Raw genomic sequence first — 54,250 nt, 5'->3', positions numbered from 1 at the left:
CAAATGAAATTGTGTCTAATAAAGGAGATTAATCTCTCATAATATGATAAATTAAAGTTTTGAATTTTCATTAAAAAAAGTGCCTACATTTAATACCATGTATCATATTGAACATAATTGTTTTGAATAAGACAACACTTAATGTGTGGCCAAAAAAGTTACATTGGCAAAAACCATGACAATATCATTCGAAAATTTTCCAATATTTTAGTTCCTACATAAAGATTATGAAGTCTCTTAAATTATGGCACTAACCCCATACGGGCCACACCCAAACTGCTCCATTTCAGCTACTTGGGACACCAAAACTGAAATTGCCTAGTTTGGCTACAATGAACACAAACCAAGTTCAAGAAGTAATAATTAAACCAAACCCTTACCTACGAGTTTCAACCAAAGGACACCACAAAAAGTAAACTCAGCCCTACCTATGCACCAATATTACAAAAAAAGAAAAAATTGACTCCTTGTGTACCAGCTTCACATAAAGGAAAAGCATGATTAAGACAAAATAAAACCGTCATTTCCATTGTCAACATCCACAAACTATCCGTGCCTACATAATCCTCATCGAACATTGAAGGTAGTTCCATTCCCAGATCACAAACATTTGGTATAATTCATTAACATGATGCATGAGTTTCACAATGCTGATTGGTTTGAAGGCTATGAAGTTTGTTTTGTGGAGCTTCCAGGGACAAGGGGCACCTCTTGGAATCTACATGGTAGACTGAAATCTATTTTGATTTTGTGTATGATGTGTACATTTAGAAATAACTTCACCTTATGAATTATTCATAGTACGGAAATTTGAGTCAACCTATCTAGTTAAATCAATAAACTATTAAACTAGTATCCTAATTGTTCTAATAAAGAGCTTTGTTTATAATTAATTTGATCGCGATTTAACTCTAATTTTAAACATTAACTTTTGAATCAGTATCTTAATCGATTTAATAATTGATCTGATTTTCAATAACTTGAAATTATTGCTTGCTATGGTTGGTTAAGGTACATTACGATTGTTAATACTCTAAATGTTGATATTCATTTATAGAGGTCTCTTTTTCCTCTTGTCAGAGGAGGGCTTGGTGAAATTGCTCATGAAAATGTTGGATTGGTGCTAAAGGGGTTGGGCTCGATGAAGCAAGTCCTAGGACTACCACTCCCTATTGGCAATCCCAAAGCTTATGGTAGACCTAGAACTGATCATTGCATAATTAATCTGCAAGGTGTTTATTTGAGTCTTTTCTTAGCCCTTGTTATTTGCTGTGTCTATTGATACTTTGATGTCAATTGATGGCTATGGGTGGGTGTGCAATTTTGGTAAACTAGTGTCTCTGCTCTCTGGTTTTTTTTTTTTTTTTGGGAATGATATGATCTTTTAACAGTGGATAATGTCCCCCCAAACCTGGCGATTAGATTTTTCAAAACCTCGGGGACTGGATAACGAACAGTGGCGCTAAACTTGTCTAGCTCCAGCCTCTATCTTCTCTCGTTAATTCGTTTTTCACTGTGATGATGGCCTCTCGCGATTGCTCTTCTTGGCTTAGTGTTCGCTCGCCAACTGCTGCCTCGGTTTCTCTCAAGCGCCATTCCTTTCTCTTCTTCGTCTCCTGTAAGAAGGTCGCCGTTTTCCCAAGCTGCTCGAGTGGTTCCACTGATTCATCATCATCATCACCATCTACATCTACTCGTTCTTACACTAGACGATGGTATAATCCTCTGAGACAGAGAAATTTCGATCCAGATCCTGAAATTGAACGCCATTGGGTTGAAGCCGATCATCAACCGCTCGTATCTACCGGTTTTTCCTCCTTCCCTTCCCCTTTCGAACCATAGTTTTGGAAGTATAGGCTATGCTTATGTTTTTCTTGTTTCATTGGTTTTGTTGTCTCGGGGAATTTACGTGTTCCAGAATAGTTTTGGAAGTATAGGCTATGCTTATGTTTTTCTTGTTTCATTGGTTTTGTTGTCTCGGGGAATTTACGTTTTCCAGAAAGATTCACCGTGGCGTCGTATAACATACTGGCGGATAGAAATGCTTTTGAACACAGAGATTTATACGTAAATGTTCCTTCTCAGTACTTGAAGTGGAGTCATCGCAAGAGGGTTATTTGTAAAGAACTCTTTGGATTGGACCCAGATATTATATGTTTACAGGTAAGATATTGTCATCTTTTTCTTATTTTCATTTCCTTTTTGAAGAGGTTAAATATTTTATGATTGATTAGAGCTTAATCTCGAAGAGTAGCTTATGGTAATTTCGAAAAATTTCTCAGGAGGTGGACAGGTATGTGGAAATCTCAAACGCTTTGGTTAAAGCAGGATATACGGGATCTTACAAGGTATAACCATGGCAAGTTAATGGTAGTAATTTTTATAGGGCATCATCTATGTTGCTTGGTAAGTTCTGTTTCATCGATGATGATGTCTCAACTTTATACACATATATATGTAATAAACCTTCGAAATATCTTGAGTTCGACCAACTATGACCTACCTGAATATCTTTTGGGCTAGCTTCTTTGATTGACATGATGATTTAAGATCATCGAAACACGCTGATTCACAAGGCATGCTTGAGTACTTTTACAATTATTAATCTATTCACCTAAGTATCAAGAAGAACAACAAATGAGGAGCTAATGACAGGTGAAAATGGGCTGCAGAGACGCACTGGAGACACAATTGATGGTTGTGCAATGTTTTGGAAATCTGACAAGTAAGAAAATTATGGTTTAGTTTATTACTAATTGCTTAGTTTCTTTTTTGGGTTACATGTAACTGATTGATGAAAGTTTTCACACCAAACTTTTTTTCTGTCTGTTAGGCTCCGGTTACTAGGAGGAGAGAGTATTGAATTTAAGGGCATTGGTCTCCGCGATAATGTTGCTCAACTTTCAGTTTTTGAGGTACTAATTCCTTAGTATAATCAAATTTTAATGTTTTAGTGTACATAAAGCAGTCTTTCATCCTTTGTGCTTCTAACTTATACTTTACAGGCAGATGCGTAAATCTGACTCCAGAAGACTACTAGTTGGTAACATCCATGTGCTTTATAACCCAAGCAGGGGAGAAGTTAAACTAGGCCAAGTAAGTCTCTCGTGTTGCTTTGCACTATGTCAGATCATCATTACATCCAAGGGTGTTTGAAACCAACTCCAACCAATTACACCATACTGATTTGGTTTTTCTTTTAGCAAAATTGATGCGTTCAGTTTGATTCAAGTTTTTTCCTTTTGAAACTTGAAACAACCTGAACCAAACCTCTTTTCTTCTTGCTATAGAACCAAATCTTGTTATATTTATTTTATATGTTGTTATAAATTTGCCCAAGTTTTTTCCCTTTCTCCAGTTTAGTTATTTATAAATCACTAGCAATAAATCTATTACAATTAACTATATGTTGTTTAAAATTGTTTATGATAATTTTTTTACTTTATAATCAAGTTTTTTAAAGATAACATATTAGTTTTTTTTATTTAAATGTGCTAATTAATTGTTAAAAACATATTCTTTTGTCCTAAAGAGATTTTTTGTTGAAAACAGTAATTAATAGTTAAAAATTATCAATGAATATGTGCACGCAAGCACATATATGGATTTTGAAAAATATCTCACAAAAAAATTGTGAGCTCAATCCAAATTTAAACCAAGCTGGTTAGAGAAAACGCCGAGTAGATCCCAACTTTTGGTGAACCGATTAGTTTGGTCCAATTTGATTTTTTCTGAAATTGAACCAAACTGAACTTTTGAAGCCAAGGTCTGTGGAGGGTTCTTTATTGTATAATATATAATTTTCAGGGGGTCATTTTTATAGAATAGAATTTTCAACCTTCATTATCAAATTTTCTATTGTTCTCTGAATCGTGCTATACTCAAATAATTACTAAAACTGAAATATTTGGTGTTTTCAGATTCGTTCACTCTTGTCAAGAGCACAGACACTTTCAGAGAAATGGGGTAATGTCCCTGTTGTGCTTGTGGGTGATTTTAATAGTACTCCTCAGGTGCCATATTTCAAAATATACTTGTTTTTGTCTTCAGCAAGTCAAGGCCATGCAACAGGTGCCTAGACTTGCGTAGGGTGTTTGTCTGTGGTGACTTGTGTTGTATTGATTTTGTTTTTTCCTCCCTCAAATTTCTCATCAACAGAGTGGCATATACAAGTTCCTGGCGTCATCTGAGGTGAATACTTTCAAGTTGTTAGTTAGATAATTTTTGTTTTCTTTTTGGTTTGCAAGTTCATTTTACATTGTAATGAAACTTGGATTAATCATTTGAGGTGAATAATTTCAAGGTGCTTGTTTGAAATTAGTTGTGGTTTTCAATTGCAGTTAAATATCATGTTATATGACAGAAGGGAATTATCTGGACAGAAAAACTGTCACCCTGCTCAAGTTTTAGGCAATAAAAAAAAAGGGAGTCAATCCATTTATCTTAATTGATAGGTACCTCTCTTTTCTTCTTTTTAAACTCTAGCAATTAATGATATTTTATAAGCTTCTGTGCTGGTTTATATGACAGAGAATTAGTTTTTGATTATTCACGTGCTTAAGATGAAGAAGTGCACGTGTAATCTCACCTTCTGAGGGATCTGGTTAGTTTGCTACTTTACCATTTCTAGGTTCTGGTTCCTCACCAACTTTCTGACGTTTTGTGCTTAAGCTCCACCTTGTCATTAATTTGTCAAGAGTTTCTTTTTCTGTCATTTTTCTTTAGGCGATTGAAGCTACCTTGGAATTTTTTTCCTTACTATCATTTTGCAGATTTCTGTAGGAGCCAGTGCCCTCCTCTTATATGATTCGATTCAGCATGCATTTTCATGACTAGTTTCCTATTCTTTAGTATATTATATTGTCTGATCTATAATCTGTAAAGGGATTGCAATTTCATTATATCTTTTAATTGGAGAAGATAAGTTTCTTGAATGTGGCTTAGGCTACTGAGGCCTTTTTACTGTGCATTATGTTCACAAGCTATTCCTTCCAGATTGCTCAAGAACTGGACAGACGAAGAGATAATAACTGCAACAGGAAATTCTGAGCGTCACTTGGTTGTGCACCCATTTAAACTTAACAGTTCTTATGCCACAGTTAAGGTATACAGTTCTGAGCATCATTCTTCTGCAGACTTTTTTGGTACAACCATCTAATATCCAATACTAATAACTAGTTATAACCTATTATTTTCTAACATGATTTTCTTGCATCCTTCTCTCATGCTTTGTGAAAAATAAATTATCATGTCGATGGAAAGATATTAGGGAGAATTACATCTAGATCCTAAATAAGAAAACTAATTCCTTACAAGTCCTATCCACTTGTATATACTGAAGTTTAATATATAAATATAGAACTTTGACTTGTAAATGGATTGGAGAGATAATTAATTTTCTTATGTGGGACCTGATTGTAATGCTCCCAAGATATTATTATCTTCGTCTTTGGTTTAAAATGATTTGGTTTCCACTCCCTTCAAATGGACTGTTCTGCTTTTTCAGGGTTCAGCAAGTACTCGGGGATTCAACGGTGAACCCTTAGCAACTTCCTACCACTCAAAGTTTGTTGGTACTGTTGATTATTTATGGTAAGCAGCATCTTCCATAGGCTACATCAATGATTTTGTTGTAAGTAGCATGACAATGAATGAAAAAACAAGATTTTGCAATTGATGCAGGTACTCTGACGGTATCTTGCCAACAAAAGTTCTGGATACTGTTCCGATTGATATTCTCCAAAGGACACGTGGCCTTCCCAACAAGGTATTACTAGTTGGTTCTTGAGGCCAAGTGCCATTTTTAAATCATTACTCATGAAGCATTTAATCTGACTTAATGATCAGATATGCATGCTGAGGGGATTATGGGGGCTTACAACATATGATGCATTAATAGCCAAGTAGATTCAGATTTTAGAATTTCGGAGAGCTCACATATCTAACTGATAGTTCAGATGCTAGAAATCCTCTTTATATGTTAGCACTAATTTTAAGAACTATGATTGTCATGCTTGCCTCTGCTCTTCCTTGAATCCAATTTGATATGAAAAAACAGGAATTGGAGGCTGATTCTAAAATATGTTATCAGTTGACATCAGTTTCAGTCCACAGCAACACATTAGGTTCTCTGGGCCCATGTCGGGTTCCAAACTCCACAATCTTGCAACAAAAAAAAAAAAAAACTTGTGTAAAGATTATTTCTCCTAATATAACCGTTCTTTTTTCTGAACAATAGAGAGTGGGAAGCGACCACTTGGCTTTGGTTTCAGAATTTGCCTTCGCACTTACCAGCAATGCATCTACGGATCCAGTTGCAGCAGCAGCTTCTCATGCAGTAGAGCATTAAAGATCGCGACAATCTGCTGTCAGAAATCAACTCAGCATTTGTGTTTCGATATGGTATTTCATTTTAAATTTACTTGAATTAGCCGGGACGATTTAGTCAGTAGCATAATGAATTTGGTTGTCCAGAGGAATACATTATTATTGAGTTTTTCAGTAAAAATATAGCATCTGAGATGATATTTCTTTAAAGACTCAATCATACAGAGTTGCGAAGGACGTCCAAACATGTTTTCATTTGAAGAAATAGAACTTGACAGTAAGCAGTTACAAATTATACTGAAGTTTGTGTCTATAGCAATCAAGGTATTGATAGCCATAGATTTTTTGTCTCTCTTTGAAAAATAGTTAATTTGATTTTTTCAGCACTTTCTATTGCAATGCATATTGTATGATCCATTATTAGCCCCGACCATGACTGGCCTGCTGTCAAAATTCCTCGATGGAGAAGAGGTTTTATATTTTTCTTGAGAGATAAAGCAATGTGCTTTGGTGAACCAGAATACAAGATTGGCCATGTAGGTAGTCTTCTGTAGTTATTTAATCAGGTTTTTTTAAGATTGGCCATGTGGGTATTCTTTCTATTCATGTTGTATCCCAAAGAAACCCTTTGTGGCTAGGGATAACATTTTCAAAGGAAAGGAAGCAGGTAGGCTTGAAGGAAACCAAAACAAAAAAAAATTATGAAGGATCAAGGGAAAGCAAAACAAAGCCTTCATTAACAAGCTTTATTAGTATCTCATTATCAGCAAACAAGCTCTCTGTGGTGCCTTGGAGGAAAAAATATAGGTGTTGGAGATGCCCTTGGTTTGATCTTTTGATTGTTTGCTATGTTCATACATTATATATTTCGTTCATTCCTATTTATAAAATATTTCTAGCACTTTTATTGGAAGCAGTAAGGGGTTGAAAATGTATTAATTCTGTTTGAAAATTAATAAAATTTTTAAAATTTTCCATATTAGTTGTAAAAGTGAAGCAGATGATCTCATATTCCAAAAAATAAAAAATAAAACCAATATAATGAATCCCATCGCACTCGTGTTTTTTAGATGGGTCCCAGGCAACATTTAGGGCATTTTTGGATTTGAGTTGGAAAATTCAATTCCGTGTTAGTTTATTTATAAAATTGATTTTGAGTATAATTAAAAATTAGGTAAAATCATGGATTTGGGAAAATATATCCAAACAATTATTTTATAGAATAAATTAATTATTAATCTAAAGTCATAATTTTATTAAAAAATATACAAAGATCCATTTTTTTTATATGTCAAATTATGAATGTAAAACCATGATATTTTAGAAATATCCAAACATTTATATATATATGACCAATTAATATTGACGTGTGTGGTATTTTTTGCTGTCGATGAAGCCTAGTTATGCCTACAAAAAAAAAATTTCAATTATGAATACTATTATTTACTTTTTAATTTAGCTTTTCAGTTATTCATTCTTAAAAAATTATTCAAAAATTATATGACCTGTATTTTATAAATAATAATTTTGAGTTTATGATTAATTTTGGTGTATTTTAAAAAACATGATAGTAGATTTATAATTAATTTGGACAAGCAATAAAAGTGTTTAAATATATTCATATAAAATCATGATTTTTACTTTTAAAATTGATTATGAAAATATCCAAACAAGCATTTAATAGGCTAATATAAGTCTATTATTTCAAGTTCTAACCAATTAAAATTGATGTAAGTGGTAGAGACTTCTATTAGTTAAATAAGTAGTTGTAGCTTTTATAAAAAAAAAAAAACAAGTGGTTGTAGATTTAAACTTTAATTATTGTGTGTATAGTAATTTAGTTTAAAAAAATCTACTTATTACTCTTCTTACCTTAAAAGGTATTCTCTATTCTTGACAGAGCCTCCTCCTTATGTTAAAAAAAAAGTTAATTATTTCATTTAACTCATTAACTCTTTTAATTTAATAAGATTTTAACTTTATTCTTATTAAATATACATTTAATAATGCAGGAGGATGTTTTCAATTAATATTTAATATTTAATGTAAAAAAATTAATGACATTCTATTCTATATATAAATAAAGAAAGAAAAAATTAGTCATTTGGTCCTCGTAATCTTGATTTAGTTGTAACTTAATTCCTAATTTTAACTCATTATAATTCAATTCCTAAAGTTTTGATTCAATTATAAATCAGTTTTTGAACTTTACTTCTTGTAATTTTGTTCCTAAAATTTTAACATCTTAAATATTAATTCCTATATTTTAAAAAATAAAATAATAAGGATTAAAATATTCAAAATTTTTAATATTTATAAATATTATAAAGGGTTTAATGATTTAAAATATTAGAAATAAATTTTAAAATATTTTAAATCTTTATAATTTTATTTTTTAAATATAGGGATCGATATTTAAGAAGTTAAAATTTTATGAATTAATTTGTAAGAGATAAAGTTCAATGACTAATTTATAATTGAGTCAAAACTTTAAAAATTAAATTATAATAAATCAAAATTTAGATATTTAGTTACAACTAAATTAAAATTATAAGAATCAAATAATTAATTTTTTTTTGAATTTCTTATATCTCAGCTGTGTAAACAAGAGCCGATGGAGTAACTGGAGTAAACCCTCAAACCTCAATGGACGTGGCGATGAGTTGCTCACGAGTCGAGAAGATTCGCTTCCAGAAAAATGGAGATTGATTGTGGATACCGACTTTCATGCATTCCGTGGATCACAAGCTTCATCCCACAAAAAGAAGCATTTTCCTAAGTTGTCTTGAACTCCATTTCAACTCAACTTTGGATTCTCTTCTGTGGTCTCCAAAGATTTTATTTCACTTTATGGTCGGAAAATGATAATTAAAGATTCTATAAAAATATTAATAATAATTACAGATTTTTTTATAAATAATAATTACAGATTTTGCGACTTCCAATCTGAAACGTTCATCTTCTCTCATCTCCCACAGATTCTTCTACAGCTTCAGAAGAGAATAATAATCATCAATAATGAATATCATATCTGCCACAAGCCATGAATAGCAGCATTCATCTAATAGATATTTAATAATTCTCCGTGCTTCAAGTGACGCTTACGTGTAATCAAAATGCACGATAAAATGACTAGACAGCGACACGTAGCAGCTTGGCCAGTCAATGCCTTCCACGTGGAACTCCAAGGCTTGATTCATTTATGGTTTCCCACACTCGAAGACATGGATCATAACTTGCCCTCTGCTCCTTTCTCAAATTACGGGTTCCCGATCTCGAACTTCTCTCTCTTGGTTTCGTTGAGGCAGATTTGTATTTTGAACTTCTTATTGGATTTTCTGTTTCATCTTCGGGTGATTTGATTGGAATACGGGACGGCCTGGAATTTTATAGCGTATGATGCAACGGTTGGTTGACACCGTCCTCGCTGTCATTAAAGAGTAAGGCCGTGTTTTAATCAATATGGGTTTTGGAATCTATGTCATGAAACTTGATGATTTGTCGCTTAATTGACTGTCACTAAAGAGGAAGGCCTTGTTACTGTTTTTTGTAGCGATGTAGTTGCGAATTTATATCATTATACTTGATATATTTACCTTAATTGAAAGGGTGTTCCTTTTGCTTCTTCTTGTTATATAGTTACGCTATCGGCGTTGTTGCGAAAATCATTCGATCCCTAGATTGCATTTTTGCTTTTTCCAGTGTCTGTATAATTGGTTACTGCCCGTATTTTCTTGCTTCGTGTCTAGGCGGACGTGATCATTGTAGTTTTCTTTTTGAATCTGAATTAATGTAATTTTATGGGTTCTGGGGAAGGAGTTGTTTACTATATTACTTTCACCGTCTAATGGGTATCAGCTGTTAGATTCAGCTCAATTCTTCTTCTTCTTCTTCTTCTCTTTTCTTTCTTTCTTTTTTCAGGTAGGTTTCTTGATTTGATCTGGTCCCAGGAACAGTGGAGCTTGATGATGTTTAAAAAGGAAAAAAAAAAAAAGAGGAATAAATATACGTGCCTTTTTCCAATGTATAGCTATGTTGATTTGATCTTGTAGATTATCTGGCTGTATTTTTTTCTCGTTTATTGTAGTATTATTTCAAGCAGCCACCGACTTGCTGCAGTTCTCATTTATTGAGCCTTCGAGTTTACAATCATTCGAAAATAATTGGTCTGAAGAAATTCTGGAAAATTATATTTTTGACTTAATTTGATGTTGCACCATCTATTTATTCACGGATGCTCTAAAGCCATGGTCCTATTTATGGTTTTTGTTAAGAGCATCAAAAGCTTAAGTTGTAAAGTGAAGGCATAAGAATAGCTTAACTTGTAAAGAGAAACATGCTCTGTCAAATGAAAATCTGTTAGGTTTGAAGTAATGAATAAAGTACAAGCTCGCCACTTTTTGTGTTGAAAATTTACTTAAGAGAAATGGAGAGAGCTAATGATCAAATAACCGAACATTTGGTTATAGAGACTTTAAGATAATGTCAAGGACCAACTCAACTCAAAAGGTTTAACTGTTAAAACTCATAATAGTTTTTATTATATACTTTTAACAGCTTTCAATCATGTGGCTAGAGGATGAACTCATGAACGTTTGCATTTGATTTTTAGTTCAGGTCAGTGAAGACATTTACTTATGAGTCTTTGAACAATATTGTGAGGCTGATCAATGGAATTTCGGCACTCTTGCTGACATTTCTACCTGGGAAAGCAACTATACTTGAAGGTATTCATGGTTGGGAGCTGAGGCCAGCTTTCCGTGGACCACGTTTTCCACGTTGGATGGAAAAGTAAGTTTTGCATTTTGGCATTAGTAACTTCTGTGGTAAATTTATTTTTAAATATAAAAAGCTTGTGTGGGCTTATGCTAACCCCTAGTTGATTCACATGATTGAAATTTTTCCTATCAGTTTTTTGCTTCAGTGGGGGAGTAATAGGCTATAATGAAGGATACCATTATTTAAAAGTTAGTGTACTTTTTTGGGTTAAAGTTAGTGGTTTGGTTATTTCAAGCTTTTTCTCAATGAGTATTCCAATATCATATTTGTTTTTTTTTTTTTTTGTTACAGTCTAATATCATATTTGTTGTGATGGTTCCTATGCCCAGTGTCACATACCTCACGCAGGTTGTGTGTTCACGTATTAATTCATTTTGGTGCTTGTCTTGATGCGCCAAGGATTCATCCCTGGATCTTCCCTTGGTTTTGATGAGTTTCCTTTATAGATTCATAGCCTTCAGCTCCCCAGCATGCCTTATGGCTTTGGTCCGGGAACTGTCCATGACACTGGTTATTTTAAAAGAGAGAAAGCAGAATTGAATGTGGTAAATTTTGATAGAAAAAAAATCAAAATTCAAAATTAATAATAAAGAAAGAATTAAATGACACGAATTGTGATTTAGGATCAAAATTAAATGGCAAAGAATTAAAAGAAAGAATTCGGAGGCAGGGGAGATAAAGAATAGTGAAGTCTAGAGAGTAAAGCTACAGTTAACTAAAAAGAAGGCCAGGGAGGGATCAGTGATAAAGGAAATGAATTGCTTTGACTTAAACTTTCTAGTGCATTAGATTTGACTTAAACTTTCTAGAGAGTGAAGCTAGAGTGAACTAGAAAAAAGGCCAGGGATCAGTGATAAAGTAAATGAATTGCTTTGACTTCAACTTTCTAGTGTACTGGATTTCTTCCTGTTTTAAACAAAAGCTTAAAGTCTTACATCAATTTATTACTCTAGTCTAGATTCTTTAGAATTTTGTATCATTTATGTTTGTATTATTGTTCTCTTTGATATCTTTGAAAATCGCAATCTAGACTATGCATTTATATTGTTCTTACACCTTTAATCTTGAATGCTGCTTTTGACGTGTTTTTTCTTGCCTTTTTTCTTCCTAGTGGTGTGTCCTCTTTCAACCAGTTCATTCATGAACTTTCTGTGGATTCTGATACTGATAATTCAAGCCTGGATGCCTTATCTGGAGAAGAAGATAGTTCTGGATATGAATCTGCTGGATCTTCCGTATCACAAAGTTCTAGGGCCTCTAGATCTAGTTTTACCAAGCATGGTCAGCATCAGATGAATTGGATCCAATATATCATGATCTGGGTTTTTTATCCCTTCAAGCTTTTTCTGGGAATTCCAGTTTGTCTTTTTCAGCTAGCTTATTCTAGGCTCTTAAAAACCCCATCTATCCCTGGAAGCCCATGTTCTTTTCATTTGCGTTCAGCAAGGAGAGTGCGAAGCCTCAAGGACCACGTTATTCACCGTGCAACTGATCGGAGACGTGGAGTCATTGAGGTGGTGCAATAATTGCAATCTATACCCAGTGTGTTTTGTTGATAATTCTTCAATATCTTTAGATAGATTTACATGCTTGTTATTTGTGTGTTTCTCATTAAATTCTTTTATCAATTATTCAGGATCTTCATCTATTCATAGAGATATGTATAGAAGCTATATTTGATGTTGTTCACAAGGCTGCACACCTTCTTCTCTCTCCATCAGAAGCCTTTGGGACATTAAAACAGTTGTTTTCATCTCATGAAAGTAGCTTTAAGGAAGACCATGATGTTGTGGATGTTTCTGTTTCTGCAGCTGTACTGGGGAAGAATGACCCAAAACCTTCAGAGAGGAATACCAGTTTTAACCAATCTTTGAATACGGATGCCCGGACATGTCAAGATGTCATAACAGAGCTTGGGTAAAGGCTATTTCATATCTGCCATTATTGAATTCTTTTGTTTTCGAAATTTTGTTCATCTGTTTCATAATTTCCACTCCTTCCTGTGACAGGTATCCATATGAAGCTATTCATGTTATCACCAAAGATGGATATATTCTTCTTTTGGAAAGAATACCTAGGTAAATGGAAACTAGAAGGAAATTTTTAATCCTCTTTGATGATTGAATGTTGACCTTCCAAAGTTAAAATTTAAATGCATGCTGCCTGAGAATCTTCTGTGAATCATGACAAATATGGAGTAGAATGCATGATATATTTGACATATTTAATTTCTCAGATCTGTTATTAGTGTTGATTATGAATTACATCGGAAAAATCAAATGGAACAATTGGGATTAGGTCTTTTTTCTGTCAGCCACACCTCTTTCTAATCTGAAGGTATGATTTATATTTAATAGAAATAGTAGATAGATTCAAACTTTAAAAAATCATGAGTGGAAACAGAAAGCACTGAGAAGGCTGGAAGACAACATTGATGTTTGAATATACTGAATTGTTAGTGTGCATCACCATAATTTCAAAAAGGTGGCGTAGTGTCTAATACTTCTAATCTTGTGTTGCAGGCGAGATGCACGAAAAGTGGTTTATCTTCAACATGGAATTTTAGATTCATCTATGGGGTGAGTCATACTGATGTCTTTTTCTTGCTCAGTTCTCATTGATTCCATGATTAATTTTGCTTATGGAAGAAGTTTAAGAAGTTATATGGTTTGCTTATATTTGAAAAGCTCCTATTATTTAAAAAAGTAGTACCTTGTTCTCTGGAGAAGTTATTACTTCTGAACAGTGAAGATGATAATATAAATTGCGATGCCCATTCAATGACTATAAATGCTCATGTAGGTGCAGATGCATCTATACAAGCCTACGCACAATTTTGTGAAGCAGGCTGGCTATAAGTTTTTTTTTATCTATTTAAGCATTGTCATGACTCATGAATCCTATTATCGATTATTAATTGTTGTATGTAACATAATTATAGATGGATATCTCTAGTTGGTTTCATTTTATATCAAGAATCGGTATGCTAAACTTAGCTACTCATTAGGTGTACGATTTTGCTGAACAAATTAACCTATTATTTGTGAGGTGGTTGTGCTTCCTTGATCACCAAAGACAATAGCCAATGAATGGTTGGTTTCTAATGTGTCCCAAACCAGAATCACAGCAAAGAGTAATAAATAAGACAGCAACAGCAATTAATATGAGAGGAAAATACTTAGGTTTTGATATTAATGAGATGAATAACCGAATCAGATGTACATGGGAACTCTGATTCTGGTCCAAAACCCTATTTCCCCTAGAAGATGATAAAACACTCTAGCAACACAGATTACAAGCTTCCATACAAGAGTCTCACTCCCATTGGCATTCGAGAGGCCAATCTCTCCTTACTATTCCAGTCTCCTTCTTCTTCTTCTTCTTAGCCCTCCCTTCCTAAACAAAAGACTACTAATACCTTCAGTGACTGACACATCGCCCATACTACCCAAAAGATCCCAATCATTACAAAAGATCACAAAATACTGTTCCTTACGGCTATGGACTGAAGGGTAAACTTCTAGACTGGTTCAAGTATTTCCACTAGAGTTATTCTTCCCCTTTGACTTCCTCTGATATGTCTTAAGAAAATAACGGGCCCTATCAGTTTCTTATGGAGGGGAAAATTTATTAGTTAACTGAAAAACTCCATCCCAAAAGGTCAACAATTTAAGGTTCTAGTTGTGCGAAGATTTGTTGGCAATTTGGATATTTCTAAGGAAAATAATAGGTTTTTACATGCTTGTTATCAGAAATGAACTCGAAAGTGTATTCTGTTGCCTATAAATTGTATGCTTCAAGTTTTGAATTATAGTACAAGGAATGGGAATGAGTCCTTGAGGGCTATATTTGGTGGGATCATGCTCTATTATTAGTGTCTCTGTTTGTGTTGAGGAAATAAATATAAATATAACAGGTTAAGGAGAATTCAATACGAACAACTTCAAGTTATAAATTTTTGTTGATTCATTTTAGAAGATGTAGGGAAATTAAGTATTGGACTCGTTGTTTGTTATCCTACATGTGCTGTCATTTAACTCATTTGGTTACGGCCTAGGGCTTGTGTTTCTTAAGAGGATGTCTAACCCTTATTATGGTGAAGAAGTTGTTTATTTTTCTTTTTGTCATTAGTTTTATTGAAGGGGTTTCTTTATCAGACATGCATTTGGAATGGTTTATCTATTATTTCGTTCTGGAGGGAGGGATTGATTCTTGCTACTTTGTTTAGTGTTGCCTTTCATTTGTTTGTTGAGGAGGATATTCATCCTCTATCATTATGCTTTTCATTCTTCTTTCAGTGATAAAAGCTACTTTGTTGTAAACGTGGTAACAAAGAAAAAGTTATGGGTTTGTCAGTCATGTTCATTCCCAGTTGCCTAGATTTTGATGTTGTATTGTGGCGATGATACTAGGAACTTGATTTCATATTCTCTTCTTTAGCTGCTAAAGTATATAAATTATATAGTATTCTAAAAAGTCAAATGTTATTGTTCCAGATGGGTATCTAACGGAGTTGTTGGCTCTCCTGCTTTTGCAGCCTATGATCAAGGTTTGTTATATTTGTCAGGATACAATACTTTTACTACTGAGAACATGTATCTGTTTTCAGAATTGTTACATGTAGAATTTTGTTCTTTACAGGGTATGATGTATTTCTGGGGAACCTTCGTGGTTTGGTCTCAAGGGAACATGTCAACAAGAACATCTCATCACGACAGTAAGTTCACAAAGCAAACTATCTAATTCATTTGTGTTTCCATGTCTGTAAAGATGGTTTTCATCTAATTATATTTTATGCTTTATTGGGCTGTGATATAAATGATGATATTTTACCTTAATTTTTTATATGCAGATACTGGAAGTACTCCATCAATGAGCTTGGGATTGAGGATATCCCTGCCATGATAGAAAAAATCCATGAAGTAAAGACTGCTGAATTAAATCTTAGTAAACCTGATTTTGATGAAGAAACCAATGATGATCAGCCGTACAAGCTTCGTGCAATTTGCCATAGTTTGGGAGGAGCTGGCATGATTATGCATGTTATTACACGCAGAATCGAAGGAAAACCTCACAGACTGTCGAGATTGATTTGTTTGTCACCTGCTGGTTTTCATTATGACTCTAACCTAGTTTTTTCTGTTGCCGAGCGTGCATTACTTCTGCTGGCTCCTATTTTATCTCCTATTGTGCCTGCTTTCTATATACCAACCAGATTTTTTCGAATGCTAGTCAACAAGTTAGCCCGGGACCTACATAACCTACCAGCAGTTGGAGGATTGGTTCAAACTTTAATGAGTTATGTTGTTGGTGGAGACAGCTCAAACTGGGTTGGAGTGTTAGGGTTACCCCACTACAACATGAATGACATGCCAGGAGTATCTTTTCGAATTGCTCTCCATCTCGCACAGATTAAGCAAGCCAGAAAATTTAGACTGTTTGATTATGGAAGTGCATCTGCTAATATAGAAGCATATGGTTCACCTGAGCCTTTGGACTTGGGTGAATACTACGGGCTTATTGACATTCCTGTTGACCTGGTTGCTGGACAAAGGGACAGAGTGATAAGACCTTCCATGGTTAGAAGGCACTATAAGCTGATGAAGCGTGCTGGCGTGGATGTATCATATAGTGAGTTTGAATATGCTCACTTGGACTTCACCTTCTCCCACCATGAAGAACTCTTGTCCTATGTTATGTCACGCTTGCTTCTTCTGGAGCCCAATTCAAAGCATCTAACCAATCACAAGTCCCTGAAGTCTAGAAAGAAAGGACAAGTTAGCGACTAATGGATAGATGGAATAGATGCCAAATTTCAGTGTCTTACTGGTAATACTTTTCTATGGCAGGTTTGTAATCTTTAGCAGAGAATCACTGTTTATGATTAGATTGTTATATATGTAAATGATACACACACACACGCCTATTTTGATTATAAAGACCTGTTTAATCATACAGGTGCCCTGTATATGTGGCCATCTTTCCCTTTCAAATCTTTATTTTTACCCTTTTTGGGTTTGGAGGAAAAGTGGGCCTTGAAAGAATGTATATGTCGTTTCCTTTGTAAAATATTGTAACTTACATATCAGTCAGATGACATCAGAGTGAAGCTTTATTGATGTCGTTTCATGTCTGTGATCAGTTTACCATGGAAGTGTTTGGCTGGAGCCCTTCAATAGTATATTGGCTTTATTTACCCTCAGCCTCAGGTCACTGATGTGTTTTTATTTCATGTTAGACCAGATCCTTAGCATTTTCATACTGCATAGTCATTAGATTTATATCTGTTTCCTCCATTTGAAGTGGCTTATTGTCATATAAACTTTGACGTTGTGTGGACCATTTACTGTATACCATAAATATTGAGAAATTTCTTAAAGAGTCACATTCTTGTAGCTGGAAATATAGTATTATACATATTTCATATTTGAACATTATGATCGGATACAGGTATTTTACAAATTGTTTCTACGTTTTTATTTTTAGTTTTACGTAGTACTTAAATTTGTACATCCATACAAATTAAATATTATATATATATATATATATATTGTTTTCCTAACCTCTTGTCAAATCGAAATGCCCTCTACATCTCTCTCTCCAGTCTCCATATATAAAGTATCATACAAGCACCATACAAAGTCATATTTTCCATCTTGTACTTTTAATCCCCAACAGTTTTAACTATCAATTACCTGAATCCCCAGCAGTTTATCACATTTTAGAGCGTTTTACAATTTCCAGTTATATTTTTATTCATATTTTTTATGTGAAATTTTTTGATTATGTATGTGTAAGTTTCATACTATTAAAATCAGGGTCAACACGGCTATTTTCAATTAAAATTACTAAAATACTTAAAACTAAACCGATCATTAAATCAATGAATACATTATTTTGAGTATATTAACCAGTTTAGCCGGCCGTGTCGACCATTCCTTAGGGTCAGTTTTTTCAATAATTAGACATCTTGCACTTTCATTTTCATTTGATTGCCCATTGATACCAAATACAATGGGAAGTGTGGAAAAAGACAATGAAGAGAAGAGGAGAGACACCTTTGAGGAGTTTTTTTTAGGATTAAGTGAGGAGGGAGCTTAAGGATAGCATGAATAATAAAAATTAAATACATAAATTCTTTCATTTATTATGCTTTTAATGTTCATTTGTGTTTCAAAAACTTCTTTCAAGCATGTTGGCAAATCTATTTTCAATTATTTTTTTAATGTACTTTTGAAAAGTCAATTTGTACATTTGTAAAATAACGAAACAACATCTCACAATTGGAAAGTGGAGAAGTACTTTCCCAAGACTGATAGTAGAGAATCCAAAAGGGCAAAGAAAGGAAATTTCTTTTCATTAATGAGTACCAATTTGTACAAATATGTAAGTGGATTAACTCGAGTCAGACTATTAACTATGCATGTAACTAAACAAGTTAAACTAACTAATGTTAGTTAACAACAGCTGTCACCCATCTCTCTCTCGTCTCTACTCTTCTTTTGCTTCTTGGCAAATCACAAAGCAAGCACCAATGGCTTCATCTTCTGGTTCCCTGCAAAAATAAAAAATCATACCCGCATTTATTTTCCTTCATCTTCCTTCCCTTCAATAACACACTCACACACACACACCTTACATACACTTTGGAAAACTGCTCCGACAAAGCGGGATGGTTCAGAGGTAGGAGTTAAGATCAGCGTTTGTGAGGGCAGATTGAATGTTGCACACTGAAATCAACACATTTAATTAACATAATCTGAATTATTTATGTAATAAGTAAACGATTAATTAGATCTCCAATCCTATTCTTTTTTTGTGTGTATATATGGCTTACGAGATGTCTTGTGGTCAGAAATTTGAATAATCGATCCTTATTCGTCTTCAACATTTTCAACTCCAAATCACCGATCCGGTTTTGGGATGAACTGTAATATTCACACTCAAATGTTAATGATTAATTAATTATTATACATAAACAAACACACACAGATAAAGAATATATAAAGAGAGGCTTTAATTTGGCATTTAAAATTACCTGATGGCCCTTGCAGCGCTTAGTGCAATGAAATCGCTGATATGGAGCCATAAAGGCCACTCCTTAGCAATGCTGCAAATCAACAGTCCTCAACTCTCAGAAATCTTTTTGAGTGTGTGTGTGTGTGTGTGTGAAGCGAATTAATTGGCAACAGCTACAAACTATATATGTGAAATCAAATGAATAAAAAAGGAAATAGGCAATAATAATCAGAAGTAATTTAATTAATTAGCCAACTGATCATAGGAAAGTTAACAAGTACTCATTTATTAGCTCAGGAGTCTCATAGACTCAACACTGAATTTTATTCCTTTAATCAACCCCCAGCTTCATGTCTAAAGCTTTTGGATGATAAAAGGCGTTGTATTTAGCCCATTGATTTGTTGGTGGGTTGTTTGATTGATTATTAAAAAAAAAATTAATTAGCAAATTCTGATCTGGTTGCATGCATGGGGATATATATATATCGCTCCACATAAATTGATGATCACTTACGTTCGAGATCCTGTTGTCCTCCTGTAGGCCTGTTTCAAGATGAAAATAGTCATGGTTTGGCAGCTAATTAATTGATGATTATTTAAATGATCATATCAATTAATGCTAATTAATCACTTATTGATCTCATGTAACAATTACCATGTATTAATTAATTTGATGCTAATTTAACATGTATATATACCTTTGCACTGGCAATCACTTTAAAATTCCCTCCATCTCCTATACATATAGCTCCCTGCATAGATAATAATAAAAGATTCATTGTCTAACAACATCTACCTTGCCAAAAAAAAAAAAAAGACAACATACATCAATGCTGAGCTTTAATTGAGGCAAAATTATAAGAATTAAATGATTAGTTTTTTGAGAAAGACACTCATAATGGTTGGAAGTCCTGGCGTTTTATAACAAATGGGATTAAAATCATTTGAAGTTGAGATTAGTGAATTTGTGTAAAGTTTTCATATTTTCAGTATTTTCACTCATGTTATTAATTTTTATAAAATGTTAAATCTTTTCTCTTTACAAAAGAAAACTTCATATAAATTCATAAATATCAACTTTAGAGGATTTAAATTCTTATAAATGAAAACTAGAATTTTGTCTACCTCCCAACATGTGACATGGAATGGATTGTGTTGGAGAGGAAATGAGCAAAGCTGTAACCGTAATAATGGTTCATTCCTTTGGAGACCATCTAAGTCAGTAGTTGTTGTTGTTGTTGTCGTCATACGTTGTCTTCTTTCTCTTCCAGCTTCTGGCTCTCCACGCTTTCGTCTCCGAGATGACGAAGATGGCGGCACGGCGACTCCATTGTCATCATTAGTATTGGGTTCAGCAGCCAGAGTCTCATTATTTGGTGGTATGGTAGATTGTTGGAACATGCTTGGTTGTATGGAAAAGTTATGCGAGAGATCAGTACTATTGATGCTCATCATGATATGATTCGTACTATTAATAATGTTGTTGTTATGTGAGGTGTTAAGAATGTCTTGTTCTGTGGACATCGAAGTCGCTGGTAAGTCCTTCGGAGAAGCAGCAATGTCATTGTACGCTCTTGAATTTAGTGGAGGCAACGAGAGATCCTATAATGAAAACACAACAAAACGTCTTTATAACATGATGAACCCAAAAAAACAAAACAATGTGAACCACAAAATCAAGTGAATTAAATTTAATCATGTAACTAGGGTAACCTATATATATATATATATTATATGTATAAATGATCAGAACCTGCTTGTAGATATGTCTTAGAATGCAACACTTGTTCTTATAGGAATTTGGAAAAGAGTTTACGAGACTAACACAAAGAACGAACTTTTCTATTCATCACCACCGATATGGAAGGAGAAATAATATCTATAGGTTGATCGTTAATTTTGGCTGATGAAGAAAAAAGAAATTAAAATATCTTCAGGAAAGTAAATATATTGCCCTCAATAGGTTAAGAAGATCCTTAGCGTAGATCATCTCTGTTTATTTTAATTCCTCAGTTCAATCCCCATGTGTTAGTAGTCTTCTAGTGTGACTACAATAATATTCTTTGCTACGAGTGTGAAGATATATCAATAGAAATTTACAATATAAATTTAAGAAATTCAAACTCATTTAAATTATGTTATGTGTATGATGCAAGATAGATAGATAGATATATATATATATAGACATAGAGAGAGAGAGAGAGAGAGGTCTTAACAGGTGTTAGAAGTGTTTGAGGAGTGAATCCTAGGGTAGTGTTTTGATGACTGTTATTTGGTGGTTCATCATCATCATCCATTAAGCTTGAAATTACAAAGTTGGTTCCTTCATCTGATGAAAGAGGCAAGAAAAGAAAAAACAAGGAAACTAAAGACGACACTGATAATAACAAAAAACACGACACATGCATTCAAATGGTATTATTGAAGCCCTCTTATATATTAACGCAACCAAACCTGAAAAGAAAGGAGAGAGAAGAGCAAGATTATTATATGTGAGAGCTTGGATTGCTTCCTTGAAGTTTGGCGCTATCAGAACACTGATAGGGCCAGTTCCACTCGTGGAGCCTCCAGCATTATTAGCTTCATCCTCTGGTGATGATGACGATGATGTCTTATCTGCCTGTGTCAACAATAAGCTCCGTCTCTTGAGTTGGTTTGATTCATAAACACAGTTTTCGTTCGTTACTAAAAAGAAATAAAATAGAATGGATTAATAAAATAAAGATAAAAATAAGATGATCAAAATGAATAATGAATCATATTCATATAGGTGGGGGTAAATTTAGTTCATATAGTTGGGAATCATAATTTATGAAATTTTTTGAGAGTGTGATATATTAACAAGGTTTATCATACTTACTATATAGATGAAGGATGATTTAATTTATTTTTATGTTAATTTTTTTGATTCATTTCATTCTATTCTTTTTTGGTAACCAAGGTGATCTTAAAGATGATGAAATCAATATCCTGATATATATATATATATAGAGAGAGAGAGAGAGAGAGAAGCTTTTGTTGTGTTAATTACCTGCCGGAATATCGTTCTCCAATACTACCATTTAATTTTCACATAAATTTAATAAATGTAATTAAATAATTAATGGAGAGTGACCGACAAGATTATGTACGTACCTTAACGTAAAAGCGAGCAACGTAGGAGGAATCAGCCAAGGAAGATTCAGTGTGAGACCCAAAAAATTGACGATTTTGCATTTTGGGGAGATGAACAGCCATGGCAGTAGCAGATGGTTCAGTGGCAGGCACCACAATACAGTGCCTCTCTCCCTCATAGAACTCTTCTGATCCATTCCCAATCGGAGGTTTCGGAAACATCTGCTAATTATAATTTTTTTTTTAGCTCATTCATCCATCTAATTCTCTTAATCTATCATTCATTATCAATCCGTAATCATTAATTATAATATCAGTATTAAGTACGTGTAATTACCACGAGAGCCTCCGCTAGTCCATGGACAGTGAAAGGATTAGAAATGCTTTCAGTTGCATGGAATGTCAGTGATGACAGCTTTTTGAGGAACTCGTCTTTGTTTCTCGTCCAGTAGCTACCCTCCACTGCCCATTCTGCATATATTTATAGAGAGATAAAGAGTCAGCTTCAGGGTAAAACAGAAATTAATTAAGACTAAGACGGATGGGCGCTTGGTTCAACTAGTTTTGAAGCGCTAATCCTGAAATCTGAATTTTGAATCATAAGATGTGCATTTAAGTTAAATAAATATATGATAAAAGTATTTCGATTGAAGTACCCATAAAATTATCATTGATAATAACAGTTCTACATAGCAGGTTTAAATTAGTTTAATTGAGTAGTAATAATATCCATAGGCTTTTCAAAATACTGGATGATGAAATAAAAAAGAAAAAGGAAATTTAAGGGTAAGTTTTGAAGGAATTGAAGAGTTTATTATAATCTTTTTGGTCTAATCTACAGTTACAATATATTCTATTACAGTCTTTGATATAAGAAGAAATTTGGACTTAGTTTTTTTTTTTGTCTTAAATGTAAGACGAAGCCAAAGTAATTAATGTTTTTTTTTTCAAATTTACCCCTTATTTATTTATATTATTATTTAAATTCCTAGACAATAATTTATTATAATCATTAATTATAAAAAGAAAGGTAAGATTGAAAAGTCACACACACATATATTTTACAATTTCAAGGTTATAGCAAACATTTTTTAGTAAGCATAAAATTAATTGTTAACTTCGTCTTATATTAAGGATGTGGTTAGTATCTTGCGTTTTAATTTGAAAAAATAATTAAAGGCGTACCTGTATTGCCATGTTGAACATTGTACATGACGAGTCCAAATTCCACTTTAGTATGTTTTTATTCTGAATATATAGATATATAGATACAAGTCATTGAAGAGAACGCAGTATATGGTAAAAGAACAGGAACGATATGAATATATATATATATATATATATATATAACAATATTCATACATGTTTGAGGAAAGTATGTAGAATATATAAAGAATGAAAATGTTTTTATAGAATAAAATTAGAGAGAACAGATAATTAATTAGAGAAGATTTATATACATTAAAATGACTGATATATATATATATATATATATCCATGTTTAATTAAGGTCTTTAAATTAAGTGCAATTTATATCTTTCTTCTCTAGAACTAACAAAAGAGGAAGAACGGCTAATTATAATAAACTCATCAATATAAAAAAGAAAAAATGAGTACCGGTTCTTCTTTCCACTTGTGATAGCAATTCCTGCATTTATAATTGATAAGAGAAAATCATTAATATCTCCATATAATTAGATACATGAAACCATATAAGCCTAATTATAACACGCACAAGTGACTTCTCCTCTGGCATATGTATGTATTATATACTTTCTTCATTTAAAAATATAAGATATTTTAATTGAATTTTACTTCAATAAAGTTGTTAATTATTTTTAAACTAACATTAACTTTTCATATTTATCCTTATTTAATAAATTATTTTATTTTAAAATAAATATAAATTAATTTATTTATTATAAGCATTTTTGAAAAAAAATATTAATTACATGTTAATATACTAAAAATGTTTTATATTTTTTAACATCTAATCTTAAAAAAAAAAACCTTAGATTTTTTTAAGAGAGGAATGATGTCCAAGGCTCTTATATGTGTGCGTGTGTAATTAGATTCATCAAATAATGCAATTAATCCAGATTTCATGAATCTTGAGAATCTGATATATATATATATATATATATATAGGCTACATTAATTTAGGCATTATATATATATAAGCCAATTTCGTAAGTTATTTTGAATCGGCAAGCAAAGATGGAACTTTACTTTAATTATTGTAAATAATTTAGTGCTATAACGAAGTTGAATTATGATCGATTAGGGTTCATACGCTTGACACTGAAACGGGTTTATCAGATTAATCATTTTGCACCACATTCGAATTAATATATATATATATATATATATCCAATGGCACAGTACTATATATTACTTGAAATCCCTACTTAATTATCTCATTCATGAATTTAATTAGACCATTGTCGTCGGAAAGACAAGTTTGATCTGTCAGTAAGCTTCAGCCTAGTCGCTGAGTAGATCGATCAACATCTTTATAATAATCTCATCACACAGATCATTCAAAACCAACACCAAAAGAGCAGAGGAATTCAAGCCAAAGAACAATAAAATAAAAAAATCACAGCAAAAAAACGAAAAGAACTATTTTTCTCCCTTCGCTTCTGAATAATTAAGAAAAAGAGAGAGAGAGAGACCTGATGATTTTCTGGACGTAATTGGAGAAAATATATGGCCAGTGGGGCTTAAGCGATTTGCTTCCATCCACAACCAGCATCAACCACTTCTGGTCCATATGTGGATGATTATCAAATCTGTGATCCCTGATATACAAAAATGGTGGATCTGCGCAGAATCATTATTCTGACTACAGAGAGAGATTTGAAACAAAGACACAGATAGAGAAGAAGAAGAAGACAGTGATATATATATATATATATATATTTTATATATGCATATGAAGGCCACTTGGTGAGAAAACTAGAGCTCTCTTCGATCTACTTATGCCTATTAATCACTACAGGCTTCTTATATAGAGACCTTCACAATTTGCATGTTATGCCCAGTGGCTTGCTATAGCTTCACAATTCTCTTTAATTCTTGTGTATTTCAATCTCATGAATCATGAGATGTTTAAAATTTGTTAACATATTGATTATTGACCATTGGATTTATTATATTTGGACGATTCAGATCATGCTATACAGTAAAGAAGGGCAGAGATAAAGTGAGATGACTAAGCAATCATGTCATATGATCTGAACTGTCCAAATAAATAATGGCTGAAATTGATTATTTTAGAAAAGTTTGCAAAATTCTTACTTTAGATGATTTGTGTCACTTTTCTATGTGGGCATATTGTTCAATGTATAGCAGAAAGCACCTGAAGCAATTATGAAAATTAGATTTTAGGATCCATGTATTTGCATTAATTATTTTGTGACCAATAGTTTTATGACAATAAATTGTACTTTTTATACATCAAATTAAAGTGTTTAAATCCTTAACCTCCTTTTTTATTTATCTTTGGAAAGGTTATCAGAAAAGAAATATTGTTGTTTCAACAATAAATTTACGCTGCACAAAAAAAAGGGCAAGTGTTATTGAGAAAATTTTCATGGGCCTAAAATGGACCTTAACACGTTAGATTAAGGTGAGATTAACATACACAAATAGAAGGCAATGAAAGTTAGGTCTAACAAAAAAGACTAGTCCTTCACAATGTAACGAATATTTACTGAAAAAAGTATTTATATTTAATATTCAATCATGTTTTAAATAAAATTATTTCTAATAGGAGAATACCTAAATACATACACAAATAGAGAAAGAACAAGATAAAAATTGATTCAGTTAGTAACGATTTGGTCAAAAACTCACAAGATTTAGGTTCCAAATTCCGCTACTAAAGTGAGCAAGGATGATTCCGGAAACAACTATGTTGGGACAAAATTAAAAACTACCTAGAATATGGGGGAATTAACACTAATTTTTACATTTTTTTACAAGCAAAATAAAAAAAATTCTTGGGACCAATGCAACTGGAGGGAGCACCACTTTTCCCCTACATATGTCATTGGATGTGAGAATTTTGTTGACAGACAATGGGATATGTATATATCTCTGTAAACATTTTTTAATCTGGAGACATATCTTAGTTCAAATGAGTCCAAGTAAACTTTTTCTTTACCAGGGGGGTGGGGGGGAGGGACAAGATCTGCAGACTGACTTTCAAGGCTGGGTTGCATGCATGTAGAATAAGCTTGGCTTCATTAATTAGTTGTGGCCTGTAGTATGCCTATGGTCTTTCTTCCATGAGAAAAGTAGTGAGAAATTGATTTCTCACGTATTTTTGCATGTGTTCTTGTAAATTTTGTTCATGAAAGAACTACTGTTTTGGCATAGTGAGCGGTGGTAGAAAAAAATGAGAAAAATTTGCAAATGAGAAGAAAAATTAGAATTTTGACATGTAAAAGTTTAAGAGCTACTGCATAAATTTGAAGGTCTTTAATAATGAATTTATTATTTAGGTTTTGATAATTGCAACGCAAAAATGTGGAAAGGTGTAAAATTATGGTGGTTTTGAATTTAGTTTTTTTACCAAAAATTTGGATTCATGCCCTTGATATTCTTAAATATTATTTTCGAAATAAAAAAATCATACTTGCCATCCCCAAAGATGAAAATTAATCAATAAGATATTAGGCTTTGACTAGACAAATACTCCTTCTAATCTTTATTATAAAACACTTCTAATTATTTTACATTCTTACTAAAATCAAAGAAAAATAGTTAAATTATTAACTGTGTCCCACAATACAATGAACTTCTAATTATACCCATATTTACATAAAAAATTTTAAATTTGTATATCTTCTCTCTCATAATTAATAAATTTAAATTAAAATAATATTAAAAAATATAATTAATAGGAAGAATGTCAAGAAAAACTCTTTGACCACACTTATTTAAATTCAAAGCCTCTAAATTTTTAAAATTATACCACAATTTAGGGATATTGATTTGATATTAAATTTTTTATAGAAATGACAACATGGCCCCTCATTTAAATTAATATTAGAACTTTCCTACTTTTTATTAATTTACTTACATAAAATGTTGTTAATTTCCTTAAGAAATGTTATTAATATTAATTTATTTTCATTTTAAGTGTTTAAATGATTTTAAAATAATTTATTAATTTTTATATTGTATGTTATTCATTTACTTAAGGATAATCATTCATTAGTTAACTTCACTTGTTTATTGCTCTATTTCACTTGTTCATTGTTAGACTTTCACTTGATTTTTATTTTAGAGAAATGAACAAGTGAAGTAGGACAGCTTTAATATTAATTTAAATAAAGATAATTTTATCATTTTTTTAAATTTAATATCAAATTAATATTCTTAGATTGTAATAAAATTTTAAAAATTTAGAGATTTTAAATTTAAATTAATATAGTTAAGGGTTTTTGTTGAAATTTTTTTAATTAATACCTATCAAATATTCTATATTAAGAATTAAAAATCTTTCTAAAATGCGCGGCGGAGGGAGAGACTCTATATGTGTGTATTGTAGGCCTAAACTTTAGGGCCTCAAGTATGAGGGTATAATTAAACCCTACACACGAGGCCACCCTTGGAACTTGCAAAATCCTAACCTGACATAATCTTATTGGGAAAATATCAGTGGAAGACCTAACCACTCCTCTTAATGAAAGAAAAGGCAACTACTAGTCGATTCCAATGCTTGAATCCACGCCTCGAATCAGTTCTCAGATGGATGGAGGAAGGCAAGAGAGATCGCAGAGAGGAATAATGGGAATTGAAGGAGGAAGGGAAGAGACGAAAATGTCTCAGTAACGAATCGTTCCAGGAGTTGTTGAACTAATTCCTCAAGTGCTGTGGGGATTTGAGGCTAAACCAATGAGAGGATTGGTGCCAAACCAAGCATATATACGAAAATGCAAATGTTGATTTTCATTGATGGAGAGTCTTATACGTGGTTGCATTAACCAATCAAGTTCAGTCATTTTATTCCATGTAGATTTCTGTGATTTAAAAACCACAAATATTTGCATTATTAACATCTTCCTATTAATTTTTCTGATTTTTTTCGTTTCTAAATGGATTTGTGTTAATTATAAATAAGTTATTATCAAAATCTGAATAAATACTTATTCATGCAAGACTAACATTTATCCAATTTAACATGTCATATCAATTTTTTTAACTTGTCTATTTCTAAATGGGTGCCTGTGTTAATTAAGATTGATTTGTTGTCAAAACTTGAATGAATATTTATTTATACAAATGTCTAATTCAATCTATCCTATCAAGCTTTTTAACTTTGTTTATTTTTGAATGGTTGTTATTAATTACAGATGGATTATTGTTGAAATGCGAATGGATGCTTATTTATGTAAGATTAACATTAGTCTAGTTCAACCCATTCGATTAGATTTTTTTTTACTTTTTTATTTTTGAATGGATTGTTATCAAAAGCCCAATACTTTATTATTTTAAACTTTAGGGGTAATTAGATCTTTTCTATAAAAAAACTTATTTTCAAATAAGTACTAAGAAGTTGCAGAGCAATTTCATAATTTTAGGATCCCTCTTTGATATAAAATATTGCCCTCTCACATGATATTTTCCCACTCTTGTTTAAAAGTCTAGCAATAAAAGAATGTCTTTAAACAGGCTTAAGATGTAAGTTTTTAAAATTGGTAAAAAAAAACATTGATGGAATCCAACTGATAGAACTTGGCCTAAAGTGTGGAAGCTACCAATGGTCAGAAGGTCCATACTTTTGTTTGGTTAATGCTTAAGGATAAACTCCTTGCTAATTCAAAACGGCAAAGAAGAAAGACAACTCTAGCTCAAAGTTGTTTTTTTGTACAATTTTGATGTTGAAAATATCAATCATGCCCTTAGAAATTGTCCTTTTGCTACATTTGTTTGGGAAAAAAATACTTCTAACTAACATTTGCACTAATTTTTTGGGTAATGATTTACAATCCTGGTTCATAGAGTGCCTGCATAATTCTTAGCCAAATACTTCTTGAAAGATTGGGCTGAGTTTTACTTGTTAGAAACTTTAAAATATAGGGAACAAACGCATTTTCATTGCTGAAGTTTTTGTATCTGAAAGTGTTCTTTCCTAGATTAGTGTTATTGTTAATTACACTTTAAGATTCTTTTCTACTTATAGGTCTTTGATGTAATTTTTCTTGGATTCTGCTTTTAAGTTTTATTGCAGAACCTTATACAATTTTTTCCTTTGAGCTATTGAATTTTCCCATTGCACTCGAAAAGAAACATTTGATGATTAATATCATTATATTCTATACAACTTAAATGGACAGTCTTGTAATATTTATTCCTATAATCTTTGATAATTTTATATTGTATAATAGCATAAAAAAATTTATTTATAGAATTGTAACTATTGGATAAGGTTGAAGGCTTAGAAATAGAAACTTACAACACAGAAAGTATATAAAAATTTACATGAATGTGAACGATCTCCCCCATTTCCTATCTCTACACTTCTCTCTTGCTTCTATCATATTGTTCATATTTTCTTCAATACTTTTATAACGCATTATCAGCACCACATTATATTAAATTAGTTCATTGTATAAAGTTAAAGAATAGTTGATTTTTTGTTTGTGGCATATATAAAGAGATGGTTTGTCCAAATGGCATGCATGGTAACATTTTAAATTATTTAGAAAGAATGATGACCTTACAATTACAAAGAAGATATCAATTTTATTTATTCATGGCTAATTAGAGATATAAGAATTTATCTTTTTCTTGTTTTTACTTTATGTCATTCTTTTATTTTTCATTTTTTATCATTTAAAATTCAAGTTATATTTTTCTATGTTAGTGATAATAAGATCGAACTCTAATTCAACCGATCAAATTGGCATTTTCAAATTTTAAGGGCTTGTTTGGTAACCCAATTTTTTTATATCCAGAACATCACCTCACACTCTCTCTTCACTACTTTTTTTTACTATAAATTTAAACCGTTCAAATTAAATTTATATTTTTAAAAATTATTAAATATAAATTACCACATTTAATTTAATGGTCTAGATATGCAGTACTCCCTTTTATGCTCTCATATACTACCTTGAATCAAATTTTAAGGTTATTACTCGTATCTTTCTATGTTTCGTCCATGGATCAGCTGCTGACAGGAAAAAACAATTTATTAAATCTGAAAAGAATATTGATCTTAAAAAAATTTCCCTTCCAACAAAGGATGATATAAGACCTTCGAGAATGCTCCAAAATTCAAGAAACCAAGATATTTGCTTAAGCATTTAATCCAATCACCATACTCATAATGAATAAGATCTCTACAGGCAACATCTTTCTAGTTGACTGAACTATCGACATTTAATTTGATGCATCCAAATTCAGAAATGTTTCCCAAAAGTTTTGAAGAAGAGAGATTGAAACTAAATTCTTTTTAACAGCCAAAAGGCCTAATTTTTCCTTGTTTCAATACCAATTTATGGTGGATGTGCGGCCTTGACTTTAGGAAAAGTGGACAACTTTCCTAGTACCAGCGTTATGAAGTCTCATGGCATACCCATATTTTTATAAGAATTAAAAGTCATTTTTGCCATCAGACTATTCATGCTAGGCCTACAAGTCTTCTAAACTATTCATTTACCGCTCGAAACTATTGTCACTTTTGTCTGGAAAAATATTCCCTTTAATGTATTTGTAGGATAGAGAAAGAAATTTTTTTTAATTTTATTTATAAATTACATTATTAAATTTTTATTATAAATTTTTTTTTACTCTCCATTGAATTTTGAAGAAAGAAATATATGTTATTGAATTATACATATTTAATAGGAGTAAAGTTGAAAACTTATTAAAGTTTAAAACAGAGTTAATAAATTTTAAAATTTTTTTTGATATTAATAAGATATATTAAAAGTAACTTATAAATAAAACTATAAGAGTAAGAAAAGGAGCTAGATGTGCAAAATTGGGGGACTCACTATACACCTAAAAGTCAACAAGTAACATGTAAATGGTAGGATAATGGAACAAGAATTTGAACATTTTAGGATATAAATAACTCAAATTCAAGTTAGGATACTAGCAAACCCGGCATGAATAGTTTTAAGACAAAAATCACCATTAATCCTTTTTTTTTTAACTGAACCTGTTTCTTGAGACCTAATCCAACAAAATTTGTACTACCTCCAAGCCCATTTATAATAAACAGCTTATAGTTAAAATTTAAATATAAATTGTTTCTTACAAATAGTCGTGAAGATAAAATGTTAAGATAGGTTCTTCAAGAGGATATCGTAGTAGTTTAGGCGCTTTTACATAAATACCGTCAAGGCTTCATGCCCAAGAAAAAGAGTGAAAGCTATGAGAGTAATCCATCGTAACACGATTTGAATTGCGGCAACGGTAATAATAATTAACAGATAAGAAAACAACTTTTAGTAATACTAAAAGTCATGGTCCTTCGATTTCCTATATCATCACCCGATCCATATTTCATTATCAAGGTGAGAGAACAGGGCAAGAAAAAATGTGTACAAAAAAGAGAAGAATAACAACTTCATCTGCTTATTTGATCACTTCCATCGATTCGGTAAATCCAGAGGAGAGTGCAATCCCATCCACACATTACAAACTCAACTCGCCAATCTCTGGTCCCAAGGGTTCGAAGACAGATTCGACTTCTTTCTCGTTGACTGCCTCCAAACTTGATGGCTCCCATTTCGGGTTCTGCAAGAGAATCCACATATCAGCAATATCAAAATATATCAAATAAAATCTATCATAGGCCATATTATTTACAAGCCATGAACATTCAACTCATTCTTCATACACCTTACAATGCATGAGAAAATATGTTACTTACCTAAATACTTGTAGTGGTAGTAGTAGTACATAGTAAACTGTAAACCACATATTCCAATAGCGTAACGAGGAAAGAAAGCAAGACAATCAGGATTCCTCGTCTATTACAAAGAAGGAACTATTAGGACCGACTACAATTACTTTCAAGCAAAGATTAAAAAATCAGACCAAACTGGACGGCCAGACCATCGATTAGTCTGGATTTCAGCTCAGTTAGTATGAAAAAACCATTTGGAGGGTTAGGCTGCTTTAAACCTAATGTCAGACCGAGAACTAGGATCAAACCAGAAATCATATATGGTTTTTAAAAACCGGACTGTTAAAAAAAATGCCCTTTTTTTTCCATTTTTTTTAACAAAATGACCAATTTTTTTAATTATTTGATGTTGTATTACATCATATGGTTTGTTAAGTCATCATAAACTTAAAATATTTGGTTTGATTTTTAAGTTAAGTAGTAATTTCATGTTTATTTATTATATTTAGATTATTATATACATATATAATTTTTTTAACTTAACTATTACGTTACTGGTTGAACCATATGAACTGTGAACCGCTGGTATTTCTAGTCCGGTTCTAAAAACATTGCTTTCAACTCTAAATACTTGAAGATTTTCAAGAAGGATTTTTAGAGCTCAGAAAACAGGCACGGTTTTGAATGATTTGACAAACATCTGATGCGTCCACGCAACACAAGTTGCTGACACTTATTTTCAGATAGGTAAATTAAACCTCCACTGTCGTAGTTAGCTGAAATGATGGTGCTACGGTTTCTCTGCAAGTCAGATAGTAACAATGGTGGAAAAGCATTCTTTGCTACATACAAAACAAGATATGTAACATCTATTATATACTTACCATGATTAACTAATAGGAACTGTCTTTCCTAATTACCGTTTAATTCAAGAGTACCAAGAGCATTTCTCATTAACAAAAACACTTCTTTCGTTTTATTTTCCTTTCTACTCTATTTCATTTTACATGCCAAACGATTTCTACAAAATTAAAATTATGGAGTTAAAATAAGAAGGAACCTGATCCTTGTCCACCAATACAGCCCTAACACCTTCTGCAAAATCATGTCCAAGAGCAGACCTTAAGGCAATGCGATACTCACTTTTCATAACGCCGTATAACTGAATTTGCAAAAATGCAGCCAAATATATAAGAAGAGTGATTACATCATTACACAAACCATTAAAAGAAAGCTAAACATAATGAATCCAACAATTGCATACTCACTGAGGATAATTCAATATCATTTTGTCCTAGAGCAGAGGCCACTCTCGAAAAGTGCTTTTGCGTTAAGCTAAGTGAAAAAGGAGCACCTTTACCTAGACCTTGTAGGGCTTCATTAGCCCACTCCACAACTAGAAAAAGAAATAGACAAATGATATCACAGTTCAGAAACTGGAAAAACAAGCAATAAAACAGAAAACTACTTTGAACACATTTGACAGACACAATGCTAATTGCAGTATGACATGAACAAACATGGTCAATAAGCATACCGGTGGAATCATCACTTGCTTGGTGCTTTTTAAGCTCTTCAATTGTCTCAGTAACTGATTTATTTGATCCGAAGGATGAAATTATTTGAGGTAAAAGCTGCTTCAACTGTGCCTCAGACTCAGGGTTGGACTCATATCTTGCCAAAAGTAATATGATATCCTGATGTGGATCCTCAGAACTGTATAATCAATGGACTTCGTTAAGATGTTCATCTTTTAAAATTCATATGTATACTTACAAATGCTGCATTCCAGAATGTATCCGACAACTTAATATATTTTTCACAGAACAAGCTTATACCTAGTTAGTGAATTGTGAACTGTATGCATTACTTGATCACTTAACTATTATACCCAAACAAATATTTCTAAGAAATATTCCATGGATCTAATCTAATTGAAATGTTAATAGAAAGAAGTGTCTTTAAACTATAATGGGTTTCAGAATTCCACAGAGCCCAATAATAAAAGCAACCGTTGAGAAACTCCCATGAGTATGTAAAATGGAAATTTCTTATTTATCAAGTTTTTCCTCACTCTTCCCAGGGGAAAATATGAAGTCATAAAAGGATCATGTTGAGACATACAAGGTTGTCGCCAAAAGGGCCTCCTTGAATAAACCTAACTTTCCAGATGGCACATAATGTGTTCCTAGTCCAACATATATAGCATCTGAAGGAGTAGATATCCTTTTTCCAGTCAATCCAAGATATGCACCTGCGATTAAACATAAAGCAAGTGGAAGAACCTGTCATTATGCACGCCACACCTAGATACTTCTGCTTTGTCATGTGGTGAGTATTTTAAGGGAAAAGTTAGAATAAAATAGCTCACAAAAGAACGGGAAAGGGAAAAAGTAAGAAGAACAAGGAAGCATAATTTGGCCACCCTTCTGATCTTGATTAACTTGACTAACAAATGCAATACACAAAGAGGAACCCTGTACCCTAAAGTAATAAAAACATACCTACAGATCCTTCTCCTGGACTTTGTGCTGCAATATAAGCAAAACCTACATCTGGGAACAAGCCTATTCCATTTTCTGGCATTGCAAGAAGAGTTCTCTGAAAAGTGACATGAGAAAAATAGTTGTAACAATATCTAAAATTGTCATTTTATGTATATATTATATAACATAATATCACAAAACAAGGCCCCCACACAAGGTCAGCATACCTCTGTTATGATTCGAAAGCGACCATGACCAGACAGACCGATACCAAAACCCATTGTTACACCATCCATGAGACTTATATATGGTTTCTTGTACTCAAAAATTTTGCAAATCAAAGAATACTCAGCAGCAAAGACCTGAAGCATTCAGAATAACAAGACATAGTTTTCACATTATACCAACAGGTAATGCAGTAATGCAAGATGCAGGAAAACAGATTTGACATAATGTCAACATAGCATCCTTTAAAAAGATGTAATTTGGCAATTTCAAATCAGAGGAAAAAAGGATGAAGAAGGAAAAAGTGGGAGAGAGTTAAGAGAGAGAAAATGACAAATGTCCAACTTATATGATACTCTTGAGGTATACATAAGGAGTCCAAAATATACGAAGAGAAGATAAATTCAATGTCAGAAAAAAAAATAGACAAATGAAAGTCAGAGGATACATAAAACTAAAATATTTCTAAATTCGAGTTTCCTCCTATGTCGAGAATAAGTAGCATATCTTCCCATCATTTTGACGTAATAAGCTTTGGAAGAAGATGACTACAATAGTATACACAATGATGCACAAATCATATTTACAATCACATGAAGATATCTCAATACACTTGAGGAGAAAACAATAATTAAACCTTTGGCACTAGAGGAGTGCCTTTGTCCTTTTGTATTTCAGCAGCAACGCCTTTGATATCCATTCCTGCATAGACAAACTACGGTAACTCTCAAAACCTGCCATAACATTCAACAAATAGCATGTAATCTAAACAAAATTACAAATAAAAAATAATAATTTAAGGAGGGCAGCCCAAAAACTACTGTCTGCATGAAAGGCTAGCTTCGATATTCTCATCAAAAGGCTAACTTCAATGTACATTAAACAGCATAATATGCCTAAATACAATATTGATTAAAAGAGAAGAATATTATGATTTTACTCTATCATACCCGCAGAAAAGGCACGAGAAGAGCTGCTATCAACAAGAACACATTTGACTCCAGGATCCGATTCCCATTCATCAAGGTAACTTTTAAATCTTAAATCCATATCTGCTTAAAAATTGTCCAAGTCAAGGAAAAAATAAATCTTATAGCGGAAGAGAAGTACTTGATTTTAATCCTAAACAAGGGTAAATTTGAAATCGTAATTCGAAAGCAAAGAAAGAAACACGCCATATTCCCAATGCATAAAATCAAGCAGGGTATCTTCAAAATCTCAAAACATCTTTCTTCCTAACGTCGATAAAAGATCCCGATATTATGATCCACTACATTGCATGACAACTAATATAATTCATACCCCTTCTACTTAGCAGTAAGTCACAAGCTCCACATCATTTTCATAACAATTGGGTAAAATCAGCAAGAAGCATGATAGTTAGAGTGATAACACGACGAAAGAAAAGGAGGAAAAGGGAAACCCAGATTCATGGCGTTGAGGGCTTTGGGGCGATCAAGGGTGATAACAGCGACGCCGTTCGGATGAACGCTGCCTTTCACAAACTCTTCGATGGAAGAAGCCATCGTAGCAATGGGACGGAGAAAGGAAGGCGATGGTTTGTTGGATTTGGAGAGAGAAGAGTAACAGAGGAAACTGAGAACACGAAGAGAAGCTCCACCACCACCAAGTATGCTTCGCATGCTTTTCTGGTGATTGATCACAGTAAATCACAAGTCTACGAATATTGATATTTCTTCGCTATTTTGACGTTTCTGCCCCTGCTGGTTGGTTCATATTACGCAGAGTTGCTACTGTTTGATTGTGTCGTTGAAGGTTAAAATTGGGTGCTCAAATATTCTCTAGATAAACATCAACCATCAAACAGAATAGCATATAACCATCGCAAGTATTACCATATCATAATAATTGTTATAAAGAAAAATAACAATTATTTAATGTTTTACATATCAAGCATAATTTTCTTTTTTTTTTTTGTTAATATCAAACATAATTTTAAGATGCAAGATATTTAGGAGCGCATATATGCCAAGTCGGTCTGGGCCTCATGTGATGGTTCAGGCACCAAGCCTCCCTAAAAGGTTGGATCTCGTGTGGCTTCACCTAATATAAAAATTATTTTTATTAATAAAAAATATATTTGTAATTATTTAAAATATATTTCTTATAAAACTAATTTTAGGATTAAAAATAATATTTTTATAAATTTTTTAGCATAAAATTATCTATTATTTTTACATAATTGAAAATTATAAAATTGGATTAATTTAAAATTTTGAAAAAAAAACTAAAATTTTTTGAAATCATACAAAATAATAAAATATCTATAATAATAATTAAAATAATATAATAATAAAAAATACTAAGAAAAAATAATACTACAAAACAAACAATATGCCCTTTCCGTTCAAAAATATAAAACATTTTTAACTAAATTTTACTCCAATAAATATTTTTACATCTACCCTTATTAAATACTTATAATAAATATAAAGTCATTTATCAATAGGAGCACTTTTGAAAAAAAAATAATTACATCTTAAAAAAGTAAAAATATTTTATATTTTTTAACATATAATTTTTAAAAAAATATCTTATATTATCCAACTGAAGTATTATACATATGCATGTATGTATTTTGGGCTAGGTAAGCTAGGTAAGGCAGGGCAGGAGATGATCCGCCTAATGCCCAGCCCAACTAGCTTGCACAGGATCAGACTATTCAAGCTACGTGCAAAGCCTTAATGCGACATATTGTTGTATCATATGGAGTATCTTATTCGATATACTATTGAGTCTTGTATCAAAAAAAAAAAAAAATTGAGTCAGTCGGATGCAATAATTAAATTGATACAATTTTATATGTTAAATACTCTTTACATTTAAAAATATTAGGCATTGTTAAATGAATCATACCTCCTAATAAATTAGTTTATGATCTTTCAATTAATAGTATATTTTTATGTTTATTTTTATTTAATAAAATATTTTACTTAAAAATAAATATAAATTAAAATGATTTATTTATTAAGAAAATTTTTAAGAAAATAATTTAATTACACTTTAAAACATTAAAAATGACCTATGTTTTTGAACATGTAATTTCTAAATGCATTTTTTTAATATATAATATACTTTTGTTTTTAAATATATGAAAATATTATTTATTTAATTATTCAAATAAGAAATATAATTTTTCATTAATAATATGATAAATATAAACAATTGATTAAGTGTCCCTTTTTGTCTGGAACAATTAGTTAAGTTTATTCAGTGTTGGCTACTTTATTATCACTTGTCATTATCAACAATATTCACCAGATGTGAATATTATGACAGTTTTATTGTACTCACTACTAGTCTACTACGTTTCGAATTCCCCCAGCAATTACTACAAATGCCTACTTCTAGTTTTCAATTATTAATATTAATTAATTACTAAGAGTACAAGAATCATGTCTGGTCCATACCAAAAAGTATCTCAGGTGCTTTCCTTTGAGTTTTTTTTTTTTTTAATTTCATCCTCTGTTTTTTCAATTTGGAGAAAAAGAGAGAAAAGCCCAAACCCAATTACACGAGTTTTGTTTCTTTTTTCTAGAAAAGTAGAGAAAAGCCCAAGCCCAAATAAATGATATTTGTTTCTTCTATTTGCAAACATGCGTTTGTTTTTTCTTCCTCTTCTTTTTTTAAGAATAAGAAAAAGAGAGAATAGCCCATGCTATGAAACCATATAACATGGGTTTTGTTTCTGGTTTAATTGCATGAGTTTTGTTTCTTCTATTTGCATGCCCATAGTTTTTTTTTTTTTCAAAATATTCCCATAGCCAGTTAGAAACTAATTGCTCAAAAAATTTGAGTGCCATTTAAAGATTTTCCTCTCCCAAACAATGGCCCATATTTTTATTTTAATATAAATTTTTCTCTACCAAAGACAATATCAACTTGAAGTTTTTTGGGCTCTTTCAGCCAAAAAAGTTTTTAGGTCTCTTGTCCTGTAATCAAAACCCATTAGCATTAATAATTAATAAAATTAGATGTTTCTTATTAAAAAAAATTAAATTAGATATTTTTTTGTGATATTCCTTCCGTTCAAAAAATAAGGCTTATATTTTTGAATGAATTGAATAACTTTTTTAAAAATTTCAAATGTTGCCTTTACTTTTCTAACATTTATTTAAATCCTGAATTTTTTCTTTGTTCCATCAACATTAAATTCTTTTAAATTTTTGAAAAGAGATAAAAATGAAACGGTTGCAAAAAATTCAATAAAATGTGCGGGAATTATTTTAAGAAAATTAAAAAAAAACACGAGGTCTAATTTTTTTAATCAAAGAGTTTGAGTTCATAATTAAAGCTGCAATCAAATTTACCAACTAAAGTTAGTTTGAGCTGTTGAAGCTCTCACTACTTCAACAAGTGATTGGTGATTCAAATTTTAGTATTTGTGTATGTAGCACATAATTTACTCCTTGTATAAGCAAGTCTTTTAATATTGGGTATTATTAGTTCATTCAGATTTGAGTGGAGTTATCAACTCCTAATTGGAGAGAAACTTTTTAATATATGTTTTTTTTTATTATTATTAACAAGACTCAAACTCAAAATCGCCCTAAAGGGATTATCGAGATCGTTAACTTGGAAAAAACCCACCAAGGATTAATTTTACGAACCCACGTTCATTTCCATCATACTTTGATTAGTTTGTCAGTACAATGAAGAATAATATAGAAAACTAAAAAGTCAAATCCATCAACTTAACTCTAATTTTCTCCAAGTATAATGAGCCAATTTTTCTTTGAAAGAATTACTTTAAGATCCTTCTCAAAATAAGTAATTACTCCTAAGTTTATTGAAAATTGAGCTTTGTCATTTTTTTAAGCTCAGTTGTCAATGAATCATAAAGTAATTAATTGTCTCGAGTAAAATTTGTATATAATCTTCTCCTTATTTTTTCTACAAACACAATGAGCTAATTTTAATAGGCAAGTTAAGTTTAAAAGAACATTATTTGGGCCCAAGTGATTTAGCAGGTATATTATATGTATAGTCTATACCATTAAATATAAAATTTTCTAACCCAAAATAATTAATTGTCAATGAATCATAAAATTATTAATTGTCTCAGGTGAGATTTGCATATAATCTTCTCCTTATTTTTTCTACAAACATAATGAGCTAATTTTAATAGGCTAAGTTAAGTCTAAAAGTGTAACATCCTAATTTAAATTTTAATAGTTAATTTAAATTAATAGAAATTTAAAAAAATAATATTTAGAGGTAAGAAAATTAGTAAGAGATGATTATTAAATCTAACTTAGGATATAATTCTAAAAATAATTAAAAAAATAATTAAAAAATTTGGTGTGTTACAAATTTTGGTATCAGAGCTACATGTTTCAAATTCTTATAAATTATGAAATTTTTATACATTAACCTAGTTTATTGGCAATATACATTATTAAATCATAATACTTTTCCATTATTTTTCTTGTCTTAAAATTAGTGTTAACTTAATTATGTGACTTCCATCCTTTAGGAGGGGAGAGATGGTGTCCAAAACTAGGAGAGGTGGTGAAATTGTCGGTGATTCTATAGAGCCAATAGAAAATGACATACCTTCACTGCCACAACCGGAGCCCACACAGCAACAAATCGGGCAGGGCGAGCCCATACAGTCACAACTAAGGCAGGATGAGCCAACCATGAGGCAAATGATGGATCTACTATATAATCTTAGTGACCGCATGAAGAGACAAGAAGAAGAGTTGGCTGCTTTAAGACAATATAAGAAGAATGCCAACCGAGAGGGAAATGGCCAACAAGAAGGAAGCCATGCCAAGGTATTCAATACGAGCCAATCTGCTGATGAAGGCTCACTTTCCTATTCTCATTATGAGACTAGTTCAAAGAATATGAGTCTCCACTCTAAGCAACAGACATTCACGATCACAAAGATCTGGAGTACTTTTCGTAAGTTTAATCCTCCTACTTTCGATGGAAATCTTAAGCTAGCAGTGGTTGAAGAATGGATAGATTAATTGGAGAGTATTTTTCATATGGTTGTATGCACTTCTAATCAGAAGGTGCAGCTGGCAATATTCCTACTACAGAAGAGTGCTAAGAAATGGTGGGAAACATCAAGACCGAAGAATGATTCCTCTCTTACTTGGGAAGATTTTAAAGCCATATTGTTTGAGAATTATTTTCCTACTGCACTGAGAGCAGAAAAGGAGGCTGAGTTTCATGCATTCTGCCAGGGTGATCTAGATGAGGATGAATTTATTGAACAACAACAACAAGCCTTTATCCCACTAGGTGGGGTCGGCTACATGGATTGCAAGACGCCATTGTGCTCTATCATTTATCAAGCTTTTAGAAATATTATTAATTAACAGATCGTGTTCAATAATTATCTATTGAATAATTCTTAAAATTATCTAAATACTCTACTTACCTCCAGAAACATGAAGACACGGAGTGGATGGCTGAACAATTGTTAGAGAAGGCGAGGCCTGATCTAAGGGAACAGTTAGCCCCTTTTGAGATCAAGAAATTCAGTGAGATGTGCAATAAGCTTTGAATAGTTTCTCGGAGGAAGAGAGAAGCTAAATTAGAAGCTGATAGAGAGAGGAGGAAAGAACCTCATGGGAAGCCCCCTATCCACACTAGACCCATTGGTGGAGTAGAGAAAAGGAGCATCCAAGTTTTTGGAGGCTTTAGAAATCAGAAGAAGAAGGGCTACTACCATAAGGGCCAAAGCTATAGAGAAAATCAGAGTGGGAGTCAGGGGTCCTACAAGAGCCCAGTAACCTCTACTACTTCCGGTGCTGCTAGTAATTAAGCATGCAGTAAGTGTGGAAAGTTTCATTCTGGTGATTGTTGGGTTTGTTACATCTGCCAGAAGCCTGGTCATATTGCCCGATTCTGCGATCAAAATCAGAATAGGGGTAATGATCAGAGACCTACAGTACCAGCACGAGTGTATGCCCTCTCTAGGCTAGAGGCTGCTAACAACCCTAATGCTATCCAAGGTATAATCCGAATCCTTGATAATGATGTTTGTGCTTTGTTTGATTCGGGTGCTACACACTCTTTTGTGTCTGATGAATGTATGAAAAGATGTAAATTGCCTGTGTGTACCTTACCTTTTGATGTGAAGATTTCTACTCCTGCTGGTCTAATTGTAAGGACTGCTAAGGCATGTCTAAATGTAGAGGTTGAGTATGAGGGTCGAAAGACCACCATAGACCTCATTTATTTGTCTTTGTCTGGGATTGATGTTATTGTGGGGATGAATTGGTTGTCTGCAAATGGAGCTGTACTTGATTGTCAGAAAAAGAGTGTGTCACTCTCAGCTCTTACTGTAACCCCTGTAGAGTCCCAAAGTCCTATGTTGTTGTCTGCAGCTCAAGTAGAACAGTGTATAAGAAAGGGCTGTCAAACTTTTATGATTTTCTTCTCAATCAAGGTAGAGATTGAAGAAGGTGTAGATCAGATTCCAGTAGTGAGAGAATTCCCTAACGTCTTTCCTACTGAAGTGATCAGTTTGCCTCCAGAACGAGAGGTTGAGTTCTCGATTGAGCTCGTACCTGGTACAGGGCCTATTTCTAAGGCACCTTATAGGATGTCTCCATCGGAGTTAGCTGAGTTGAAGAGACAAATTGAAGAGTTGTTAGAGAAAGGGTTTATCAGACCGAGTGTATCACCATGGGGGTCACCGGTACTGTTTGTGAAAAAGAAAGATGGAAGCCTTAGATTATGTATTGATTATAGACAATTGAATAAGGTAACTATTAAGAACAAGTACCCCTTACCTCGAATTGATGATTTGTTAGACCAATTAATCAATTCAGTGGTGTTTTCTAAGATTGATTTAAGATCAGGGTATCATCAATTGAGGGTTAGAGTAGAGGATATCCCTAAAACTACTTTTAAGACTAGATATGGGCCCTATGAGTTCCTGGTGATGCCGTTTGGGTTAACAAATGCCCCAACTATCTTCATAGATTATATGAATCGAATCTTCAGGCCTTATCTTGATGAATTTATTGTAGTCTTTATTGATAACATACTTATTTATTCTCGGGATAAGGTGGACCATGCTAAACATCTTAAAATTGTTTTGGAGATATTAAGAGAGCACAAGCTCTATGCCAAGTTGAGCAAATGTGATTTTTGGCTTAAAGAAGTTAAATTCTTAGGCCATATTGTTTCAGAAGAAGGGGTAGCGGTGGACCCTAGTAAGATATATGCAGTGATGAAATGGGAACAACCTCGAAGTGTGACAGAAATTAGGAGTTTCTTAGGTCTTGCAGGCTACCATCGTCATTTCATTAAGGGTTTTTCACAAATTGCAATGCCCTTGACTAAGTTGACTAGAAAAGATGCTCCATTTATTTGGACGAACGAGTATGAAATTGCTTTCCAGGAGCTGAAAAAGAGGTTGACCACCACACCGGTGCTCACCTTACCTGTTCCAACTGCTCCTTATACCTTGTATACTGATGCTTCTAAGAGGGGTTTAGGTTGTGTATTGATGCAGGAGGATCGAGTAGTGGCTTATGCCCCTCGACAGTTGAGACCTCATGAGGAAAATTACCCTACTTATGACTTGGAGCTTGCTGCTGTGGTATTTGTCTTGAAGATTTAGAGGCATTATCTTTATGGTTCTTCTTTTGAGGTCTTCAGTGATCATAAAAGTTTAAAATATTTGTTTGATCAAAAGGAGCTTAACATGAGACAGTGCAGATAGATTGAGTTTTTGAAGGATTATGACTTTAAGTTGAAGTATCATCCAGGGAAAGCTAATGTAGTCACCGATGCTCTGAGCAGAAAGCTTGTACATACTGCTCACATGATGGTCAGAGAACATGAATTATGGAGTAGTTCCATACAGTAAATGTAGAAGTAGTCGAGAATCATTTGGCTGCTCTACACATTACTGAATTTGAGAATAATTTTTGAGAAGAAATCAGAATTGCGCAACATAAGGATGATCATTTAAATAAGATTAGAGTAGATATTGGGGCTGGAAAGGCTGAACATTTTGATGTGACCAATGATGATGTCGTGAGATATAAAGGTAGAGTGTGTGTGCCTAATGATGCTCGATTGAAAAATATCTTACTTGAGGAGGCTCATCAGAGTAAATATACCATTCACCCAGGAGCAATTAAGATGTATCATGACTTAAGACGTGGTTGGTGGTGGCCAAAGATGAAGAGAGATGTAACTGAACATGTAACTCGTTGTTTGACTTGCCAGAAAGTCAAAATTGAGCATCAAAAACCAGCCGGAATGCTACAGCCTCTTGATATTTCAGAGTGGAAATGGGACAGCATTTCTATGGACTTCATTACAGGATTGCCTAGAACATCTTCTGGTCATGACACTATATGGGTAATCGTAGATCGACTCACCAAATCAGCTCATTTTCTTGCTACCAATCTCACGTATTCTCTTAAAAAATTAACTGAAATCTACATAAGAGAAGTGGTGAGATTGCATGGAGTGCCGAAAAATATCGTATCTGATCATGATCCGAGGTTCACATCAAACTTTTAGAAGTCATTACAGGAAGCCATGGGTACTCGTCTGAGTTTTAGCACCGCTTACCACCCTTAGACCGATAGGCAGACAGAACAAACCACACAGACTCTTGAAGATATGTTGAGGGCTTGTGCCATTGAGCTTAGAGGTAATTGGAATAGTCACTTGCCATTAGCTGAATTTGCCTACAATAATAGTTTTCATTTTAGCATTTAGATGGCACCTTATGAGGCATTGTATGGAAGAAAATGTAGATCGCCACTGTGTTGGACAGAATTAAGTGAGAGAACTGTTTTGTGGCCAGACATTGTTGATGAGACTACCCAAAAGATTGCTTTAATCAAGCAAAAATTACTCACAGCTCAAAGTAGACAAAAGAGTTATGCAGATAAGAGGAGAAGACCGCTTGAGTTTGAAGTAGGTAACCATGTATTTTTGAAAATCTCTCCGGTAACTGGTGTTGGAAGAGCTGTTAGGGCTAAGAAGTTGACACCAAGGTTTATGGGGCCTTTTGAGATCTTAAAATGAGTTGGACCAGTAGCGTACAAAGTAGCATTACCACCCCAAATTGCTGGTATACATAATGTATTCCATGTGTCACAACTGAAAAAGTATCAATCAGATCCTTCCCATATAATTGAACCCGAGGAGATTGAACTCAGGGAGAATTTAACATTCAGAGCTGAACCAAAAGAGATTGTGGATTATAAGGACAAGCAATTAAGAAACAAGACCATTAGATTGGTTAAAGTAATCTGGAAGAGCACAACTCCAGGTAATGCTACGTGGGAGACCGAGGACAGTATGCGACGTGATTATCCTCGTCTTTTTGATTAAGTAAGTAGTTAATAGTTACTAACTTTAAATTTTGAGGACAAAATTTCTAAAAGGAGGGGAGAATTGTAACATCCAAATTTAAATTTTAATAGTTAATTTGAGTTAATAAAAATTTAAAAAAATAATATTTAGAGGTAAGAAAATTAGTAAGAGATGATTATTAAATCTAACTTAGGATATAATTCTTAAAAAAAATTTAAAAAAATAATTAAAAAAATAAAAAAAATATTATTAAATTATTATTATAATAAAAAAAAGGGAAAAGGTATTAAAAAAAGGGGGGAAGAAGAAGAAGAACAAAATTGCTTTCGGCCGCCGCACAACAATCATTATGTATATAATAATAATAAAGAGAGAGAGAGAGAGAAAAAAGAAATAATAAAAAAAATGTGGGGGATCCACTGAATTTTTATAAAAACTCACCTGTTCCTTCGTTTCTTCATTCATTCCTTCGTGTGCGCTAAGGCAGAGAGAATGCGAGTCGCCGATGCGAAATATCTAAATTTTTAAAGTAAGAGTTTTTAATAGGATATTTAGGGTGTAATTTTAAGCTTTTCAAGACTAAGTAAGTGTTCTAAAAAATTTTCTTAGTCATCCTTCTTCTTTGGTTTCTGAGTTTGTAGTGGTAAAAAATTTAAGATCTGGAAGAGGGATGAATTTATGTTGAATAAATATAGTTTTTGAGGTTGTCAGTAGTATAATAAATGTTCTAGAGTATAAATTTGTTGATGATCTTTGAATTTGTGACTTATGGATTAAATTCTAAACTAGATCTGAAAATATATGTTGATTTATTGAGGTTTAGATGATTATTTGGGATGAAAAATGAATTATTATGGTTATAGGATTATGATTCTAAGCTGGAGACTCGATTTTTAATTTTTGAGTATTTTAGGTACGAATTTATGAAATAAAAAGAAAATTTTGATAATAGAAATTAGTTTAGAAGTTAATTTTTAGATTATTAATATTTATTGATAATTAAAAGAGGAGTTAAAAATTTTACTTAATAGCATTAACTATACATTTGTATTAAGATTGAGATTAGGAATTATATTATATTTTTAATTCTATTATTAGAATTATTTTATTAGTTTCAAAAATTGAAACTAATATTTATAAATACTATATTATTTATAGATTGTATTACTGGTGAAGATTGTGGTGAGAGAGAAATTTTAAGGAATAATTTATTGAAAAAGCCACAAGATAACCATGCTTTTAATTTGTGATTAGTGTTACTTCATGTTAATTGGGTGATTATTGAGAAAATTATGAATTTTGTAATGTTGTATAATTGTGCAATATTATTATGAATTTGTTTAATTATTGTGAGAGGTGTTGGAGACTTGCTATTATTGTTGTATTTATGTGCCATGTGGTACGCCCCTATTGAAACTCAATAGGTGGCTTGTAAGGGCTCGGGCTAATTTACCTTTGGTCAGGTAATTTAGCACCGAGTGAAGGCTACGGCTCGAGGTTAATAGAGAGATATAAGGATGGTTGTTTGTATGTATTGTAATATTTCTTATATTTGTTGAAATTATATTATTTTTAATTTTCACTTAGTAAGCACACACTTAACTGTTTGTATACACTATCATAAATTAGCTTTGGTTACTGGGACTTTTGAGTCTCATTATGTGGTTAACAATTTTCAGGAGAAGAGCCACGAGTGACATGTGGAGGAGTCCCAGAGGTTTAGTGGTATAGATCCTCTGTCTCTTTTGAGTATTTAATTTATGATTTATAATGTGTTATATTGTCAATATTAGGGCTTTTTGTTTATTGTCAATTATATGAATATATAAATGTAATCATGCCTTTCAAACTATTTTTATTTTTGATATAATTTGGATGACTGTAATTTTAATATTTGGTTTACTTTAGATTGGTTAAAATGGCATGATTATAAGGCCAAATAACTGGCTTGTGTTGAAAATTGACTAAATTGCTTATTTTACTTGTTGGGAGTATAAGGATGGATAAATGTGATTTAGTTTACTTGTTAGGAGTATAAGGATGGACAAATGTGATTTAGCCTAATGGCATGTGGGAGGTAAAAATTTATCTGAAATGTTATAGTGTGTGAGTTGAAGCCAATTATAAAATATTTTATATTGAAATTATTGATACAAGAATGTATTGGGTGGCTGTAACCCAATTATGATTGAGTTAAATTATTTTAAAAAAAAATTTGGTGTGTTACAAAAAGAACATTATTTGGGCTCAAGTGATTTAGCAGGTATATTTTTTGTATAGTCCATACCATTAAATATAAAATTTTCCAGCCCAAAATAGGTTTTACACAACTCCATTTTCAGCCCAAATGACATTTTGACGTGCTCAACATTGTGCATGGAAAGTATTGTCTAAAAGAAGATAATTCCTTAAATAATGCTCAATTTTTTTGAGAGATTAGTCACATAACTGTCGGCTGGAGACATACTTTAAAAAACCAAAAAAAAAATTCCTATTCAATTTTTTTGGCTGAATTGCCCATAAGCATTGGTCCTAATAGAATGAATTTTAGCTGTTTAAATATGATGTCTCAAGTTTAAATTTATATAAATATAAAAAACATATTTGAGAGAACTGTCTTAAGTAGACACGGCAATGCTTAAATCTAACCAGTCAAGTAATCATATCTAACAAGAATCTGTTGGCGCTAGTACTGTTTCTATATTATAGGACATTAAATAGATTTTTTTTTTTTGGGCTTTCAGCTGGATTAACTCCCTAGTTAGTTCATCGATCCAAGTGCTCGTTTGTAAATAGATAAATATTAAAAAAAAAACCTTGGACATTAAATAGATAAATATCCTTAAAAAAAAACCTTGGACATTAAATAGATAAATATCTTTAAAAAAAACCTCGGACAGTAAATAGATAAATATCTGTAAAAAAAAAAGACCTTGGACATCACGAAAACTAATAATTTTTCTTCACACAACAGAAAAGTACGCTACAACCACACATGAACTCTATTTCTACAACACAACAAAAAAAACGAAAAACACCTAAAACAATGACATACTAATTAATTACACACACAATTAATAATTAAGAACATAGAATTATCTATTCTAAAAGTGCAGCCTTGAGGACCTCAACAAGCTTAAGGTGTGCAGTTAATTGAGGGAAATGTCCCACAGCTTCTATGACCTCCAAATCACACTTGCCTTTAATTTTCTTGGCTAAGTACAGAGCCACACTGTGTGGGACGGCCATATCATAAGAGGGCTGGATCACAGTGCAGGGGATCTCAACCTTCTCAAGCCACTCTCTATTGTCACTAAGAAACACTGTCTTGGCCAGTGGTAGTGCCGTTTCGCCTCCCATTCTCAGCAAGCTCTTCTGGAACTTCTCCCTCGAAACGGCATCGTTTGGATCGATCGCCATCGAAGAGAAGCTGTAAACCCAATCCTCATAGTTGGTCTCTATGGATGTCAGTAATTGCTTAATGTCTTTCTCTGTAAACCCACCTTCATATCCCTCTGTGTTTAAATATCTATATACATATATATACGACAACAAACAACGTATAAGAATCAATATATAATTACTATTAAAATATTTATAATGACAAAATTAAAGGCACAATTAAGAAAGCTTATAATTGAGTCAAGTAAAATATGTTGTGCTGTACTCATAGGCGTTGGTCCCTAGTAGGAGAAGGGTTGTGTCTGTTTAAACATGAGATCTTAAATTTGAGTTCATGTAAGTGTAAAAAAAATTTTAAAATGTTATTTCCAATTGGGTCTAACAATTATCTAAGTGTCCGAGCAAATAGTTATAAAAATATATTTTGTGTTACTCAAATGAATATACAATGAAATTTCTTACCTTTGGTAGGATGGGAGGGGATGAAAGACTAATAAATTTCGATTTTATAAAAATGTATAAGTAGAATTATAAAATTTTAATGAAGATAAGATATATAAATTAAAATAATAAGAAAAATTAATTAAAATTTTTTAAAAGCACTTCTTATTTTAATTTTAAATCGATGAACTTATTGAAATCTTCCTGATCCCCTTCTATTTCCTTCTAACCAAATAGACCCTAAATCATGATATAGTGAAATTTCATGCATGTATAAAGTAATAATTTCTTAGGAATTATATGAATGAAGCAATATCCATGATTTAGGGTTTTTTTTTTGTTCTTATGATTAATAAATCTGCATTAATTACTGTCAATTACTCGTTATCACATATAATTTATATATATATATATATATATATTGCACTCTCATATGTGATTAAACAACTCTAGTGGAGCTTTTGCAGATCATGAAATATATACGGTTGGCCGGCAAATTAAACTAAATATTGGTTGTTAAATGTGAGCAAAAAAATTCAATTAATTTGATTTTTCTAAAATAAAGTTAAAGTATATATCAAATTCAAAGTCAGCAAAATAGAGATAGAGATAGAGATAGATAGATAGATAGATATATATATATAGAGAGAGAGAGAGAGAGGAAAGTGATGTTTTGTTTTGAGAATATATTGAAATTGTTGAACTTGTGTGGCCTCACTCTACTATCCTGTTTTATTTGTCTGCATGTCCCATGTATTTTGCGTGGATGCAACTAATCCATTACCTCAATAAATGAAATTCAATTAACTACTTAGCTCAAATGAAAAAGACTCCATATTTATTTATTTTTTACAAAAAATCTAACATTTGGAGGTTTAAGAATTAAAAATTTTTGAAAATTATTTTTTCCTAATTATTTTGAAATCTCACATTATTACTTGAATCTAAATCAATTATATTAGACAAAAAATGTTTCTTAAAAATTAATAAAATAGAAGTACATGCACAAGACCTTGAAGCTTCTAAGTCCATCCGAGACCACATGTATTGATTGGTCCACGTGTGTGTGTAGATATAGATATATATATATGTGTGTGTGTGTGTGCGCGCATCTATCTATCCTAATAATATAGAATTTATTACTCTACAATCAAAAATTGTTGGCCAGAAGTGGATTAGGTGTGTTTCCACTTAATTATTCTCCTTTCCGTTATTAAAATTTAAACCTATATTGACTCCTTCATAGTACAGTTCCTATATATGGAGAATCTTCTTCTAAATCAGAACCATGAAAAAAAAAAAAGAATTATTTTCTACAATTTTAAAACTGCTGGTTGAACTGGAAAGAGACAAAGGAAAACACAAGAAGAACATCGATTTAATTTGGTGCAAGCTGGAGGGTACTATTAATACAAATATACGCTAGTGATGATGGATTGTTAAAACTTTAGCTTCGTTTGCCATCATAATTTCAAAAATTTTCATTTACATTTTATCATTAAACTTACTCAAATTCTTTTATCCACTGATTCCATTTTACAGTAGCTTAATGCTAATAAAAATAAATAACAAGTGAAACAAAGCCATATATATATATATAATACGTGTGTGTGTGTCCTGTACTAAGTTTGAGTGCTTTGACTAGGATGTATAAGGATTAGATTAAATCATGAAAAAGAAAATTAAACATCATCAAAGGTTTGAGTTATAAGAACTAAAATGAAAAATAGAACACGATTAAAGAGAAAAATAATTTGCATAAAAAAAACACAAACTACTAAGAGGCACAGAAAGAAGAAACAACGCCCCCCCCCCCCCACACACACACACAAACTGACTATATCTATTATTTTCACCAAAAAAAATGACTATATTATATGCATCAGACTGGTACGAAGAAGTAACAAATATGCAAACAGAAGAAAAAGATCCCTGATCAAGCGTCTCCGGGATTTCAATGAATCAACCCAGTTGTGTGTGTGTGTGTGTGTGTGTGTGCGCGCGCGCGCGCGCGTGTGTGCAGAGAGAGAAGAAGAAGAAGATGTGTGTGTGTGTGTGTGTGTGTACCTTGGGGAACCACACACGAGGATGAGCTTCTTGAAGAGGTGAGGCTGCGTAACGGAGGCAATGCAACCGATCATGGCGGACATGGAGTGGCCGGCGAAAGTGACGGCTTTGAGGTCCATCTCCGTCATGAGATCGATCAAATCGTCGGCGAAAGCTTGGAAGGAGTCGTACTTTTCGGGGCTATATCGGGTGGTCGGGTCGTGGACGGCGCCGGAGAAGGGCCAATCGAAGAGAACGAGACGATAGTGAGGGGTCAAGAGAGGCACAATTTTCTCCCAAATAGACTGGTCTGTGCCGAAGCCATGAGCCAGAACTAAGGTCTGTTCAGACGAAGCAGACCCTATGGTGGTGACATTCAAAGCCCTAGAAAGACCCCTCTCTGGTGTCACCATGGCTGGTTTTTGAAGAAGCAGAAAGAAGACGATATGAGGAAGAGAGTCTCCGAAGCAGACAGAGAGAGAGAGAGAGAGAGGGAGGGAGGGAGGGAGGGACTGAGACAAAGCAAGCTGCTTCTACCAGAATGTGTGGTTTTGCTTCTTGTTGGCCACATCTATTTATAATCCCACAATAATACATATATAACTGAAAAAAAAAAAAAATATATATATATATATATATATAATATTACTTTTTCCAAAATAGGATAGAGAGAAAAGATTTTTTTTGTCTCATTTATAAATAACATCATTAAATTTTTATTATAAATTTTTTTATCTTTTATTAAATGGTAGAGAGAGAATATGTTGTTTAATTATGTATATTTAATTTGAACAAAGTTAAAAACTTATTTAATTTTTAAACTTTATGATTTAATATAGCATTGGTGGAATATATAGAAAGTGACTTATAAATAAAATCACAAGAATATTTAATTATGAGTGCTTATTACCACTACCCCTCACCGTCTCAATTAATAAGACCTTTTTTTGATAAAATTATTTTCTTCAATCTAAAATATAAACAACTTTCAATAATAATACACTTACTAATAAATTATTATTCTCACGTGAGTATATATACATTACCCTTAGTTCCCATATACGACCTACCAATGAATTAAATGAAGGGATATATAAGATTATAATATATATATATATATATATATATATATTTTAATACATATATCGATAGACAAAATAAATTTTCTAAAAATTAATTTATAAATATTAACTTAAATAATTACATATTCAGAAGTCAGATAAATTATTTAAGTTTTAAGTGTAAATTTTAATCTGCAACTGAAATATTTTTTTTAAATTTATGATTGTTTGAATTTATATTTATAACTTAACTTTTTTAGAAAAATTGTATCTAACTATCATAAATTAAATTTTTTGAGCATGTGATATCATTCTCCCATGAATGAAACATGGAAGTATTACTTATTATTCCCTCATTTAATATTGTAAGCCATTTTTTAAAGTACCATATTCAAAAATATAAAGATTTTTGATTCTTTAAAAGTGAATACTCTTTCCATTTAAAAATATAAGAAATTTTTAATAGGATCTTGTTCCTAATAAAGTAGTTAATTATTTATAAATTATCACCATCTTTCTATATTTACCCTTATTTAATATTATGTTTTACTTTAAAATAAATATAAAATTAATTTATTTATTGTGGGCATTTTGAAAATAGCACAATAACTATATTTATATTTTTTATTATCTAAACTTTTAAAAAATGTATTATATTCTTTAATAGAGGGACTATAATTAACAAGATTTTTTCAAGAATACATTTAATTAGGGGATATAATTAATAAAATTTTTAATTGAATTACATCATATTAAATAATGATAAACACGAGAAGAGTATATAATTTTAAATATAATCAACTAATTTATTTTTATAAGGGATGCAATCTTTGGTCCAAAAAAAGGGATGCAATCCACTAAAAGCTTATAATGGATGCTGCATTTTCAAGTGCCGTGAAAATTAGCTATTACTACTACCACTACAAAAAAAGAAAAAAAAAAACATTACTTTAGAGGCATTTTTTCTTTGCTTTAGAAACCACTAAAAGTGCTTTTGGCAATTTTTTAAAGACAAAATATAATATTTAGCTCTTATAATATTATCGGATTTTATTTTTAATTCATATATTTTTTTAATTTTTTTAATCCTTATAATTTTAAAAAAATTGAGTGACTTTATTTTTTAAATTTTTATTTTTTAGTAATTTTAATTCTTATAAAAATTGAAAATTGATAACTTCTTGTGACACCGAAAGAGCGGGGGAGTACAATTTTATTTGTTAAAAGTTTAAAACTCACACGCAAGCACTTTGGATTGCTGACCTGAGAGGTTATTTTTTTTTTTGGCCAAAAACTGACTTGAGAGTCGACAAGTCCTTTTTTTCTTTTTAAATTGCCACGACTGTTGACCAGTGCTTAATTGTTCACAAAAGTCGCATTAAGAATTGTCCTAATTGAATTTTCTAAACAAATTTTTAAGCACTGACTTAAAAAAAAAAATACTTCCTCCATTAGTAATTCAAGACAATCAAGCTAAAACAAACCAGAATTTATAGAAAAGTCTGATTAAGTTCAATTCGAACTTCTTTAGGCTTTAAGCTCGTATGAGTTAGGCTGAATATTTAAATTATTAATTTTTTATTTTTTAAATTAATTTTCATTTAATTTTTAATTTAACATTAATTATTTTTATTTTATAAAAAATATAAATTATATTTTTTAAAAAATTTAAAAGATGTATAAGACTCAAATTTCTTTTTAAAAAATATGCAGGTCTTAAAATTTAAAAATTGATATTAAAATATATTTTTAAAAATTATTTTGAGATATTTTATAGGTTAAAAATGATAAACATTTGATAAGGTAAATATTTTAAATTTTTTAAGAAAATATTTATAATAATGTATTTAAACATATGATATCTTAGTATAAAATAACCTAAAATTTAAATGACTAATTAATGTTTGATGTATTTTATATATTTTTAAAAATGAATTTTCATACATGAGTATCTGGGCCAAGCCAACCTGAATGGGTCTAAACATTAAAAAAAAAATCATTATTTTGTTCAGCCCCACCATAAATTTTTTGAATTTATTTGAGTTTGTCCAAATTATTGGTTTTTAAGTAGTTGGATGTTAAAAAAATATAATGCATGTTTAGTGTTTCAAAATGTAATTAATATGTTTTTTTTTTCAAAAGTGATA

The 54,250-nt window shown here is 31.9% G+C and overlaps 4 protein-coding genes across 6 annotated transcripts; 2 read left to right on the top strand and 2 right to left on the bottom strand.

Annotated features, from left to right (window-relative positions):
* Positions 1 to 1,316: 1,316 nt before the first annotated feature.
* Positions 1,317 to 6,679, top strand: LOC129293158 (carbon catabolite repressor protein 4 homolog 3). The gene is given in 14 exon segments (XM_054930959.1): positions 1,317 to 1,807; positions 2,000 to 2,163; positions 2,283 to 2,348; positions 2,673 to 2,725; positions 2,834 to 2,915; positions 3,010 to 3,096; positions 3,921 to 4,013; positions 4,159 to 4,191; positions 4,341 to 4,415; positions 4,417 to 4,454; positions 4,996 to 5,104; positions 5,507 to 5,592; positions 5,683 to 5,767; positions 6,239 to 6,679. Coding segments are annotated over 14 exon segments (1,371 nt in total). The 5' UTR covers positions 1,317 to 1,518; the 3' UTR covers positions 6,350 to 6,679.
* A 2,878-nt stretch (positions 6,680 to 9,557) lies between these two features.
* LOC129292965 (uncharacterized) lies at positions 9,558 to 17,302 on the top strand. Of its 2 annotated transcripts, none has more exons than XM_054930718.1 (9): positions 9,558 to 9,767; positions 10,945 to 11,118; positions 12,218 to 12,620; positions 12,743 to 13,023; positions 13,116 to 13,184; positions 13,629 to 13,685; positions 15,603 to 15,655; positions 15,748 to 15,823; positions 15,959 to 17,302. In XM_054930718.1, the coding sequence occupies exons 1-9, from the start codon at positions 9,724 to 9,726 to the stop codon at positions 16,893 to 16,895; spliced, it is 2,094 nt and encodes a 697-aa protein (XP_054786693.1). In that variant the 5' UTR covers positions 9,558 to 9,723; the 3' UTR covers positions 16,896 to 17,302. The 2 variants fall into 2 exon arrangements, with proteins under 2 accessions (XP_054786693.1, XP_054786694.1); XM_054930719.1 differs by having other exon boundaries at positions 9,562 to 9,767; positions 10,940 to 11,118.
* Positions 17,303 to 31,642: 14,340 nt separating this feature from the next.
* Positions 31,643 to 36,497, bottom strand: LOC129293797 (3-hydroxyisobutyryl-CoA hydrolase-like protein 3, mitochondrial). 2 transcript variants are annotated; one of them, XM_054931905.1, is made up of 10 exons: positions 36,248 to 36,497; positions 35,775 to 35,876; positions 35,462 to 35,526; positions 34,827 to 34,961; positions 34,618 to 34,714; positions 34,238 to 34,367; positions 33,651 to 33,829; positions 33,382 to 33,509; positions 33,174 to 33,275; positions 31,643 to 32,001 (listed from the first exon to the last, which is right to left on the bottom strand). In XM_054931905.1, the coding sequence occupies exons 1-10, from the start codon at positions 36,465 to 36,467 to the stop codon at positions 31,900 to 31,902; spliced, it is 1,260 nt and encodes a 419-aa protein (XP_054787880.1). In that variant the 5' UTR covers positions 36,468 to 36,497; the 3' UTR covers positions 31,643 to 31,899. The 2 variants fall into 2 exon arrangements, with proteins under 2 accessions (XP_054787880.1, XP_054787881.1); XM_054931906.1 differs by having other exon boundaries at positions 35,462 to 35,539; positions 36,248 to 36,388.
* Positions 36,498 to 48,093: 11,596 nt separating this feature from the next.
* On the bottom strand, positions 48,094 to 51,538 carry LOC129292650 (strigolactone esterase D14-like). Its single transcript, XM_054930241.1, has 2 exons — positions 51,064 to 51,538; positions 48,094 to 48,682 (listed from the first exon to the last, which is right to left on the bottom strand). Exons 1-2 carry the CDS (start codon positions 51,453 to 51,455, stop codon positions 48,253 to 48,255), a joined length of 822 nt encoding a protein of 273 aa, XP_054786216.1. The 5' UTR covers positions 51,456 to 51,538; the 3' UTR covers positions 48,094 to 48,252.
* Between the last annotated feature and the right edge of the window lie 2,712 nt (positions 51,539 to 54,250).

Source organism: Prosopis cineraria, unplaced genomic scaffold (assembly GCF_029017545.1).
Source record: "Prosopis cineraria cultivar Desert tree isolate PC_DT_omini unplaced genomic scaffold, ASM2901754v1 PC14, whole genome shotgun sequence".
NCBI lineage: Eukaryota > Viridiplantae > Streptophyta > Magnoliopsida > Fabales > Fabaceae > Prosopis > Prosopis cineraria.
The sequence above is the reverse complement of the archived record's forward strand: the minus strand, read 5'-3'. Positions and strand labels throughout refer to the sequence as shown.

Excerpts from the sequence above, each read along its gene's own strand:
- LOC129292650 (XM_054930241.1), bottom strand. The coding sequence starts at position 51,455 with ATGGTGACACCAGAGAGGGGTCTTTCTAGGGCTTTGAATGTCACCACC. Across the intron at positions 48,683-51,063 it reads CTCGTGTGTGGTTCCCCAAG|ATATTTAAACACAGAGGGAT; the intron begins GTACACACACAC and ends ATATGTATATAG.
- LOC129293797 (XM_054931905.1), bottom strand. The coding sequence starts at position 36,467 with ATGCGAAGCATACTTGGTGGTGGTGGAGCTTCTCTTCGTGTTCTCAGT. Across the intron at positions 34,962-35,461 it reads GCACTCCTCTAGTGCCAAAG|GTCTTTGCTGCTGAGTATTC; the intron begins GTTTAATTATTG and ends TGAATGCTTCAG. Across the intron at positions 33,510-33,650 it reads AGCAAGTGATGATTCCACCG|TTGTGGAGTGGGCTAATGAA; the intron begins GTATGCTTATTG and ends TTCTTTTTCTAG.
- LOC129292965 (XM_054930718.1), top strand. The coding sequence starts at position 9,724 with ATGATGCAACGGTTGGTTGACACCGTCCTCGCTGTCATTAAAGA. Across the intron at positions 13,024-13,115 it reads GATGTCATAACAGAGCTTGG|GTATCCATATGAAGCTATTC; the intron begins GTAAAGGCTATT and ends TTCCTGTGACAG. Across the intron at positions 13,686-15,602 it reads ATTTTAGATTCATCTATGGG|ATGGGTATCTAACGGAGTTG; the intron begins GTGAGTCATACT and ends TTATTGTTCCAG.